Source organism: Lipotes vexillifer, unplaced genomic scaffold (assembly GCF_000442215.2).
Source record: "Lipotes vexillifer unplaced genomic scaffold, Lipotes_vexillifer_v1.1 scaffold179, whole genome shotgun sequence".
NCBI classification, from domain to species: Eukaryota; Metazoa; Chordata; class Mammalia; order Artiodactyla; family Lipotidae; genus Lipotes; species Lipotes vexillifer.
In genome coordinates this window covers 146,198-218,286 of record NW_006796798.1, presented here as the reverse complement: position 1 = coordinate 218,286, position 72,089 = coordinate 146,198, and positions in this window count along the sequence as shown.

Sequence of the window (72,089 nt, the reverse complement as noted above, 5' to 3'; positions counted from 1 at the left end):
CCAATCCCATCCCTCCATATAACTTTTCTGAGTCATAATAGCAGGAAAAATGAACAAAATTGATTAATTCTTCTTTTCTCTCTTCCACTTGTGACTCAAGAACTAAGTACCTTCTGATCTGAAAACAGTTGCCTAACTGACAAAGTGGAATTTCTAAACACTTTTCTCAGGGTGTCTCGCTAAATCATATTACCTTCTGTCCTAATCAATAGCTAATTAAAACTGTGAGGCTTCTTGTTAAAATGATAGATGCCCTGCAGTTTTAGAACATCTTGAAAACTGATTATCAGCTACGTTTTCCTAAAACAAACAATAATTCTCAACGTATTTTTAACCAACAGAACAATTCATAAACAGTAGTAGATTTTTTTACAGACCCATAAGCATATATCTATAAATACTTTGTAAGGGAATGGAGTGGGGGGTAGAGTGGAACCATTATTTATCATTTAAAAATATCTCAAGTCTTGTCTGATAATGTAATATTGAATAAGCATAATGAATGAAAGAATACAAGCAGTTCTCCTTGGTCAGAAGATGGTCCACAGGGCAGTGTGCAGAGCTTCAGTGCTGCCACTGGGTCCCCTCTTCCTGGGAGGCAAGCTGTACAGATAAAGAGCACAGACTTTGAAGCCCATTGGTCTTGGTTCAGATACCGACTCTGCTGATTTTTAGCTGTGTGACCTTGGGCAAATTACTCCATCTCTCTGTGCCTCTTTTGAAAAATGCAGATAATTATAGCACCTACCTCATAGAGTAGTGAGCCTTACATTTGTTAATACATGCAATGCCCTAAGAAACACGCTTGACGTGTGTTGAATGCTCCTTATACTCCCCTCTAACTACCATCAGACTTAATTTAAAAATGTAGCAACAGTCTATTAGGAGACAGGAATATTCTGTAATTAAAATCTAGTAAATCAGCTTTAAACTATACCCAATATTAACTGTTTTCCTTCCGTTAACACTGACATTGCTTGGCTTCATTTTTTTCTTGGAATTTCGAATGGAAGCGCATCGTGCCCTGCAGTGCCAGGCAGGGAGAAGTAACTTCCCAGCGCCCCTGTTTCCTCCTCTTTACACTTAAGTTGAGGCTTCGTTTAAGCTGATGCTTCCCAAGGGAGTTCTGGGCTGCAGCTAAAGCTCAACTGCTATTTACAGGGTGACCTAGGATGGTTCTTAGTCTGTGTGGATTTTAAGAGCCTGGGAGGTCTAGATCTGCTTTCATATACGAGAAGCAGGGGGTGCCGGATCAGATTCACTGTAAAAGTGTTTTCCCATTCTCCTTCTCTCGTTGTATTCCTTCAATGCCCAAGGTCTAAAGCTAGGTCATGTGGTGTATATTTGGAGGTTTTACATAAGATTTTAAAAAGGATCAGGTACTGAAAGTCACTACTGAAAACATCTTGCCTATGACATAGATTTAGACAATCTCATACAAGTAGACTTTGGTGGCAGTTGTTTCTGATCTCTTATGGGTGATGATGGGGATGATACTAGTTGTATCCATTTTCTTGGCTACCATTAAGCACCAGTAGCTACCATTTAGTCTTCACAACAACCCTGTAAGGCATTATCCCATAGCAACCATTTACTGGCTAGACATTGTACTAGGTGTTGAGTGATTTAGTCTTCACAACAACCCTGTAAGGCATTATCCCAATTTTATAAAGAAAAATAAAATCAAAGAGGCTAGAAGCTTTCACAAGGTAGATGTTTACCAGCCTCCAAAGCTCAGACTCCTCCACCTAGCAACATCACTTTATGACCCGTCAACTATCCCCTTACAAATTTCTGCTTGGAAATGCCTTCACCCCTAATGGAGATACCTTGACATCTCCTTTATGTGCCTTTCTCTACTGCTTGCTAGTAAATTCACGTTTATATAAATTGCCTTTGTTGACTCCAAGGTGTTAGGTTACTTGATGTTGTTATTCTAATTTATGCCCTTTCAGGATGCAGCCACAGAAGAAAAAAGATCTTGCAAAGCTCATGCATTTCCAGATGAGTTTATAAATAGAAGCAACATCATCCATTCTCTTGAAATAGACACCAAGAGAGAGGACATTTTCAGGCTTCTCTTGCATTGACCAGGTCACTTCTTATTGTGTCCAAGTAATTGATCCCCTGTGTCTTTTGAAGGTTTACTGGGTGCTGTTAGTTACAAAGAGAAGCCACAGAATTCTGTTAGCTTCTGCCCATTCATCTCCTTTTAGTAGCCAGATAAAGCCACACTAGCAGTTTGGAAAAAGACAGTGGAATGAACTTAGTCCAGGTTTATTTGATTCAACAAACGTAAGCAAGTGATTAGTCAGGCTTTAAGTGTAAAATACTGTAGAGCACATTTATATCTTGGAGTCATATTTAACTCAACAGCAGTGATAATAGGAATTCAGTGCAGTCTTACACTGAGTCATGCAGTAAGGCGTGTGACATTATATATAAAGATGTGCACTTAAAAACTAGCAATCATTAAGTCCCAACTACTTTGTTAAAAAGTCAAAACAAGACATTTTCCAATAACATTTCCTGGCTTCTCCATCTGCAACTTGTGCAGTGCATATTCTTTTACCCCTGCTTCCACTCAGAAGTTATTGGTTGGGGATTCATGTGAGGCAGATAGAATTTTCAGTCTTCTGACTAGCTATCTTCTTGATCTCCTGCATTATAATTAATGAGACAGTGGCAGCAGAAAAAGCAAGGGCTTTGGTGGTAAATAGATATGGGTTGGAATGCTAGTTCACATCTTACTCTTTCCTCATCTCTTAAAAAATAGACACAAGGGGCTTCCCTGGTGGCACAGTGGTTGAGAGTCCGCCTGCCGATGTAGGGGACACGGGTTCGTGCCGCAGTCTGGGAAGATCCCCCATGCCACGGAGTGGCTGGGTCCGTGAGCCATGGCTGCTGAGCCTGCGCGTCCGGAGCCTGTGCTCCGCAACAGGAGAGGCCACAACAGTGAGAGGCCCGCGTACCGCAAAAAAAAAAAAAAAGACACAAGAATCCCAACCTTTTTTGGTTATTGTAAGGGTTAAGTGGGATGGGATATCTAATAGGCTAGACTGGTATCTATACATATATATGGCACCCTATGTATATATATGGTGCTTGATATCAGTGTCATCTTTCATTTCCCCATCACTGCCCACCTGTCCTGGTTCTAAAGAATACCTGAGTCTCATAGTCAGATGAGACTACAGGTTCCAAAGTCAGAGTCCAGACTTCAAGTTCTGTGTCCACCGCTTACTAAATTTTTCAGCCTAGAGCAAGTGTTTATCTCTTTTGAGACTCCAATTTTTTTTTTTTCTGTAAACTACTGATCATAATAGCACCTGTTCTCTAGGGTTGTTTTACATGAGATAATGCATGTAAAATGTCTAGCACATAAGAAACACTTAATACATGTTTGGTATTAACATTATTAATGGGAAAGATGTCCTACAAAGTGGTCCAATCCTATAATAATAAGGAATGGCCTCTCATGTGACAAATGCAGGTCTAAGAACTTGAATTTGCACTAAATCATACAGTTCCTTTAATAACCTGATGAGGTAGGTGTTGTTATTTATAAACATGCCCATTTTCAAGATGAAAAAAATGAGGCCAAAAGAGAGTAACTTTCCCAAAGGCTCACAGCTAGGAAGTGATAGAGCTGGGATTTGAATTCTGGCTGTTGAATTTCAGGGTCCATATTTTTAATCATTTGCTACATCTTATCTGCCTCACATGTTATTTTATAACAGCTCAGTGAGGTAGAAAGGTAGGGAATGTATCATTGTTTCTTATTTTGTAATGAAGAAACCCAGGGTCCAAAGGGTCAGGCTTGGTGAAACTGTTCCTCTCAATCCATGAAAAAAAAGAGCCAAACCATCCTTCAGAGGTCCCAAAAGACCAGTAAGAATTCCTGACCCCCTATTTTCTGTGCATATGGGGAAGAATGGGAAAGAAATTGCCTTGAAATCTCATGTCTTGTTTTAAAAATTCACCTAGTTTTGGGGCTTCCCTGGTGGCTCAGTGGTTGAGAGTCTGCCTGCCGGTGCAGGGGGCACGGGTTCGTGCCCCAGTCCAGGAAGATCCCACATGCTGCAGAGCGGCTGGGCCCGTGAGCCATGGCCGCTGGGCCTGCTCGTCCGGAGCCTGTGCTCCACAATGGGAGAGGCCACAACAGTGAGAGGCCCACATACCGCAAAAAAAAAAAAAAAAAAAAAATCCACCTAGTTTAGCACGTTACTCCATAAAGTAACTTCGTTTCAACATAAAAAATATATTTAAAATTTCTTCATGCTTGGGCTTCCCTGGTGGCGCAGTGGTTGAGAATCTGCCTGCCAATGCAGACGACACAGGTTCGAGCCCTGGTCTGGGAGAATCCCACATGCCATGGAGCAACTGGGCCCGTGAGCCACAATTACTGAGCCTGCGCGTCTGGAGCCTGTGCTCCGCAACAACAGAGGCCGCAATAGTGAGAGGCCTGCGCACCGCGATGAAGAGTGACCCCCACTTGCCACAACTAGAGAAAGCCCATGCACAGAAATGAAGACCCAACACAGCCATAAATAAATAAACAAATACATTGTGTATTATTTAAAAAAAAAAAAAAAAAAAAATTTCTTCATGCTTGAGTGTAATGGATATTCCAGGAAGACGTGTCTTGTTTTTCCTGTGGATTTTGTGTCTACCAGTCTGAGAACTTGGCCTTAATTATAATGACAGCAATGCTAAATCAAAAATTCTTGGGCATCAGTAAGACTCTATATAACTTAATATCAGCATTGGGGACCTCTTTTTTATGCTATAAAGATACGACTTAATGGTATGCATGAGAGAAGGGCCAAGATAAGCAAATTATACTGGCAGCCATCCTGGTGAAGAAATAGCTCTTGCACTGGACTCTTGAACCCATACACTGATTGCTGAGAACTATCACAATTGGAGTCATTGCTCAAGGCATCGCTTATGGTAAGTTAAAGTAGCTCAGGACTGGTGAGCACACCCTGCCATCATACCTGCTCCTTCCCTTGCCCTGGACACTTTAGTTGTACCAGGTAATTGTGGTCCTTGAGTGCTGTGTGCTTCCTCATACCTCCCACCTTTGCACATGCTATCCCCTTGCCTCACAATATCTTTGCCAATTTCAAAATCCAGCTTACATTAATACAGACTTTTTAACCTCTAACTGTTGAGTAAATTCAAATGATTCCTAATCGAGAAGAGAATGATGGTGGTGATTTAAAAAGTCAATATAACAAATGTTTATTGACTATTTGTTGAATGTCGAATGTTGTAGAGGGGACGTTATAGACATTATAAAGCCGGAGCCTGTAAGCTTTAAATTCAAAATAATAAATAACTATTTGGTATGTATTGTAAACCAGTGACTTCATTAGGTGTCGTGAATACAAACACGAGCAAGATGTCTTCTCTGACTTGGAAAAACTTACAGATCTTCAAGGGAACCAAACATACCAACAAAACCCATATTAAAATGTGATAAATGATAATATCAGATAAAGGCATGAAAAGCCCTATATGGGGCAGAGTGGAGAAAGGGTCTAAGAAAACTATCTCATAGGCAGATATAAGGGCTGGACCACCAAGGAAAGAATATGAGTTTGCCATGCCCAAGTGCTGAGGACGATATCCCAGAGAGAGAAAACAGCATGAGCATCTTGCAGTTTAGTGCAGGACCCAGGGAAGGGTTTTGTATCTGGAATTAGATGTATACAAAACTGTTAGAAAGGTGGAAGAGCACAAGTTTTGACTTTTGACTTTGTGATTATGCTTCCATGTCTATGATCACCAGGCAATTACTGCTGCATCTTCAAGGTTAGACACTGGACCACACTGGACAGACTTCGGCTGCTATAAATATTCACATCTGTAGATTGTCCATTGTGCAAGAAGCAAGGACTCTGTTGCCCTTCTACTTCCAAGTCTTGCATTTCTAGCTCTTACTGGCAGAACCTCCACTGTATTTTCAGCCATAGCTACAGAGGATATAATTGTGTACAGAGGATGTAATTTATTGTTTTTAGCTTTCCATCCCCTCCAATACAGAGTGGGAAGAAGAAAAAAAAGAGGTGGAAATGGATGCTAAGACTCAATATCTAATATCTCACTCACAGAATATACAAAATCTCTTTACAAAGAGGAAGTGTCTTTTATGCATCAGACACAAAGGACTGGGGATATTAAGATGAATGACATGTGAGCCCCGTCTTCAGGCTGTTCCCTTTGTCAACATAAAAAATGGTTTGAAAGAACATTGTGCTAAATTAGGGTAGAAATTTAAAAGCTTTCTTTACAGAGAATAATTCAAACAAAGAAACTGGTTTGGGGATCACTTGTAGAATTTAGCATCTATCTGTCACCACTGAACCAACAAAACATCTGTGGTCAATGAAGCTCTAGGTCTTTAAAAGCAAAAGTATTAGAAAGTGTAATCAATAAGTACTTAATACATTTGGAACTGAACTCTCCAAGTACTTGCAGAGAAATATTCTGTTTCATGCCAGGAAGCTTGTTTGGCAGATTGCAATGTCGCAAGTAGTGAGAAAACATAAGTCACCTTGAGAGCTGATTAAGTATAATCAATGATTAATGGCAAATTTGTGGTCCCTTTAATGACCATAGCTAAATCAAATCATATTGAACCATAAATTTGGATGCTTTTTGGAATTAGGTCATGTAAAAGTAAGTTTTATGCAGAAGAAAAATCAATTTTGTAATATTACTATGAGCAGACTCATAACTCACAACTTGGAGTTTTTTATTTGTTGAGGTTTGACTATCCATTTTACATATTTGCATATATTTAATCGGGATGGCAAAGCTGTGTAGATGTAATCTCAAAGGGTTTTCATCAACAGCCATACATTTTCTTTTGGTTGGTTTTATTTCAATCGCATGCACTAAAATCAGCATGGGTTCAATCACTTAAGACTAGAGATGCTTTAATTATCATTTTAATGAAAGAAATAAGGAAGTGGACTAGGTTAGTTTGCCGTACTAAGGTCTGCTTGAAATTAGTTGAATGGTTTCAGGTCCTCTAGAAGTTTGATGACATCTCATGTTTCCATCAAGATAAACTGAGCAAAATTGTAATCATGTTTTAAAAGGTATGTGATTGGCGTATTGATCTCAGGATTTATTAACTGTATGGGTACTATCGCTGAGGCTATGGTGTCAATTTCTAGCTGAAATTTAGGAGTAAACAAAAATGGCCCTTTATTATACCATGTGGCCAGTTCAGAAAAAAAAAAGGGGAGATGGTGGATTTGGGGAGAGAGAAATTCACAGCAAGTGCACCCCCTGCTGCATGGTTTGATTTCCCCCAAGAGAAGTTGTAATGCTCCTGGTCTTGCAACTCCCATGTACCCCTTAAAATGTTTTTCTAGAGACTGCTGTAGGCACAGACAGCAGAGGAAAAGGCCTATCAGTTTTGTTCTGGATTCAGAGCCAAGAATCAGAGGCTAAGAGTAGAGTCAGCAAAAGGATTTAGGGCATGGAGAGCAGACTGGAGACAAGAAAGTGGGACCTTGGGTGGATAAGGGCAGCCACACCCAAGTTGCAGTCATTCTTTACCTGTCAATTTAGTGAATGGTATAGAGAAAAAGTTACTCCTTTTCAGTCAATCAAATGTAATCCCAACGACTGACATTTGACTGAAATCTTTATTAAATAAGTTTGTGGTCTTAGCGCCACCATAATTGAAGCTCATTCAGTAGAGAGAGAATTGGGTTGTAACATATCTTTGAAACAACAAAGCTAATTATTATATGTTATAGAGAAAATAGTCTTCACCTTTTTTTTTTTTTTTTTCCTTGCGTTATGCGGGCCTCTCACTGTTGTGGCCTCTCCCATTTGCGGAGCACAGGCTCCGGACGCTCAGGCTCAGTGGCCATGGCTCACGGGCCCAGCCGCTCCGCGGCATGTGGGATCTTCCCGAAACGGGGCACGAACCCGCGTCTCCTGCATCGGCAGGCGGACTCTCAAGCACTGCGCCACCAGGGAAGCCCTAGTCTTCACCTTTTGAGGTTAAATAACGGCACACTCTCCAGATGAGCTGCCACAGTCTCCGTTGCTCATTCTGTCTGAAGACACCAGCATTCACCAAATTGCTCAAACCCTCCAAAGTGGAGTTGTTCTTGGCACTTTTCTTCTTCTCACGCTCTTCGTCTGTCATTGCAGCAATCCTTTAGAGACTACCTTCAACCTGTGCTGTCCTTTTGTTGCATCATTACCACCCTCATCCTAAGCAGCGGACTACTGGCGGTGTCAGTGGACCACTTCAGGAGCTCTTCCCTGATCTCTCTTCTTGCACTGAAACCAAAACTTAAAGTGTAAATCTGACAATGTTTCTTCTTGACTGAAAACCCTCCAAAGATTTCCAGCCTCAAGTAAAGTAAAGTCAAAGGCTTCAGCACACCTCTAAGCTTCCCATGACGTGCTCCACTTACATCTTCCAGTGCCAACTGTTAGTGTTCTTTACCTCACAAGATTCCTTCCCCGCTCGCTGAACGACCAGCGCTCCCTGCACTCAGAGTCCTTGTACTCGATTGTTCCTGTTTTTCCCCCAGAAATGTCATGTCATTCATAGCTCTGCTCAAAAGTCATCTCCTGCGAGAAGCCTTCTCTGATCTCTTATTTAGTGTCCATAACACTCACAATTATTTCCTTACTCTGCTTTTATTAAACTTATGGCACACAGATAACTGACTTGACACCATATCTTTTTATTTAGCACTTTTGCTTATCACTTATAAGCTTCTTGGGAATAAGGACTTCATCTTCACCACCTAGAACAGTACAGTCACACACTAAGTAATAAATGTTTATTGAAAAAGGAAATGTATGAACTTTCACTTAAAATGGAGCCTGTTTCACTATTGTATATTAACTGCTAGGATTCTCATAAGCAATCAAGTTTCAGAACCATGTCTTAGATAATATAGCAAGAAGGGCAATGTATTACATAATCTACCAGCATAATTTAATCATTCCGGTTGTTCCAGTTGTACTGAAAAGGCTCCGCTGTGTTTTGACCTCACCACAGAGACTTCTAATAGCTAGTTTATGTTCATGAAGATGCAGAATATCATACACACATAGACATGCTTTGATCCACTTTGATGTATTTTTAAAATTACGTATTTTATGTTTTTCAGAGTTGTCTTTTATTTTCCCCAACTCCAAATATTAGAGATTCTCTAGTTCCAGGTCTACTATTGACTACAGTATTCAATCTTTCCTTCCTTTCTTCTTGGGGTAGTACCTTAAGAGTTCTTTCTGTTGTAGACAGCTTAAAATAGAGTTACACAAAAGATCACAGCAGCAATAAACTTGAAAAGGATTCTAACCATGGCATAAAGGGAAAAGCACAGTTCAGAGGAAAACTGCCAGAACATAAAAGAGAATTTACTTTCTACAGAGAGATATTTTTAGGAACTTTCTATAGCAGGGTTGGGGGATTTGACTGCCTGGCAAAATCTATCACCCCACAGCAAATTTATCATTCTCAGAGGTGGAAGATAAAGGTTCTTACATGTGGTGATTTTAAGATTCTAAACGTCTTTTCTTCATTATTATTTTTTCTTAAAAATGATTTTCACTTTGTATTTAAGCAGTAAATACCAGAGCCAACATTTCAATGCAATGTTGGTGGGAGGAAAGGTATGCTGGAAATTAAACTAGAAGCCCTAGATGCAAATGATTTTTCTCTTCTACTTAAAACTACGTGACCTAAAGTAAACTATTCAATATGGTGGATGGAGGTACTTCTTTGTCACCATATCTGTTTGCCCCTTCTTCCTGGGTGCATAGACCATAGTAGCTTATTATGAATGGCCATGTGACCAAAGTTCTTGCTGTATTAGTTTGCTAGGGCTCTTGTAACAAAGTACCATAGACTGGGTGGCTTAAGCAACAGAAATGTATTTTCTTATAATTTTGAAGTCTAGAAGTCCAAGATCAAGGTGTTGACAGGGTTGGTTTCTTACAAGGCCCCTCTCCTTGGCTTACAGACAGTCATCTTTCCCCTTCCTGTATCTTCACATCATCTTCCCTGTATGTGTCTCTCTGTCCAGATTTCCTCTTCCTATAAATTTATTAGTCATATTGGATTAGGGCACACCCTAATGATCTTGTTTTAATTTAAAGTCACATTCTGAGGTACTGAGGTTAGGACTTCAACATACAAATTTTGGGAGGGTTACAATTCAGCCCATAGTATTCACCAATGGCAAGTAGAAGGGATTGTGTGCAACTGTCATGTCACCCACTTAAAAGATGCTTGTCCTAGACTTGCTTTCTCTTTTCCCTTCACTGCCTAGAAACAGCGACACGTGAAATCACCTTGAAGGCCACATGTTGGGTGCCCGGTTATGGGAATTGCTGAGATGTCTTCCTCGGGTAGAGCCTTCATTCTCACCTTGTAACGTCCTGGGAAAGAGAAGTAGATATTGTTCGCGCCATCCCATTGATGTCCGTTTGTTACAGTAACTCACTGTTGACACTAACATATTTAACTCCTTTTGTCTGAGCCCAGCTTTTCTCATCTCAAAAATGGGAATAAAGAACTTGCTCGGACTGTTGTGATGAAAGATAAAATCTATGTGTGAAAGTGCCCAACACCACCATGAAGCTAAAACTATAATGGGAATGATTTTCTGTATCCCACTTGGAGAAAAGCCCTATTGTGTTAATGTATGTGAAATTGTTTTATAAATTAAAAATCATCATTCAGATTTCACCCCTTAATGTCTAGACTCTGATTACAAAATTTAGTGACAGGCTTCAAGAGGTCTTTGAAAGCTGAATTTTTAGTATATGTGGTTATTTTTCTTCTTCAAAGGGTCAGATTTTCAAATGTATTTCTGATTAGCCACTGAATGGTTTATCTTATCAGACTGAATAAAACCCAGGGTCTTTGGGGGATTGGCCCAAAGGTGGTGCTTTTAGATAATACAGCTCTAGAGGACCAGAATGGGAAGGGTCACCACTGGAAGGGGATGATAGGAGTTGAGGGAAAGCCTCACAAAATCGTTAGGATCCTAAAGACAGAGGTTAGAAAAAGAGGTAGGTGGAGAGGGAGAGATGGATAGATTCTTGGGAAGCTGTGGTGACTTCCCATCTTTGCCTCAGGGTTTGCCTATCCCATTGGCCCTTGATCTCCTCAGTTTGGCCTCTATCATCAAAAAGATGCTATGAAAGGAATCTAGAGGTTTTCTAGTTCAACATCCCCTTGTGTAGGTGATAAAACTGAGACCATGGGAGAAAAGGGAAATGTAGCTAAGCTCACACAGCTAGTCAACATAAACAGGCTAGAATCTGGCTCTGCCATGCTCTGTCCACCATACTACATCAATTACAATGTCATTCCCAAAGAAATTAACAGGCTACAGGGTGAGAATTTCCCTCCAGTAGGAAAGAGCATGGCTCTACCTCTCACTTTCTCCTCTCCACTTCCTCCATCTTTATTTTCTATTTTTATCGAAGTTAAACATGTCTAGAATTTGAAGAGTCAGCTAGTGCTACAAGATTAGTTATAAACAACAGCAGCTCCCTACCCTCTGTTACTGCGTTTCTCTTTCTATTATAGAAACCACTTCCTCTTTTAGCCGATTATTTGGTATTATCATTCAGTGCTCTCAGTAACATATTAAATTGCTTTTTTCCCCCAGTTTTGGGCATCATCTGTTGACTTACCATTTTGAAAGATGGCGTTTCAGCTCTCTTTTTCTCCTCACTGCTTCTCACCACACATTCTAACTCTTCTTCTTCCCTGTCTTCCCAATACACTGACTTGGAATTTTGGTTATATTAATATCCCATAATTGCATTATTATGACTCGAGATATATAACACGGCAATCAAGAGCATGGAATCTGGAGCCAAATGCCCATGTTCAAAATGCACCTTTATCATTTACTAGCTGTGTGACCTTGGACAAAGGACCAAATTCTGTGTGCTTGACTTACCTTACCTGTAAAATGGGGAAATGCTAGTACCCACGTCACAAGTTTGTTACGAGGATTAAATGAATTAACATACCAAGTTTTTAGAATCGTGACTGCACTTGAAAGTCATATGTAAATACCTTCTTCAGAGCTTAGCCATATAATATATAATTTCTTTTCTTGCAGAATGCTTCCCCTGTAGTTAATGCTTGTGTTGTTTTTTCTTATGAGTAATTAAACCCCACATCTTCAAAGTTGTCTACATCTTCCCTTAAGGTATTCAGATGCATCTCATAGTCTGTTGATTTCATCAGCCTAAGAAGTCTTTCCTGGGAATTCTGACACTACTCCAACATGGACTGGTCACTTTCCAGGCCTATGTCACAGCTGTCATCCTGGGATCACATTTCACTTTCGTTCTGGGAATTCTTTTAGCTTCTGTCAGTTTGGGCTGCTTGTTTCCTGTGTCCCATGTCTTTCGTCTTTCTCTTTAGAAAGAGTACATGAGAGAGAACTGATTGAGAGAATTCTAGGTTGGAAATAATTTCCATCCAGAATTTTGAAGACATTCTTTAATTGCTTTCGAAGTGCTACTTTTGAGAAATCAAAGTCTTCTGATTCTGATAGTTATGTATGTGTGTGACCTGCTTATTTTGTGCAGAATCTTGTAGGATCTTCATTTTTCCAGGTGTTTAAAAATCTGATAAAGTTGTGCTTGTGCTTTGGTGTAAGTTTCTTTTTAATCCATTATTCTGGGAGCTAATAGACTCCTTCAGTATATAAACCCAAACATTTTCTTCAGTTCTAGGAAATAACCTTGATGTATGTATGTATATATGTATGAATGTATTTGTTTTGATAACTTTCTTTCCTCCCTTTTCTCTCTCCTCTCTTTCTGGAACTCCAGTTATTCAGACATGGGCGCACTTAAGCTTGTCCTCTAACTTTTTTTTGGCTTGTGATTTGGAAGAGTCTTTCAACTTTATAAATGTTATTTATTCAAACTATCATATTTTAAATTTCTAAGTGCTCATTTTGGTCTCTGTTGCTTTTTGTTTCATTAAATTCTGTTCTTGGTTCCTGGTTACAATATTATTATTGTTTCCTCATGGACTGGCTGGATTCCACAAAGCCACATTCATAAAAATCTTACATAGAGGGTAAAAGCCTGACTGTCAGCATTCCAAGAGCTGAGAGGGAGAAACAGAAAAAGGGGTCCAGCATCCACTGTGAACAAATCCATGCAATCCTCCTGTTTTCATTGTGGTACCTCCAACTTCATGTTTCCCTGGTGTCTTCCAGTCCAGGGATTTAAAAATTTTTGTCATCTCCAGAAAATAAAACTCCACACTTTGTTGAAATAGGGGAGGGAATATACCTAGCAGCCCAGATTGGGGAAAGAGATCTGAGGATCTGATACCTTTATAAATGTATTTTAAATCAATTTTCTTTTCTTTTTTTTTTTTTTCATCCCATGATTTATCCCCATATTTGGAGGTAATTGATAGTGTAAGTTCCTGGGCCTTTGGGAGCTGTTCTGTGATTGTTGTCTTTTTCCCACCTGTTTTTCTCATCTGTAGAGACTTAGGTATTAGACAGTTTTTTCCTTCCTGTTGTTAGAATAGAGTTTTAGGCGAAAGCAAAAGTGAACATGAAGCTGCTTCCCTGGAATGAAAAACTATGGTCATCTTTTGTCGGTAACCTTAGCTACACAGAGGGATCAGAATCTTCTCTAACTAGCTTTACCCAGAGGCCAGTCATTCGCTCTTTATGTGACTCAGTAAAAGTTTTTGATACTTTATTTCCTTGTATATAGTAGGGGATAATCAATATCTATGTATCAGGGAATCTGAGAAGACAAATGAGGTAGGGCATGTAAAGTTCTTCACATAGAAGTCTTGTCAGTGTTAGGCACTCAACAAACACTAACTCCTTCAAATCCTTTAGAATGAGGTAACAAAACAATTGTTAAAGGACAGACAAAAGTTAGTTCCTCTTCCCTTTTTCTCTTCTACTTATAACCCTGAGGACTTATTTCCCAAAGCTGCCAAAATTTCCTAAGATTATAATGTCCTTCCATATTCAATTCAATGTCAGAATGACTTTTTTACTTACACCTTTTTTTAAAAAAATTAATTTTCACTGGAGTATAGTTGCTTTACAATGTTGTGTTAGTTCCTGCTGTACAGCAAAGTGAAGCAGCTATACGTATATATATATTCCCTCTTTTTTGGATTTCCTTCCCATTTAGGTCACCACAGAGCAGTGAGTAGAGTTCCCTGTGCTATACAGTAGGTTCTCATTAGTTATCTATTTTATACATAATAGTATATATATGTCAACCCCAATCTCCCAATTCATCCCACTCCTCTTACCCCACCCTGTATCCATACTCCATTCTCTAAGTCTGTGTCTCTATTTCTGCTTTACAAATAAGTTCACCTGTATTATTTTTCTAGATTCCACATATAAGCAATATTATAATACGATATTTGTTTTTCTCTTTCTGACTTGCTTAACTCTGTATGACAGTCTCTAGGTCCATTCATGTCTCTGCAAATTGCACTATTTTGTTCCTTTTATGGCTGAGTAATATTCCATTGTATATATTTACCACATCTTCTATATCCATTCTTCTGTTGGTCACCTAATCTATGACAAAGGAGGCAAGAATATACAATGGAGAAAACACAGTCTCTTCAATACATGGGACTGGGAAAACTGGACAGCTACATGTAAACGAATGAAATTAGAACACTGCCTAACACCACACACAAAAATAAACTCAAAATGGATTAAAGTCTTAAATGTAAGGCCAGACACTATAAAACTCTTAGAGGAAAACATAGGCAGAACACTACTTACACCTGCTTTGTACACATTAAGATTCTCAGTATTAGTAGTGAGGCAGGACTTAGTAAAATGCAGGCCTAACCTCAGAGACCTCATAGCTGAAAGCCTGGAACTAGGAGTTCATTGTTTGGCATAGGCTCCTTCCAATTCCAAATGCGCTAATAAAGACTCTATTAGTAAAACATAGACTCCCTCCTGGGAAACAAGAGGCTGTGAAGCTTCCTGTCTTTACATGCTGTTGGAGAGTTTGTACATTTGTTTTGACCTTCTCTAATTAAATTGGAAACATTTTCTTCAGGTGAAGGATTCTATTTCCTTTCCACTATTTTTCACATTCTGGGTGGTGGAGGGATTTTGAATATCCTTGCTTCCCATCTTCATAGGTCCAACAAGATGCCAAGCTCCAAGGTTCAGTTCTGTTCTCTATGAACTTTCCACAGCACCATCCTCCGGTCTGAAGTAATATCTCTGCATAGCTCCTTATATGTGTCCTTCTAGTGCTCCTCACTTCTTTTTACCTTGATAAAAGAAATGCTTTTTTCTTCTTCCCCGAGCTGGATATGTTGGAGTTCCTCCAGTGAGTACGTTCATGCAAATATGACAGCAAAGAATATCTTTGGGAATCTAGAGGACTGACCCAGGAAAGAGCCAGGTCCTCCCTGCTTGGCCCTATGTACAGTTTATCGACAAACTTGAATTTTTGGAAACCAAAAATCGTGTTCACACGTGATTATTCTTAAGAGCGTTAACTCCTGTTTCATCGAAAAGGTATGATAGGTAAGTGGTACCATTAGGATTTCCCAAGCTGAATCTAGTACCCTGAATTCTTGGGCCTGACTCCCCTCTCCCCATTGTGTAATAGCAGTATTGTGCATCCATACTCTTCCTTGGCCTCGTGGTGGGTGGAATGCATTTCCCCAAACTTTGTGCTTAGCCACAGGAATATTAGAGCATGTGATATAATAAGGGTCTGGAAATCTGCTACACAGCTGGCTTAGCCTCCTGGGCTTCTGCTGTTTCCAGGAGAAGGAGATATTGCAGGAAGCTCCCTCCTTTTATCCCCAGATTAGTCACACTGGTTGGCATGCAGACTCCCAGACTGATGTGAAAACAGTTCAGCTGACTTGTAGATGCATGAGTGAGAAAGAAATGTTTGTTGTTGTTAAGTTTTTGAGTTTTGTGGTAGTTTGATATGCACCATTACTGAAAATATTGCAGACTAAGGCCAATAAACCTCTATAATAATATATATTTTCAGCTGCTAGTATGGCTGATTTCTCTCTCAGAAGGTCTCTGTGGTACATGTGATCAAAGTACTATGGAGTTCCCTGTCATTGCTATTAAGTGATGACACTATTGAATGCCTTTCTTATTTAATGTCTTCTTTTTCTTCTGATCTCTAAGTTCTGTGAATTCAATGGTTATGTCTGATTTATTTCTTATTATACCCCAGTGACTCTCATGGTACCTAACACATAGAAAGTACTTAATTAAGGTTAATCAAATGAATGAAATAAATGAATGAATAAATAAAAACTAGATGGACAGGGCCCCTGCCCCAATGCAGGAAAGCTATGTATTCCCCCATCAGAAAAATTAACATAAAAATGTACATAAAAAGTGTCGTGCAGTATGGAAGAGCACATAATATTTTATGATCGATTCTTGAGCTGAAACTTTATTTATTTATTTTTTTAACATCTTTATTGCGGTATAATTGCTTTACAATGGTGTGTTAGTTTCTGCTTTATAACAAAGTGAATCAGTTATACATATACATATGTTCCCATATCTCTTCCCTCATCTCAGATAACAGGAGCTGAAAAGCCCCTAAGTTTTGCTCTGGTATTTTTGGAATGGATGTCTACGTACATTGGCAAGACTCAGTAATTTTCCAGGGGACAGGTTATGCGGCTAGATGAGTCATTTTCCTGGTCATGCTCTGTATCTTTCTGTATGTTATTTCATCTTTTTCTCATCAAGTAGGATAAGGGGTAGAACAGGAACAAAAGGGAGAGGGCTCAAAGGTCATTTTTCTAGAACCTAGAAGGAGGGATAAAATATGACCAGAAAAAGTTAACAATATCTACCAGTGGTCAACACTGTGGATGATGTGATGCCTTGTACACGGTGAGTGTGAGGCTGTATGCCGGGCACAGAAGAGAGAAGAGTAACAGGCGGGTCGCTCTTTGAGGGTATTTGTGTCTATACAGAAAGTGGGAAGAACGTCCTCATTCTTATTTTTTAGGTTGTACCTCTTTAAAGCAGGCTCTACCCAGTGACATTGGGAAAACAAAGGCAGCTCAGCAGACTGGCTGGATTTATGCTGGGGCCATCTGTTAGAATTAAATCCATTTAAATTTGGTTGGAGGATATTTAACGTGTGGGCCCATGGAAATGGAGAGAAAATGTTAAGCTTGGGTGGGATGGGGTTGTGGGTGGGAATTCAGAATGAAGATGAATGAGCTGCAGGCCAATGAGGAAGTCATCTTTTAATTATATAATTTGTGGTGAGTCATTTGCTCTTTTATAAGTCTCAGAATGAGCCGGTTGGTAGTTTGATTTTGACTTCTATGGTTGGGAGTCTTACGATTTCTCCACTTTTAGACCATTCATTGTGGCTCTCAGGGTGACTTGCATGAAGTGAACAAAACAGGGCAGAAGCAAAATAGATGCACACATTAAAAACGGGAAGATACGGTCTGTTCCTAATCTTGTGATTTTAGACAAGATATTTCTTTTCTCCAGGAAATGCCTTTCTCATCCCTTGAGATTATAACCCTCATTACTTACATATCTTGTTCCTATTGAGATGATTCTTGATACCATAGGTCCATGGGAACCCAGCCATCTACTGAATAGCATTGACTGAAACATTCAAACTCATTTATAATTTTAAGCTGTTAGCAAGCCAAAAAAACCCCTTTTCCTTTTATCCCAAACAGAGTGAGAAAATTTATGGAATTGGCTGGTGTTCTGGCAATCTGTAGGCTTCAGTGTTGTATTTCATTATGAACAATGGAGTAAAAGCTATATTGAAAACAGCAGCCTTTAATACTGGACCCAAGCTCCCAACCCAAAAAGCTTATCCACATTTTGTTAAGTTTATACAATATTTGTATTTTATCACTAGAAAAATTCTCCAAATGTTTTATATAATAATATCTCATTTAAATTCAGTGCTTGACCTTAGCAAGAGGATAAATTACAAATTTTCCATCAGTCAGTTTTCCAGATACTAAGGAATATATTTCAGTACTAACTAAAAGAAATTAACAATATTCCATGGAAGTCTTTTAAAAAGGCTTAAGTGCATTTTTGCCTTACTGGACTTACTGTGTTGAATACAGGTTAATCTTTCTTTAATAACCAATCATTATTCTTATGTTCATAAGAATAATGTTATATTTATCTTATGTTATAATTATCTAATGGACAGTAAGAGAGCATGCCTTTCTCTCACCTTCATTGCTGGTTATCAGCTCTAATGTTGTTCTTCCTGTGTAAACTTTTATAGTTAGTTTCCTATATTTAGGAAAGGTCAGATGATCAAGTTGTTAGAATGGCATGTAAATTAAGAGTCAATAGCATGTGAAGTAAGACCCAAGAAAAATTACAGTAGGAAAGACCTTTAGAATGCATCTTGTTGTCTGTGAGAACTTCGCTATTTACTTCTTGATTTTCCAAAATCATGTTCTTGATATGTGAAGTCTGTATTGTGCATGCAGGCATATACTCCTACGTAAATATGTACATATAAGTGTGTGTGTGCTTGTGTATGTGCATGTGTATAGGGATCCAACATGGCATATGGTCATTTTATCATCAAACAGACCTTGATCAAACCCTAACAATACTCCATTATAACTGTGTGACCTTGGGCAAGTTTCTTGTTCTTTTTTAGCCTCACTTTCCTCAATGGTTAAATGGGAATAGGAATATTTACTTTATAGCACCTAGGACAATTTCAGAGACATGGAGTTGTAAAAATATTAATTCCTTTTCTTTTCTTCTTTATAAAAATAGGTGATCTAGTCTTTTCATCCTGTATCTGTTGTCAAATAGATACCCACAGCTACTAGAAATATTGAACTTGTTTGCTATTATAATTAAAAATGGCATAGTGATTTTTTTAATTCAGTTATTTTGTCAGTTTATTTGTTTGGACTACTTAGTCCAAGAATTGTAGATACAGAGTGTGTATGCCACCTCTTTTTCTCCCATAATTGATAATGATTCTCTTTTCCACTGAGCCTATATGAAGCCTCAGAGTCTTTCTCAACACGGTGCCAGTTTCCAAAACCAATCCACCGGAGCTGGCACATAGGATGAAACCAAAATCCTTGATTTAGTCACTAGATTGATGATTTCCAAAATATCATAATTTTCACTGATAAAGAAGCAGGTGAATTGAAAAGTAGGCAGAAGAGCTTCCCCTAATGCATTAGTGGGTAACGAGAGAAAACTCAGGATCTGTTTTGGAGCAGAAATATTTGATAGCAGAAGAAGGACAGTGAAGGTGTGATGGGAATTTCTCATTACTCTAGTCAGCATCCTCAGTCACGATGCCAAGAAAATAAGCTTGCTCAGCCCTGGTGCTGGTCCAGGTCCAAGTGCATCAACTCTTCTTATCAGCCCTCCGTCTGAAGGGCAGTCCTATTTTCATGTTCATCTCAATTTAGATGTCTTTTTTTTTTGCTTCTATCATTTCAGAGATAATATTGTTCGTCTTTCAATCCAACCTAGTGAGTATGTATTAAGCACCTACTATGTGTTAAGCATGCAATTCATACTGTATCCTTGAGGCTGTCTCAGCAGCACTCAAGGTGCTGAAATGCAGGTGGAGATATGTACCTGCTGACACGTTGACCCTGTCCACTGTGATAGGTTCCATGAGAGAGGAAGAGCACAGTCATCCTTCCCAGAATCTATTGTCTAGTCTTTTCACCCTGTACCCATTGTCAAACTCACTGCAACTAGAACTATTGAACTTGTTTGCTATTATAATTAAAAATGGTAAAGTGGGGCTTCCCTGGTGGTGCAGTGGTTGAGAGTCCGCCTGCCGATGCAGGGTACACGGGTTCGTGCCCCGGTCCGGGAGGATCCCACATGCCGCGGAGCAGCTGGGCCCGTGAGCCATGGTCACTGAGCCTGCGCGTCCGGAGCCTGTGCTCCGCAACGGGAGAGGCCACAACAGTGAGAGGCCCGCGTCCCGCCAAAAAAAAAAAAAAATGGTAAAGTGGGGCTTCCCTGGTGGTGCAGTGGTTGAGAGTCCGCCTGCCGATGCAGGGTACACGGGGTCGTGCCCCGGTCCGGGAGGATCCCACATGCCGCGGAGCAGCTGGGCCCGTGAGCCATGGTCACTGAGCCTGCGCGTCCGGAGCCTGTGCTCCGCAACGGGAGAGGCCACAACAGTGAGAGGCCCGCGTCCCGCCAAAAAAAAAAAAAAATGGTAAAGTGGGGCTTCCCTGGTGGTGCAGTGGTTGAGAGTCCGCCTGCCGATGCAGGGTACACGGGGTCGTGCCCCGGTCCGGGAGGATCCCACATGCCGCGGAGCAGCTGGGCCCGTGAGCCATGGTCACTGAGCCTGCGCGTCCGGAGCCTGTGCTCCGCAACGGGAGAGGCCACAACAGTGAGAGGCCCGCGTCCCGCCAAAAAAAAAAAAAAAAAAAAAAAAAAATGGTAAAGTGATTATTTTCTGCCAGTTTATTTGTTTGCCCTACTTAATCCAAGAATTGTAAATACGGTTGTATATGCCACTTCTTTTTCTCTCTTTTGAGTTAATAGCCATCTAGGTGGTTGACTTCCTAACGAGAGTGAATGGAAAAGTCTAAATCTTAGATGTAACCAACAGTGTGCTAACTTAAATCATCTTCATCAGCACTGCCCCCTTTAAAACATCAGTCAGCCCCAGAGGCTAAGCAGACTCTCTTGGATCTGCAGTGTGGCCTTGCAGAAGTGAGTTCTGCAGCTTATTCTTTTGGAATAATCTTTAAATTTATTTGACAGTCCTGTTATTTCTAAGCAGCAAGCTTAACGCTGGGGATACAGAGGGAACTGAGATCTCTGACCGCCGGAGCTTCTCACAGTCCAGGGAGGTACCAACATGTAAATAAGTAATTAGCATAAAATGGAGGCAACAGGAGGCCATGGCTTCTGAATTGATATTGGATGGATGAGCAGACACTCATCAGGTAGAGAAACAGGACAAGGGCATTCCAGGAGAAGGAATTTCAGAAGGAAACAACAAGGCAGCAGGCATCGGAGCAATTTATGAAGTCATAGGGATGTGGGTTATCTGCCATGCTAGTACTTGTGGGATCAGAAGGGGGGAGGTGATCAGGAGATGGAGGAATGAGTCAAAATGCGATTAGAACTGAGGTTCAAGTGATGAGACATGTTGACGTTCATGTCAAAGTGTTTAAATATTAACCATAGGTAAGGAAGCTGCTCAAAAAATCAGTCTGGGAATGGCAGTATACTAAGAGTCAGCCTTTGAGCATATCTGTATCACTTCAGCTAATCATCAGGAAATGACATTAAGCTGGTCCTTCTGTCATCCCCATTTTACAGGTTATAAAACTAAGCCTTAGAAAGATTAGGTAATTGTTTTAGGTTATACAACTAATGAAGGTCAGAGCCATGATATGAACAGTTTTGTTTGTGGCTCTGAACCAGTGAAATGGGAGAAGACTAGAAACAAGACATTTTGAGTGGAAATTGCAATATTTCAGGCAGAAGATAAAGACAGCGGGCACCAGAGCATGGTAGTGTGGTTGAGATAAAGGCTCTGGTGTGGTATGTTTCAAGAGTGGATACTCCTCTGCCATTCTAGAAGGCCTAAGGAATCACATTCCCGTTATTTTAAATTCGGTCCTGTTTAAACTTTAAAGCCCCGTTACCAATTTGACCATCTAGTTGGCTATTTGAAAATAGAACATTCAAGGGTAAAAATTCACAACCATTAAAGAAAGTTGAAACAAAAATATTGGAGTTAAATTCTAATGCAGAGTTCCAAAGTGTTCCAAGTAACCTCAGTGTTGCTGGAATGATGTATAGTAATTTTCTCAATTTTTTCACTCAACAGTCACTTATTGAGAACCTACTTTATTTCAGGCCCTATGCAAGGTGATGGGGATGTAGTTATGGGATATAATTTAGCAAGGGCTGAATGGGGGATCTTGTGCTTCAGGATATAAACTCTCCACATTCCTTGGAAAATCATAGTAAAGTAACAGTTCTTATTGAAGTGTGTAGGTGTGATGTTTTTGTTAAAATATTTTAAAAAATCACTCTCTTAATACCTTTCATCCACACCTCATATTGCAGGCAATGTTATTATTAGAAGAAAGGTCCCCGTGATGTATTTTGCACATTTATCAAAGAACAGATTGTAGCAAAAGACTCTACTTCTGTGACAATAGCTTTGATTAACACCTATCAAAATAGAACCATTATTCGCTCACTTAAGCACTTGTTAAATAACCCAATCTGCTACTAAATTAGACCAGATGCCTCCATTTTCACACGTGCTGAGAGGGCAGTTGACACCTCCCTCTTATGCCCCCAGTCATTTATGGCCCTTGCCTACAGGATGTCTCGGTCCTGTTCTAGCTCAAGGTTCTAAGATTCTATAGAGTCAGGTGTTTTTTACCAGAGTGGCCTGTGGTATTTCAACTGTGTTGTTCCATGGATCAAGTAAAAGATCCCATAATGCTACCCACCAGAACAGTGCCCATTAGGAGTGATGCCATACTCTGGTAAGTCTTCATCACCCAGGCTAACTGCTGTGTCATCTGCAAAGCAGAGTGAGAATCTGGACCAATAGGTCATATTGATGGAAGGGGTTAACATCACAGAATCTCATACAAGTGGTGCTCAATCCGTGACTAGCTGCAGGGCTAGGACTCACTATTAATATTCATTTTTAGAAGAGGCTTCATTATGAGGATCTGCTTTATTATACTTGGCTTAGGTCTGCTTGTAATTTTCATTCTGATTTTGCTCTCTGAAGCCAAACACAGTTAAGTTCATCACGACTGAATGACAACCCTCTCCCATCTGTATCAGGTCTTATTTTTCCTCAGTTAAGCAGCTAGATTTCCTGCTGTTCTTCAAGTGACACCAGGTTCAGACCCCCTCATTATCCTGAACACTTTCTTCTTTATATGCTCTAATACTTCAATGTTCCTCATTAAAATGTGGTACCAGGAACTGAATTTAGCACAGCATCCTAAAGGAAATCTGACCTGTAAAAATTATAGGGCAACATTGATTCCTTACTGTTCTGTCACTGAAGTCTAAAATATCCTTAGTTTTTATCTGACAGCCACATTGTCAACTTCTAATACAGAACCCTCTTGCTTAAGGGCCTTTGCACTCGCTGTTCTGTCAGGAAAGCTCTTGCTTCAGGTATTCACGTGGCTGTCTCCTCACTTCATTCTGTTCACATGTCACTACCTCAGCACCCCCCTGCCCCTGAAAGCAGTGTTCCCCTTTCACTCTCTTGCCCCTTACATGGCTTTATTACTTTTTGCATACAATTATCATCACCTGATACATAATTGTTTTCTGTATGAACTGCCTGTCTCCTTCCCAGAATGTGTGCTTTATGAGTCGGAGGACTGTTTTGTTCCCTGCTGCATCCCTCTGGTACACGAAATATAGAAAGCACTCAGTAAATATATGTTGACTAAATGAAAATTGGGTGTATGATCAACTACAATTTCTAGAACTTTTTCTCATGAAATGCTGTTAGATTAAGTCTTTGCCCATTCTTCACGTGGCAAATAACTTGCTTCTCTAATTAAGAAATAGCTCATATTTATTGCATATATTTAGACAATATAGATAAGCAAAAAAAAAACAAACCCTACTCAAATTCTCTTGTATCTACACAGCATTTTAGTACATAATTTTCTAGACTTTTCAATCATATATATATATATATATATAACTAAAATCAGATAATTGTTTACATATTTTAACCTGTATCAGAAATATTCTTATTAAGTAAGAGATACAGTATTTTACTATGCAGGTATATAATAATTTAACATAATTTACTTAACCAGTCATCAATTATTAGAGATGTAGCTTATTTCTACTTTATTCTAATAGTACTGTATCAAACAGTGTTGTAGCTAAATTTATGGTACATCCATAATTATTTCCTTGCAACAAGAAGAACTTTCTGCATCAGCGGGTATAAAATATACAATGCTGCTGTTCAGTATTGTAAATAGAAACATTTAAACTTTCCACACCCAAGAATTTTTGTTTTTTTAGAGGTGGAGAGAAGGCATCCATATACCACATGAATCACATACCATTTATATAGTTACTTAAAGTGCAAAGTGACATAGTATTTCTAAATGATGATTTAATTATACCTACCAAGCAAGGAAAACAACAATAAGTTTATAAGTTCATTCTTTTGTCTGTCAAATTTATAGGTTTTTTTTTTTCCCTTGGCCTAAAGGAAAAATCAAAAAACATTTTTAGAAAGTTTTATTTCTTCTGTCCTGTTGAATTAATTAATTAATTAATTTTGAATCCTGAGTCTGTACCCAGCATAGGAGCCACTACTCTTTTTTTGGGGGGCCTCTCACTGTTGTGGCCTCTCCCGTTGCGGAGCACAGGCTCCGGACGCGCAGGCTCAGCGGCCATGGCTCACGGGCCCAGCCGCTCCGCGGCATGTGGGATCTTCCCAGACCAGGGCACGAACCCGTGTCCCCTGCATCGGCAGGCGGACTCTCAACCGCTGCGCCACCAGGGAAGCCCTTGAGCCACTACTCTTAATGTTGCACATTTGATAGATAAATCTGAGTCTTCATTTACAGTAAGTTATAAAGTTATGAACAGGATAGACCATAAAACAAAATCATGTTGTGAGCTATTAGATGCCTTGTGTAAGTTTCATTGCTTTTTTCTGTTGTTGTTTTAATGAAGATGGATGGGCATAAGTGAAATGATATTTAGTAGGGAGCTGCAAAAACAAATAAAATGAGGAGTTTGTAGAGGAATTTAAAACAAAATAAAATATAAAGGAAGGCTGAATAACTAACAGTGATCTGTTCCAACAAAGAGAAGTCCCGAGTATGGTTCAGAGTTCAAGCACCCTTCCTGACATTTCTAAATCATTCCTTCAGCTGCTGAAGGACTTCTCTAAGGCAAATGCTGATCCATATCTCTACCGAGGATAGAAGAAGAAGACACTCAAAGGTCAAGGTTTTGGTAAGAAAGGAGTCCTTAAGAGCACAGAAGTTCAAGTATTGGAACATTCTGCTAATGAAGATTTTATAATTCTTATATTATCTTTAAGAAGTCAAATTGGTTCATTGTAACAGAACCTATGACCGTATAACCCCCACCAGCTCCCCTCACTGCCCCCCAAATAAAAGAAAAACTGATAGTGGCTTAAAACAATAATTTGTTATTTCTCAGTTTGCAGGTCTGGATCAGGTCTTGCTTATATTGGTTGGCTTGCTTATGTGCCTGTAGGTAGCCCATAGGTTTATTGGGGACTGACTTGTCTAGGAGTTTCTATGCTGGGATGATTCAGTTCTGCTCCATGTCATCTCCAGCAAGCTAGCACTCCTTCTCAAGAAGGAGGAGCAGGGGTGCAAGAGAGGAGCAGAAATACTCAAGCACTTTCCCAAGATCCTGCAGGCATCACTTGTTAATGTCCCATTGTCTACTGCAAGTCACATGGCCAAGCTATTCAGTGTGAAAGTCAGTTACCAAAAGGCACCAAAATGTAAAACCTGGGGACATTAATGTCACAGTCATTTACGTGAGTGTTTAGTAAGAGCATCTCTCATAGGTGGCCCCCAGGGATTACTAACCATCTCTGATTTAATTAGACCAAGGTACCCTGATGGCTCAGGAACACATCTGAAAGCAGAATAATTGTTCGAGATGTCATTCACATTTATGACTCTGTGACAAGATACCTGGACATTAAGATTTTCTTACTGCAGGAGATTGACAAGAATGATATACATCTTTGTATCGGGAATATATTATGGCCCAATTTCAGAATTTTATTATAGGTCCATGTTGACAATAGAAATTTTTAATGCTCTCATTTGATCTTAAACACTAGCCTCCTATATGGTATATATGTGATTTCTGTGTTTATTTTACTACATTAGAAGATAAAAAAGAGCTGCTTAAAAATACCATTAAATGTACTCTCTTCAGCCTTCCCTGAATTGTTATATCTGGGTCCCAACAGTGGGCAACATCTGCTAAGAATGTATCCAGTATAAATAAATGCAGGATTTCACAGTGGGTGAAAGAAAACCAAAAGAAGATCTATAAATAAAGTGTCTGAAAAGCAGTGTGTTTGGAAAAGCCAAGAAGATAGTTGTTAACTAAACATATTTTTAAAATTTTCCAACACTGATGAAAAAACAAACCAGTAATATTCCTGGAAAGGTATGTATATGTGTATGAAATAAAGAAGATATTCCTTTTCTCCCTGCTGGGATTTAGTTGAAGGATGCATGATTTTGACTAGATTACACAGTCATTATTATTATTTTTTTTTTTTTTTGCGGTACGGGGCCTCTCCCTGTTGCGGAACACAGGCTCCGGACGCACAGGCTCAGCGGCCATGGCTCACGGGCCCAGCCGCTCTGCGGCATGTGAGATTTTCCCGGACCGGGGCACGAACCCGCGTCCTCTGCATCGGCAGGCGGACTCTCAACCACTGTGCCTCTAGGGAAGCCCCACACAGTCATTATTAATCTGGAGTTTACGAGACTGGAGCACTGTTGGTCGGATGAGAGGAGATAGAAGGGTAATTCATCAGGTCCTTTGGGGCGCAAAAGAATTGCTTTAAAGTTGCCTCAGTCTTAAAGGCTGCAGTTATGACTATTGATGTAGTAAGTAGAGACTCTTCCTCCTCCTCTCTCTCTCTCTCTCTCTCTCCTGGGTGTCATAATGATAATTAAAATGTGCTCATTACTTTCTGTTACCCCTGCAAAAATCCTTTGTTGAGAGTCAAGTCACATTTATTATTCCCATTTTACAGATGAGGAAATGGAGGATGAGATGAGATCAAGTGACTTGATCAAGGTACATAGTTAGTTGGGGCACTTCCAAATTCTAGCTCAAGGCTCTCCTTCCTACAGCATACTCTCTATCTCTATATGGATTTAGGGTCACCATCATCCTACTCTTTCCAAAGGCACGTGATTGACTTTCTAGGGAAGGAAAGTGGAGGCTCAGGAGGAGAATCAAGCAAGAGATCATGGAGTGGGCATATTGAAAAAAGAAAAACGAAGTCGAGGTAGGAAATTTTATAAGAATTGAAAATAGGTGGTCTGAGAGTCAGATGTATTTCTGTATCTGACAACGTCATTTGATCTGGACAGTAGTTTGAAGCACAATTTGGTAGATATTTGGTTGCAACGCAGGCAGGTTAGCACCTATGGCATAATACTTACCCTTTTATATGTTTGTGTTGCTTGTTTGACTTCTGCAGATATTTGACGTTGCAACTCTGAATCTGAATTTAAATTAAGGAGTTCAGTAAAATTGCATTTTAGACAGTAGATCAAGAAGAAGAACGTACCCTTTCAGAACAGGAGATTGGCTGGTTCTTGTGACCACTGGCCTGGTGGTCTGTAAGTAGCTGAATGGAACGGAAACCAACTTCTGAGTAAGGAACCCCTGGATGTGCGTGGTGAGGCTGAAGCCTCCTCAGTGAGCCTGTGCAGAGCAGCCGCTGTGCTGGATGAGGTCAGCCTGGTGTTTGGTGTGTGCTCCCGCCTCCCTAGAGAGATCAGAGCTATTGCAACACAATATGTTCTCTGAAAACTGGCTCTGGGAGGAAAAAATGTCATCCTAATTATGTCACAGAGATTGGGGACTGTAATGAAGGTCAGTAATGAACACTCAGTAACATAGAGTGGTGGGTTGGATTTGATCATGACACTTCACCTAATCCTAGGAAACACTGGGGAAGAAATGTACCCCATTTGGCTAAGGGAAAAAGAAAGGCTTTCTGCTTTTAATCACCTGCATTTTCTAGACTCTGTTTCAACATACCGTAGAGCAGTTTTGTAGCTATTTTACAAAAATAATAATTAGATTCACTAGGACCAACCAAATTTTTCTTGATCTACAGACTTCACATTGGATATCATCCTCTTCTAAGTCATGGGTGTCTTCTACCCCTCCTAATCAGTTTATTTCCCTTAAGGTTCTTCAAATCATTTGGTTAAGATCACTTAGCTTGTAATAGATACACTCTGACTTTCCCTAAACTTAGATTCCCATAGTGATCTAAGAAATTAGAAAGCAGACAGGAGAGGCTGAGAGAAAGAAATTATTCTATTCCCAGTGATGGATGGTAAGAGCCAGACCTTACACAGAACTTACCGTGTACCCAGCCCTGTCAGAAGTGGTTTACATACATCGACTCCCTCAATCCTCAGAACAACTCTATCCCCAATTTACTGCTATTGTCCCCGTTTTACAGGAAACCGAGGCACAGAGAGAAGAGGTGAGGTATCTGCAGCAATAAGTGCCAAGATAGTACAGACAGTAAGTGACAAGGCTGGGGTTTAAACATCGATTGTCTATCTCCTGAGCTTCTGGTCTTGACCATTGTGCTATTCTTTTTCCCTTGGGGAACTAGACAAGCCATTCACACATTTCTACTCATTGTCTTTGCTTAGGATCCCCCTCTTCCTGGAATGTCTTTCATCAGAGTCTCTGCCTGCCAAGGTCAAGTTCAGTTATCACATGCTCTGTGAAGCCTTACCTAATCCCTCCTAGCTTCTGTGTTCTGTTGCCTCCCTTTGTCATGATATTTATCACTTGGTATTTTTGTCACTATATAGTCATCTCTCTCATCTGAAATATAGCCACGTCCTTGACAAAGAAGGACATAATGTAATTTTTTTATATTTGTATATCCATGGTGACTAGAGAAGGCATGGCACCCAGTAAGGACCCTTATTGTATTGGACATGATTGAATGAAGATGTTTGGAGATGCTTGTACATAAATAAGAGTAGGTTTTAAGTTTCTTTGAACTCTATATTATTTAGTGTCAATCTCTGGCCCAGTAGGTAGTGTTTTTATTGGATATTCACTAGACACTTTGATGACTCTAGGCATATGGGTCTCTGTTCATTTTAAAGCATTATTGAAATGAGAGAATGGATAACCTTGACTTAGATGAATTTGAATAACTTCTTTGATCTTGAGTCTGTTGTTTCTGAATCTTAATTGGCTACATTGCTCAGTAAATCAGCAGTGGCCCATGGGTTATTAAATGGTAAAATAAATGGTTTGGTGTAGTTCCTTTATGAATCTGACAGAGTGTCTACATTTCTCATATTTCATTAGACATTATTTTCCAGTAACTGCTTAATCTGAAATAATGACACTATGTGCAAATTATGTGAAACCCCATCCACTAATGTTTCTCTGAACACTTAGGATACTAGACTTCTTTTAATTATTTTCTCTGCATCACAGTCCTCACTGTTTTCTCTGCTACTGCTCTGGGTATTCATCACTAAACAAATCAGTTATTAAAATGGAAACATGTTCCTTTTGTGCATTGCCTGGATGTCTTGAATCTCATTATTTGATGAGTGACTTTTAGAAATATTTAACTCATCCTGTTTGACAGATGTCACATGCTCAACAAGAATAATGAACGTGCTCTCTGGTACTGAGAAGACTGTGTTTGCAGTGGTTTTACTCTGTTTGTAGCACTGCCAGGGCTGAGAGGGTTCTGTTTTAATCAAAGCCATGTTTTGGCTCAGAAGTGTTGAATTGTTTTATCTTGATAACCAGTTCCACAGAGTACATTTACAAGGTTAAAAAAAAAAAAAAAAAGAAAAGAAAAAAGAGAAAAAGAAAGATTCGCATCAGGTCAAGGTTAATTGTAGTTGGTATTTGCTTAACAATTCATCCCCTATCATTCTAGCTTATGATATGATAAATGAACTACTTGGGGGAGAAAAGGTCAATGCTACATTCAGTTTACTGCGGTAGGTGAGCTTCCAATTGGGAACTTAATTTAAAGAGGATTTTAATAAAGAGAGGTATTTTTAAGCATCTAGGTCAACACAGCACATTGAAGGAATTACTCCTGCCTGTGGGATTCATTTATGTTCAGAAAAGAAAATTTCAGACCTAGGCTCAATGACCAGAGGCTTGATTTTCACCTGAATTCTTGACTTTTGAATTGTGTTTTTATAATCTGCATCTCCAAAAGCCTCTCAAGCATGTGCATCTCTAAGGGTTCCCACAATATTCTGCAGCCAGCATGATCATTTTGCACATTATACTTTGTTTGAATGGCTTTTTTCTTATACGAAGAGCCTTTTGGATGGAGATTGTGTCCTGCTAACACTGTATTTGTAGCACCTAGCACAGTGCCTGGGCCATGGTAGAAAAACAAGCTTTAAGTGACACAATAGACCAGATAGATTTAATTGATATTTATAGGACATGACATCTGAAAACAGCAGATTACACTTTCTTCTCAACTGCACATGGAACATTCTCCAGAATAGATCAAGCCTTGGTAAATTTAAGAAAATTGAAATCATATCAAACATTTTTTCCAACCACATCTCTGTGAGATTAGAAATAAATTACAGGGGAAAAAAATGTAAAAAACACAAACACATGGAGGCTAAACAATATGTTACTAAATAACCAGGAGATCACTAAAGAAATCAAAGAGGAAATCAAAAAATACCTAGAGACAAATGACAATGACAACACGACGATCCAAAACCTATGGGATGCAGCAGAAGCAGTTTTAAGAAGGAAGTTTGCAGCAGTACAATCCTACCTCAAGAAACAAGAAAAATCTCAAATAAACAATCTAAACTTACACCTAAAGGAACTAGAGATGGAAGAACAAACAAACCCAAAGTTAGTGGAAGGAAAGAAATCATAAAGATCAGAGCAGAAATAAATGAAATAGAAACAAAGAAAGCAATAGGAAAGATCAATAAAACTAAAAGGTGGTTCTTTGAGAAGACAAACAAAATTGATAAACCTTTAGCCAGACTCATCAAGAAAAAGAGGGAGAAGACTCAAATCAATAAAATTAGAAATGAAAACGAAGTTATAACTGACACTGCAGAAATACAAAGCATCCTAAGAGACTACTACAAGCAACTCTATGCCAATAAAATGGACAACCTGGAAGAAATGGACAAATCCTTAGAAAGGTATAACCTTCCAAGACTGAACCAGGAAGAAATAGAAAATATGAACAGACCAATCACAAGTCATGAAATTGAAACTGTGATTAAAAATCTTCCAACAAACAAAAGTCCAGGACCAGATGGCTTCAGAGGTGAATTCTATCAAACATTTAGACAACAGCTAACACCCATCCTTCTCAAATGCTTCCAAGAAATTGCAGAGGAAGGAACACTCCCAAACTCATTCTACAAGGCCACCATCACCCTGATACCAAAACCAGACAGAGATACTACAAAAAAAGAAAATTACAGACCAATATCACTGATGAACATAGATGCAAAAATCCTCAACAGAATACTAGCAAACAGAATCCAACAACATTAAAAGGATCATACACCATGATCAAGTGGGGTTTATCACAGGAATGCAGGGATTCTTCAATATATGCAAATCAATCAATGTGGTTCACCATATTAACAAACTGAAGAATAAAAACCATATGATCATCTCAATAGATGCAGAAAAAGCTTTTGATAAAATTCAGCACCCATTTATGATAAAAAAAAAGCTCTCCAGAAAGTGGGCATAGAGGGAACCTACCTCAACATAATAAAGGTCATATATGACAAACCCACAGCAAACATCATTCTCAATGGTGAAAAACTGAAAGCATTTCCTCTATGATCAGGAACAAGACACAATGGCCACTCTTGCCACTATTATTCAACATAGGTTTGGAAGTCCTAGCCACGGCATTCAGAGAAGAAAAAGAAATAAAAGGAATCCAAACATCCTGTTATAACTGCTAACGTTTTCCTCTTTTGAAAGCCTCTTGCCCAAATGGGAAGATGGAAAGCTCAATCGACTAAAATGCAGGAGACAAACCTGAATGACACCAAGGGTTGAATTTTTCTTACAGCTGACTCTTGGAAGCTGCTCAACTCACTGATCACTCTAAGGACTAGGCCGCGGCCCAAGGCTGTGAGCCATCAGTCAGACTTCCTAATGACCATGTCACTGAAGGGAAGCATTATGTGGAACTCAGTGCTAAGAATATTCTTTATGCAAATAAAATATATAATCAAGGATCATCACTTATAGGAAAGCTCTCAGGATATTATTCATCCCAGAGAAAATTTTGTTGGTGCTGTTAAAGGAGATACTTTAAAACAGTGCTTTGGTCTAACGTTATTCCTTAAATTTTCCTTTTTTGAAGAAGAAAAACATTATATATAGTAGGGTTCCTTAACAGATCAGGTACTAGAAAGAATATAGCACAAATAAATCTTGGGTCCCCACATGACTCAGTGTATAGAATTACAGTAAAGAAACAAATCTCAACTGCCTAGGGGTAATATAAACTTTTCATTGACTTAGTTAAATGTGAGAAGATGCCAACAGAGCAGTTTTATTCTTTCTCCTATTGTTCCTTCATATTTGCTCTGTGGGCTATTTCTTCCTCTGCCCCTGGATGAAAATTTAGACACATACCACAGCTTTTCATCCTCCTTAGTTCTAAGGACTGTCCCATTTCAGTAAGTAAAATGTCAGTCATCAGTACAATAATCAAAACTCTGATCTAGTGACACATGTAGAGCTACTCACCTCCCACCAGCTTGCACTGCTTCAGATCTAGAAACCTCATTGGGGAGGAGGAATGCAGTTGGCTTCCTCCACCATCTTTGATTATATCCTTGCCTTCTTGGTAGCTGGGTTTAGGGAGAGAGGGGAGCAGGAGAGAAGCATCATAGCCTTTTGTGGCTGGGTGGTCACCACCTGTCATTAGCTTTTCTGCATTTCAGGGAGATTAGAATTGACTCATTCTCTCAGGACCTGTACTCTTCTCAGAGAGTCTCCCTGTGGTATAATAAAAAATAAGTATTTGGTCTCCTTCCCAGTTGCTGACACATCTCCTGAAACCCTTGGAATCTCTGAAGTGATGAGTGTCTTTCTTATGCTGAGATGATATGATTAGGGACCCCTAGATAGCTTCAGAGTTGGGGCTGGTTGCCAGATAGACCAAGTCAGAATTAGAAACTTGGAATTTTTAGCTCTGAGATTGAGTTCAGTCACCAATGGTCAATGATTCAGTCAGTCATGTTTACTAGTGAAAACCTTCATCAAAACACCTGAACACCAGAATTCAGAGAACGTCCAGGTTGGTGAAAACAGTGAGGTGCTGGAAGGGAATGGAAGCTCTGTGCCCAGTTCTCTGAACCTTCTCTTATACACCTCTTTCATTGGACTCTTCCTGAGTTGTATTGTTTATAATAAAAAAGTAGTGCTTTCCTGAGTGCTGTGAGTCATTCTAGTGAATTATCAAACCTGAGGAGGGTTGTAGGAACCTCTGAGTTTGTAGTCAGCTGGGCAGATATGTGGGCAGCCTGGGCACCCCATTTGTGCTGGCATGTGAAGTGGGAGCAGTTTTTTGGGGACTGAGACCTTAAAACTAGGGAATCTAACAGTGACTGTGGGTAGTTAGTGTCAGAATGGACTTGAACTGTTGGACAGCCAGCTGGTGCTGGAGAACTGGTTGTTGGTATGGACACACCCACACATTTGACGTCAGAAGTTTGTCAAGGAGAAAAACCTCTTATTTATGGTTTCTCATAGACTTTGCCTAATGCAGACCTTTGGCCAGCTCTTGTTCAGTCTCCTTTCATATTTGTTATGATCCTTTAACCCGAGGGATGTTTGTCAAGCTGTTCTAGTTCCCCAGGACCTGCATGGGTCTCTTCTCTCAGGATGGGCCAGGGTAGCTGTGTGAACACCCAAGGCCTGAGCCTTGGCCAAGAGGGGGCTCTTTGCAGGTGGCTGTGTACACAGGGCATGGACACAAGGTCTTGGGTGTCCATACACTTGCTTGTGAAGTCCTGCACAGTACAGAACAGGACCATGTGTGGAACCAGATGGAGACAGGCTGTGGACCAGGGCCTGGCCTACTCTCCCCTCTCCTACTCTCTGTTCTGGGACAGAACTTCAAGGAGGCCATGAATTCTAAATTCAAACCTGACCTTCCTGGCTTTACATTTGTCAAATTAGGAAAATAGGTCATATTTTATTTATCTGTCTTTTGGCTTGGTTTATACTTTTAAAATTGAAACATATGGCATCTGGGCTATCCATGTGACTCTTACCATAGGGGCCCACAGGTTTGCGATGAACCTGGAAGTAAATGTAAATTCTGTTTTCTCTTTAGTTTGGCCTTAAAGGATCTTCTTTGAAAGATTCTTACAGAAACTGGACACCAGTTTCACAAAGTTATTTTCCTTTGCTCCTTGACTCCATGTAAATAGGCCATAGTATGTCTCACTTTATAGCTTTTTCTTGTAGCATATTATAATTTAATAATATCACCTAATATAGTGTATGATATACTTGTATATTATGTTTATTTTTTATTGCTTGTCTTCCTATCCCCTGCCCACTGCCCTGTATCATCCCTATTTCCATTAGAAACTGATTTCCGTGAGGATATTCCAAGGATCAGAACAGTGCTTGTAACATAGTAGGCACACAATAAATATTTGTGGAATAAAGGAATATATATATATATATATGCACATATATATGAACATAAGGTAAAATGAACATTAGGTACCTACTCTTTAGCTGGTGAGATTTGATGATGATTTCAATTTATTAATTGTAGTTTTACGTATCTTATAAATTTTCTATAGTAAATCCATCTACTGTAATAATAAGGTAATAGAGTGAGTATGTTACATTACAGTGGATCTTCCTTATCTTTAAACGCTTTATTTCTTGAAAATTGAATATTGTTATGTATATGTAGTAGATGATAAAACGAAACTATGATTCTAATAGCTTCATCTTGTAAAGGATTTGGTGTTTCTCACGTTCTCCCCAGGGCCTTTGTACCTGAACATGATTGTGACTGTTTACCACATGAGATAGGTTTTTGTGTCCTACTCACTACTGCCCTTTTAGTTTTTGCACCTTAGTTGCAACTACTCTGGCTGTTTTTTCCTTGCCTGCAGCCCAGAGAGCATATACTACAGAGTACACCTTCCTTGTGCTCAGAACATAGGCAGATATAATAATCAAACCACAATTTCTTGTCAAATACTTAATTTGTGCTCACTTCACACTATGAAAAGATGGTTCTCTTATTTTCAGAGCATACAATTCAATCAAGGTGTCATTTTTTAAAAAGTTGTCTTAAAAATATAAGGGTGATAGAGGGGACAACTGCATATAATATACTTTAAAAAAGTTCTGTGTCTTTAGTGACACCAAAGCACCTAAATGCATACATTGCTCACAGTTAAAAAGCTGTGACTCTGTGCGTACATTGGGGGTGGGCAAAGTCATGATCTTGTTTCTTTTTGAATGTCAAGTATTGGGCTCTTTTGAAACACCCCAATTTTTGGTGCTGTTTGAAATAAACAAGCATCTATCTAAGTCAGGTCGTCTGTCTAAGATGGTTACCTGGCTGTTTGACCATCATAAGCCAGTAGGTATTTATGACCAACACAACAGTTATTTTACTTTAACCGTGATGTTATAGAGAGATGAAACTGGATTTACATTGTCTTCGTTTTAGAAACATAGATAGTACAGACTCGCCATTGTTCTCTGAGCTCCTCTGCATTTTTTTTATCCATTGCTTACTCAAGAAACAGGAAAAGTATGTTTCAGTATGCTTTCTAGGATATTTCATAGTATGTGGGTGAAATTTTTATGTTTCAGAAATCTCAATTCCAGTTTTAATGGAATTACATAATTCAAACTGAATTGAAAAACAAAGCTCTAGCACATTTTACTCGTATGGATATTATTTAATCTCATGTTATTCTAGAAAAGTTATGACATTAAAAAGTTTGTAAGCCTAGTCCACAAATCACCTCCTTTATGAAAGTGACTGTAATTTCCTCATTTGAAAGAAGTATGTCTTTTATTAAAAACTCTGTAACGTGTGACCAGATCTTTAGTAGGTACTCCATATAGAATGAAAAGAAAGCAGACCAGCTCCCATCCTCCAAGAGCTTACATGCAGAGTCATCAAACATGCACATACAATTACATATATTTTTCTATTACAGAAGTGGATGAATGTTATGAAAAGACTGACAGGTGGTATAATTAAAATACTGAACTCTCTAAGGAGGGGACCTTGGGGCAGGTGGAAGAGGTAGGCCTGGTGGAGCTGCATTCATGGCTGAGGCACTGAGGTCTTGAGTCCTACACTGCTTGACTGGTTTGAAATTTTGAGAGAATTTCAGTGTGGCTGCCCCATATAAGTGAGTGGTTTAGATTTTGTGGGGTGGATCTTTTCAGAACATTCCATGGGTAAATCTGTCAAATGCTGTGTTGAGAAACACTGAGATAGAGAATTGAGCTGTCTTTTCCTTGGGAGTGTGCTGACTGCATTTCTTTAACTGGATTTTGTCATGGTTCATATAGCAGGAATAGGGACAGCTGGAGGTTGATTCAGATCTTTGCAAATGTGTTGTGTAATTCAGTCACATTGATGAATGTTTTTCAGTACCTGTTATGTGCTTGGTGTTTCTCAGGCACTAATGATAATAATACTGACAATAACAATGATAGCTAACAAGTATACATTTTTGCTATGTACCATAATAATATTCATTGATAGTTGTGTAGCTTTACTGTGTGCCAGAAACAGTTCTTAGTATTACATTTATATTTTTTATTTTTTATTTTTTTTCTGTATTCTCTCTTTTTTTTTTTTTTTTTTTTTTTTTTCTTTTTTTTTTTTTTTTTTTTTTGCCACACCGCACAGCTTGTGAGATATTAGTTCCCTGACTAGGGATTGAACCAGGGCCTGTGACAGTGAAAGTGCTTAGTCCCAACCACTGGACTGCCAGGGAGTTCCAAGTATTACATTTATTAACTCTTTTGATCCTTATATCAAACTTTTGAGGCAAGTACTCTTATTATCCCTTTCTTTATAGATGAAGAAAATGAGGCACAGAGAGGTTAAGTAATTTCCCCAAAGTCACATAACCATAGAAAGTAGCAGGGCTGAATCCAAACTCACGTATTCTCTTTCCAATGGCCATGTTTTTATCTGCAATGCTGTGTTGAATTGTGATTTATATTTCCAACTCTAGAGAGGAGGGTGGAAGACACCAACAAAGCTGAGTATATATAAGGAAGAATAAAGTGCCATTAATTCTGACTTTGGAAAGGTGGACAGTTGGCAGGAGGCTTGGAGTGGAAGGAGAGGAATCTGGTAATACTTTGTCTATATAAATTATAATAAGCTCCCGATTAAAGGGAATTTAAGAAGTAGGCCCACTTGAGAACACCTACTAGCCAGGAAGTGTCCTAAATCAAGGTCAGACCTTGTGGTCAGGGTCACACAGCCCTACTACGCTACATGGACACTGAGAGCAGGGTTCATGCCAACCACAAGTAGACACAGAGAAGGGGTGTTGGGTAATAGGCAGGAACCAAGTTTTCTCCTTTCTTGATAAGTAGTTGGATAACAACCTTGGCACTTAGTCCCGTGTGCTGATTGCTGCCAATGACCAGTGATGAGCAAACACGGGGCGGCATCTGTGCTGAGGCCTGGCATCAATTACTGACAGTATCTTCAGCATCAGCTATAATGATCACAATTAGCCTCCACAGGGCATTTTACACATTACAAAAGAGTTTCCTGTGTATTGTATCATTTTAATGCCTGGAAATTGATTTATTTTGCCCTCATTTTTGTAAAAAATATTTTGCTTTTTCCAAAAGTAAATATGTTTATAGTTTAAAAAGTGGTACTGATAAGCTTACAGTGAAAAACTAGTGTCTTCACTCCCTCCTTCCAATTCCTACCTCTATAGAAGTAATTAGTTTTAACTTATTTTTAGCTGCTGCTTTTGACATATACCCTGGTATATCTAAGTAACCTGCTTACATTGCTATTTCTTGATTTTTCCATTTTAAATATTATCCACTGACTTCTTATAAGAGAAGATGAGGATTTAACTTCTTAACCCTCTCCTTCCTCCCTCTTCCCCCACACATACACACTCTCGTGTACCCACTTCCACTGTCCCTAGCCTTGCAATTCAGTTAAATTATACCTTTTGGTTATATCAGTATCTTTGTTTTATTACCATGAAATTTAAATATAATTCACAATTTTAAAATTTATTATAAGATTATCATGTGTTACTTCTTTTCTTGTCCAACTCTGCCTGGAGTAAATTTTAGTTTTTAATTACATAATTTTCTCTGAATCTATCACTCATTAATTCCTGAACTTTTGAACATAACTTGAAAGTTGTTGTTGATACATTCATACTCATCGAGTGGCATATCATTTTTTTTTTTTTTCTGGAGAGATTCATTCCTGCAACCCTTTATCCTCTTTTTCTACTTTTAACTGGCTGATGTGTAGACTTGCTGCATCTGGGATATCACCATCACCTTTGCCTGATAACTCCCTCTCTTCTGGGTTGGTTCTTTGGTTCTTGAATCCCACTTTCTGATTTATATCTCTGTTTTGTGGCAACACGTCCTTCAGCAGCTTCCCAAGAAGGACGGCAGGAAACATTTTTGAGATATTGTTTATTAGTTAGCATAGGCTATTATGGTTTCTCAACTTCAGCACTGTTGACGTTGGGGCCAGGTAATTCTTCCTTGAGGGAGGCTGTCCTGTGCATTGTAGAATGCTTAGCATCATCCCTGGGCTATACCCACTGGATGCCAGTAGCACTATCTCAGTTGTGGTAACCAAAAGTATTTCAAGACACTGCTAAATGTTCCCTTGCAGGGCAACATCAACTCTGGATGAGATCCACCAGGCTTTGTAAGCATATTAACCCTCAAATCTCAGTTACTTAACCAAACAAATGTTTGTTCCTTGTTCATGGTACATATGCAGTGGAGGTGGGCACAGTATTCTGTTCCTCGTATTAATTTATATAATTGTTCCAGAACCCAAGGTGACAGACATGCTTCCATCTTTTATTGGCACAGTAATTGTATTCTAAGGTTGAAGTTGCTGAGGGGTTAGGGGAGCAGGGGAATTTTCACTCTCTCAGTTTAGAACTGATAGGCTTCACTTCTCATGTTCTATTAGCCAGAATTAGTTACATATACATTTTTAATTTCCAGGAAGAAAAGGAAAAATGATATCTATCACATCTTACAATTCTGAAAATGTCTTCACTTTACCCTTATCTAATTAATAATGTGGTTGGGTTTAGAATTCTCCACAAGAAAGTAATTTTGTGGTATAAATGTCATTTCACAGATAAAGAAATACCATCAGAAAGTTACAGAACTAGTAAGTAGTAGAACTGAGAATGAACCAGTTGCCTGATTTCAAATCAGAGGCAATGCTTTGTGTTCACTGCACCCATTTTATTTTCCTCCTGGGCACACAGATGAACTGCATTTGCCAACTTCCTTCTGTTAGATTTGTCTCTGTGACAATTTTGGCCAGTGGAATGAAGCAGAAGTGATATATGCCTGGACCATAAAAATGCTCCACGTGCAGTTTTCTATTATTCACTTTCTTTTCTCATGGTGAACCCAGAAACCATGAGTTGAATGGTGGCATCATAAAATGGAAAGAGCTTGATTCTCTGAATGATGTTATAAAGAAGAATCCTGCTCCAACCTCACCGGACAGTGAATGATTAAATAATAAACTTTTACAGTGTTAAGCCCCTGAGGTGTTGAAGTTAATTATATTACCAGCTAGTGTTATTCCCCCTGACTAATAGAGGAATGGATACTAGAAGTAGAGTGATGCCATTATAGAAATTTGAAATAAGTATCTTTGATTTAATGGCAAGAAGTAAACGGTAAGAAACTCATGGCAGAGGTGGAAAGATAGTGACCCATGTTATGTGGTGGCAAAAAATTTGGTGAAACTATTTCATGTACTGTGTTGAAAGACAGACAATGTACCTCCTATGTCAGCAGCTCTAGGAAAAGTGATTGAAAAGAACTTCTATATTAATGTATAAGTTACAAGAGATGAGAATTTGCCAGTTTGCCAGCAGAAATGAAAGGATATAAAAAGAGTCCAGACATGTGAAATCTTGGAGGATTGGAAAAACCAAATGCTTCTCTATCACATAGAGTAGAATACACGAGATTGAGGAATACTTTGAGCAATTAAATTCCGTAAAGATCCAGTTGAGGCAAAGAACAGGTTAAGGCTGTTTTAGCCTGACAGCCTCAAGGCAGAAGTCGTTCTATTAAGAGAGAAGCAGGGAGTGACAAGTCAAATAAAAGAGACTTGAGAGCTAGATCTAGAAAAGAGCTTTTGGATTAAACTCTCAACAAATTAGGGATAGAAGGAAGTAACTCAGTATAATAAAGTTCATGTATGATAAACCTACAGCTAACATCATACTCAACTGTGAAAAGCTAAAAAGCTTTTCCTCTAAGATCAGGATGCCCACTCATCACTTCTATTCAATATAGTACTGGAAGTCCTAGTCAAAGCAGTTGGACAAGAAAAAATAAGGCATCTAAGTTGGAAAGGAAGAAATAAAATTGTCTCTATTTACAAATGACATGATGTTATATATAGAAAACTGTAAAGCCTACACGCATACACACACACACACACACACACACACAAAATTGTTAGAACTAATGAACAAATTCAGTAAAGTTACAGGATACAAAATTAACATACAAAAATCAGTTGCATTTCTATACACTAACAACAAACTATCCAAAAAAGAAATAGCTTCAAAACATCACAAAAATAAAATACTTAGCAATAAATTTAACCAAGGAGGTGAAAGATATGTACATTGAAAACCATAAAACACTGATGAAAGAAATTGAAAATACATGAATAAATGAAAAAATATCTTGTGTGCATCGACTGAAAGAATTACATTGTTAAGATGTCCATAGAAATCCCTATTTGATAACAATCCCTATCAAAATTCCAGTGGCATTTTTCACAGAATTAGAAAAAGCAATCCTAGAATTCATATGGCACCACAAAAGACAAAAAATAGCCTAAGCAATCTTGAGCAAAAAGAAAAAATTTGAAGTCATCATACCACCTGATTTCAAAATATACTATAGAGCTATAGTAGTAAAAGCAGCATGGTACTGGTATTAAAACAGAAACATAGATCTATGTTACAGAATAGAGAGCTCAGAAATAAGTTCACACATTTATGGTCAATTGATCTTTAACAAAGGTGCCAAGAATACACAATGGGAAAGGATGGTATCTTCAATAAATGTTGTTGGAAAACTTGTTTTCCAACAGAATAATTAATTTGGACACTCAGCTCACTCCATATATAAAAATCAACTCAAAGTGGGTTGAATACTTAAATGTAAGACCTGAAATCATAAAATGATTACAAGAAAAATCTTCTTGACATTGGTCCGGGCAATGATTTTTTGGATATGACCCCCCCAAGCACAGGCAACAAAACAGAAATAGACAAAAGGGATTGATTCAGACTAAAAAGCTTCTGCACAGCAAAGGAAAGAGTCAACAGACTGAAAAAACTACCTACAGAATGGGGAAAATATCTGCAAACCATACATGTGATGGAGGTTAATATCCAAAATATATAAAGAACACAAGCAACTCAATAGCAAGAAAACAGATAACCCAATTAAAAAATGGGCAAAGGCCCCGAATAGATATTTCTGAAAAGATATACAAATGGCCAATATATATACGAAAAGATTTTAAACATCAGTAATCACCAGGGAAATGCAAATCAAAACCATAGTGAGATATCGTCTCACACCTGTTAGAATGGCTATCATCAGAAAGAAAACAAATAAGTGTTGGCAAGAATGAGGATGTGTGGATATGCCTCATGTAGATCTGGAATGCCTCATTCACTATCATGATGTGTCACACATTACCTTTGCTTTACAGCTTATGAAATGGGGCATTGGCTCATATCTATGGAATTCACTGGCTTTCCATCTACCAAATCATCCAGAAGCAACTACACAGATAGATTGGTGGAATGGAATATTGATTGAAAAGGCTGACAGTGCCTTGAAGACTGGGGTTCTGTATTCTTGGAGTGTCTGACCAGTTTATGATTCTCCCATATCCAGAATATAAAGGTCTTGGAATTAAAATGGTGGAAAGAAAATGGCCCCTTCTTATTATCCATAAAGGTCTACTTGTCAAGTTATGCTTCCCATCCCTGCAATGCTTGGATCTGATGGTTTTGAGGTCTTAGTTCATAAGGGAGGAAAGTGTCTAGCAGTAACCACTAAAGGTTGCATTGACTAGAAGTTGTGGATATCAGCTAGTCATTTGGGTTCTTCATACCAGTAAAATGACAGTTAAGAAAGGGAGTTACTATATTGTCTGGGGTGATTGATCCTGATCATCAGGAACAAATAAGGTTGCTGCTACACAACAGGGTCAGGAGATTTTTGGAACCCAGGGCATTTTATGAGACGCCTCTTAGTCCTTCAGTGCCTAGAGATCAAAGTAAATGGAAGACTAAAGCAACTCAGCCCCATCAAGACCACTGATGTTTCATTCCCTCAGGAATGGAGATTTGGGTTATTCCATCAAGTAAAGAACCATCACCAGCTGAGATTTGGCTGAGCACATAGGGAGCGTGGGGCCACCAGTTACGGAACCGAGGATCGTAATAGCTATGCGTTTTCTTTTTTGAATGCTATATATAGAAGTATTTACCAATTTCTTTTTTTCCTCCTCATTGTATTAAGAGTGTTGGTGGTAGTTACCTTATAATGTAGTCTTTAAAATAAATAAGGGAATTGTAACTGAACTACAAGAGTAGTGAACATGACCCAGAGATGGATAGTTACTCATAAGACTGGGTTTCCTGGTTTGGGGAGAGGATGAACACGTCATTATTCATGTGAGCGATAATTGGATCATATTCAGCAGAAGAAAAACGTTTTTGTCTTACTGCTTTGAAGTTTTAAGTGTATGTATAAGGTTATATATGAACACTGAGTATCCAAAAGAGCAGACAGTGCCACATATTGTTGGATCTCAGTGCTATTCCTGCCCATTTAGGCTGTCCCCCAGATGTAGGATCTAGTTTATAGGATAGATTTAGAAGGTGAGAGGCAAAGATAAACCATTCTTCACTGGCAGCAGCTCGCGGCAGGCACATGGCCAGACAGCAGACATGGAATTTGTAGTGGCTTCCTGTGAACTGCAAAACACCTGCTACCATGCTGCAGGCAGTAGGGTCCATCGGTGTCAACTTCTCTGCTTCCTTGCTCTTTCTGAGCTCCTAAAAATCAGAAGTGGGTTTCTTGACCTTTTTCGTCCAGTTCTTCCAAAAGTTTCTAAGCACTTAATTTACTGTCTTAATTCTCTTCCTATTTAAAATAGCCAGTGATTTCTGGTCTCCTGACCAACTGCTGATAAATACCTGTTTCCTCTTTTTTTTCTCCTCTGTACCACACTACAGCTATTTTGTGTTTAGCTCTGTGGGATGTGATTTAGGAAAGTCAGTAGAAGAAATGGCATAGCTATATTTGGTAACTACTTGCTATATAGCAAAACACCCCAAATTTAGTAGCATTCAATGACAACTATTTTATTACACTCACAAATTCCATGGGCCAAGAATTTTGACATGAAAACACCATGGCTTGTTTCTGCCACATCACATCTTGGCCTATCTGGAAAGATGCATAATCTGAAGTTAACTCCACAGCTGGTTACTGAAATCATCTGAAGGTTTGTTTACTCACGTGCCTGGCACCTGGGCTGGGAGGACTTGATGACTAGTATTGTGGGCTGCAAGGAGCACAGGTGGCCTCTCCACAAGGCTTAGCTTCCCCACAACATGGCAGCCTCAGGGTATCCAGACTTCTCAGGGGTGGCTCAGCACTCCAAGCCTGAGCCAGCAAACAAGGTGGGAGCTGCATCCCCTTTCACGACCAAGGTGGGAGCTGCATCCCCTTTTATGACCCAGGTGGGAGCTGCATCCCCTTTTAAGACCCAGCATTAGAGATTACACAGCATTACTTCCATTAAACTGTCTTAGTCAATTACAGCCAGAAGGCCATCAAGAGCCAAGGGGAGGTGCATAGACTCAACTACATAGGACTAATGTCTGCACGTTTCAAACCTTCAGTACCATCTGATTGAGAAGACAGAACTGCTACACCTGCAGTTGTAGTTCCTCTTACCTGGATGTTCTCTCATTATCCAGATCTCAATACAAATTTCATCCCTGCAGAGAACCCTGATCTGACACCACAGAGAAGAGTGGTTAAGCACACTGACCATGAAGCCAGAAGCTCGCTGCAAGCCCCAGCTCCACTATATACGAGCTGAGTGGCCACAGCAATTATTTACTCTTTCTGTATTGGAGTGTCTACACCTGTAAGAAGATGACAGTGATACCTACTTTAGAAGCTTGGTTGAAGACTTGTAGTGGATTGAATGGTGGCCCTCAACAGAAGATTTTTTCCACCTGGAACATGTGAATGTGACTACTTGGAGAAAGGGTTTTTGCAAGTGTATTTAGATTAAGAATCTTGAGATGGGATCGTCCTGGATTAGGGTGGGCTCTTAACCCATTAACAAGTGCCTTTATCAAGAGAACAATTATGTTTGACTTCATAAATAAGTGCTATATGAGTGTTACCTATCTTTACTTATCTCTCCTTCCATTGCTCAATCCCATGACTTTGTTTTATAGTACCTATCAATAGTTCAAATTTTCTTGTTTCTTTACTTATATATAGAATGTAAATATAAGCACCTTGATAGTAGGGTCCTTTTCCATCTTTTTCACTGTTGTATCCTCAGTCTTTTAAAACATGATAGTAGATATTAGATGATCATTATTTACTGAAAAAAATGAGTAATCAAATGGATCTAAAATAATCACAGAAAAAAGTAGATGCTAAACTATAGAGTCAAATAGGATTTCAAACGGGAGATACGTAGTGTAATGGAATAGTTTAAAAGTCTTCACGAAGGAGGTGGAAATTGAGGTGGGATTTAAGGACAGTGAGAGTTCAATGTGGGGAAAGTGTATTGAAGGTTGGAAGCAAGTCTTATTCATCTTTATATTCCCACTTTACAGTATGAGTGTCTGGCATATAAAATATACTCATAATATATTTTTAAATTGAATTTAGGAAAGAAACATTCCAGGAAGTGAGTAGTATGAGCACCATATAGAAGGATTCTATGAGGAATAAATATGTAAGTAAAACAGGAACAATTAAATGTTCTGAACCCATTTATTTGACTGAAGTAGGATTGAAAATCCTTTTCTTACATAATCTCCTACAATTTATTTACTACTGATTCCATTTTACTTAGAAGGAGCCTCTGTTCTCCTGGAAATGTGCCCACAAGGAAGAGAAACCCCTAATATTTACCAAAACCAATGCCTACTCCAATTTGCTGTTCTGAAGATAGATAGCTCTTCTAGCATTCTTAATCTCTGCTTACGAAACTAATGACTTTTCAGTTGGCCTGCTCCTCACAACTTTCTTCTTTCCCATGCATTAGAATGAATCTTCCCTTAAGTAAATCAGGCTGTTTTTCCTTTGCTTTCTTTCTTATAACTCTTTCTCTTGGCTGCACATATGGTTATTGCTTCTTAAGGAAAAACAAACCAAACATGAACTCTTTCTGTATTTTCTGTGGCTCCAAGCTATTCCTTTTCAAAAACAATTTCCTTTTATTAATAGGTAAGTGAATTGAACTGATTTTCCAACTCAATTTCTAAGCATTTTACCACACTTCTAATTTAAATCTTCCTTTATTGTTATGACAGACCAGCAGACCATTTTCCATTTTTGTCTCAGTTGTACAATGACCCATATGAATAAAACGACTTTAAAAAGATGCCATAAGAAGTAATCAGAATTGTAAACATTTTAAATCAACGTATACTGAAAAATAACTCTCCAGAAAAGGCAAGGATCTACCAGAAACACTACTGTAAAAATGAAGTCATAAAAAGGAGACATTACAGTAAAATATAAAAATACAACTATAAATATAAATATAAAATATAAATAATTTTGCTTCCTGAATAATGTTTTTCCTCTGTTTCGTTTTATCTCATCTCTATGATGAAATAGTGTTGAATTTTAATGAGGAAGAGAAAAGTTAAAGCTAGTTTAAATATAAGCTTCTTTTTTTTTTAACAATAGCATCTTCTGGGCTTCCCTGGTGGCGCAGTGGTTGAGAGTCCGCCTGCCGATGCAGGGGACACGGGTTCGTGCCCCCGGTCCAGGAAGATCCCACATGCTGCGGAGTGGCTGGGCCTGTGAGCCGTGGCCACTGAGCCTGCGCGTCCAGAGCCTGTGCTCCGCGGCGGGAGAGGCCACAGCAGTGAGGGGCCCGCGTACTGCAAAAAAAAAACCCCCAAAACAATAGCATCTTCTTTTGGCCTCTGTTTCATGATCTGTAAAATGGAGATAGTTATGTAACTGTCTCTTGGGTCAATTCACTGATACATGATTTTGTGGGTTTTGTTTTATTTTATCTCATTCCTTGACACTGCGTTGAGATGGGGATGTTTACTAAAGGGAAATGAATAGACATGACATTGAAATATAGAGCCAGTCTAATGATTTGCTTTTTAAGTTTTTAAAGGATACTAGCTAAGTTTACCTAAATTGGAAAGAAAAGAATGAAACTCATCTTTATAAGAATTAGCAGAGTGGTTCATCCTCAGGAAATGCTCTGTAGAGCATGAGGCTGCAAAATGGGAATAGATCTTGCAAAGATTCTGCTTTAATTCACGCTAGTGAGCAGTCTCCATAAAGGGCCAGAGTGGATCTGCTTGGGCATGTGGTGCCCAGGCTGGGCTATAGTGACAACCCCTAATCAACAGAGGTGTGACCTGTAGCACACATCTTTTACAAGGTCTGAGCTTATTTCACTCCAGGGCCTTCCTATATCACTCCCTGGTTCTGTGATTAAGTTAGGCACCTACAGAGTCATATTATTATTACTTTTTGTACAACTGGGGTGTCACTTAGTTGAGTCCTGCAGTGTTTATTTAGATGGAGCAACGGAGAGCAGAAAGTCCAATTTACCATCATCTAGTCTCCGATTAAATGGTGAATTCTCTTTTGGGTGGTAGGACATCAGCTCAGTGAAATTGTAAATGGCCACTTACCTCTTGGAAGTGACTCATTGCTCGTCTGTTTTCCCTTTGTCTCCCATAATAGAACAGTAAACAATTCAAGGGCAGGGTTATTTGTTCTTTTTTGATTCCTTGGTGCTTCACCAAGCATCTCCCAGCACACACCTACAGGCCTATTTAAATAACAATTATCCCACACTGAGTCAGAGCAAATAATAAAGCTTACTGTAGATTCATTTCAAACCCCAGTGAACAGGAAAGTCAAAAACTTGGGAAATAAAACTAAAAAATAACTCAGCCTCTCTCAAGCTCCAATAACAACTTGTACAGGCCAATGGCAAGCAGTGTCTGAAATATTAGTATCACTTCAAACTGTCGAATCACTTTTTCATCTTAATTTAGACATAGATCTCTTATGTACTCAGTCATTATATAGTGATTAAGGAGAGTTAATAAAGTATTATTTCTAAATACCGAAATTAACTCATTTATCAAAACACCATGAGGTGGATAATATTACGATCTCCATTTTACAGATGACGTAACAGACGTGTAAATGTTTGGAACTGCCCAGAGTCACACAGCTAACAGTGAGACCAGAGAGAATTGATCCTAGGCAGTTTAGGTTAGAAACCCCAAACTCTTAGCATGTAGGCTCTTTGGACATCTGCTTATTGAAATATAAATTTAAAGAGCATGTTTTGAAGTGTTCTCCCAATTTTGTTCCCATTGGAACATTATGGGAATTTCTCTATTCCCAGTATGCCCTTCTCCCTATCCCTGCACCTTGTCTAACATTATGTCCTTGGGAAAAGAGTGGGAGTAGGTCTAAGAAGTTATGACATAGGGAGATTGCTTGGCCATAGAGAAGGAAGAGGGAAACCGTATTCTTGTCTCTCTGGGAGATTATGGAGAGATGAAGGAGACAAAATGGGAAGAAACAGAGTTGAGCCACTTGTGTGTTAATCTCTGTTCAGACAGAAGTCTGAGATGAGGAGGTAGGTTAGATAAGATGTGGGTAAAGCTAATAGCGGTGGGAATTTGCCCTGCCTCTAGATAGAAACTTTGGGAACCTGAATGTTAGGATCCCCTTGCAACACCCTTAGGAAACCACATGGTTAGATGACTTAGCGTTCTCGAATCATGGAAGGAACCCTGAAGTTCCCACAGGCTTCCCTAAGGTTCACATTGAGGCCACTGAAAGCATGATGAAAGTGATTACCAGAACCCAAAATGCAGGTGGACCACCTGAGTCTGGGTCAAAGTGGCAGGGATAGCTGGTCCTTGGGGGTCTGCAGGACCAATGAGCATGACGATGAGGCTGAATCAGCAGCAGGGAGCCCCAGGACCTGATCGGGCCGGGCAAGAAGGACCAAGAGGTATACAAATCGCAGACTTCAGCAGCAAATGCCAGTAGTACATCTACAGGTCAGATCATGAAAACCCCAGCAGTGCAACTAGGGGCCAGCAAGGCACCCGGGCCCCCCATTTTTGCCATTTTTTAAAAATTTATTTTTTATTTTTATTTTTTTGCTGTACGCGGGCCTCTCACCGTTGTGGCCTCTCCCGTTGCAGAGCACAGGCTCCGGATGCGCAGGCTCAGCGTCCATGGCTCACGGGCCCAGCCACTCCTCGGCATGGGGGATCTTCCCGGACTGGGGCACGAACCCGTGTCCCCTGCATCGGCAGGCAGACTCTCAACCACTGCACCACCAGGGAAGCCCCCATTTTTGCCATTGTTTAAAAGTTAGAAATATTAAGACGAGATTTTTAAAAGCCTTATAGGTTACGTGCAAATACTACCTTGAAGAGAAGTTGCTGGAAGAGGGCCCAAATCTGAAAAAAATAAAAAAAGAAAGAAAAGAGTCATTTTAAAGAGGGTGAATTACCTTGAGAGACATTTTAAATTATTCCTTTGTATCCTGATTGAATTAAAATTAAAGTTTTATTTCCTACTACTTATTGCAGTCAGACTCATGAGGAAGATCAATGAAAAGAAATAAATAACTACCTTTTCTTCACCCTGGTAGTGTAGTGTTTAAATTTTGATTTGTCTGCAGAATTTCCTTTAAAACATGCAGGGCTCTGCATCGATCTCTATTGTATGAGCAGAGTGCAGTGTAATGTCACTTTTAAACTTTTTTTTTCTAAGGGTGCACATCAGTTTAGAAATTAGCTCCTACTACAGGTAGAAAGGGCACCATACATCTTCAACACTCTTGAAGAACGTTCTTAAAAAGTTGGCAAAATTTTCTAAAATATTAAGTAAATGCTAAGCTTATCACATTTGATAAAACCTCTAAACGTTTAGGGATCAAATCATTGCTAAAATTTAATTGACATTATTATATGTTATAATAATATCTGTTATAATAATATCTGTTGCTGCATAATAAGCTGCCCTAAAACTAATGGCTTAAAATAACAATGATTTATTCACTCACGGTTCTGCATTTTGATCTGGGTGCAGCTGGGTGGATTTCCTGCTCTTCTTGCCTGGGCTTGTTCATGGGGCTACAGATATCAATGATCTCCCTTGCCATTTGGTCTCCAGTTGGGTTTGGTCAATGGTAGGAACCAGTTCTAGATGGCAGAGAGGAAAGAAAGTAAGGTAGACCTGGTTTTTGGCCTTCGGCTTTCTCCTTGCAGGACTGCTGTGTGGCCACAGCTCCCACTGAGCAGCCTTCTACAATCACAGCTATTATCTCTGGGTTCTGGGATCTGTCCCCTCTTTGTGTACTTTTCAAGCTTGAGGGTGTTAATGGCGCTCTGTTGTAGTAGTCCTGCTTCTTTACCTTTCATGCTGCCCACACTTTTATAAATTGTCCCTTGATTAAATTTGTCATAAACAGCGAGTTTGAATGTGCTCTTTCCTGGCAAGACCTTGATATTTGGAACATGTCTTAGCATTGGAAATGTAAAGTGAATCAGAAGGATAAACTATCTTCTATTCTCCAGGGCTTTAGTCCATGCTATATCACATAAGTCAAATAAGCAAAGGAGCTTGCATTTTAATGGAGGATGTATAACATAAACAAGATAAATAAACAAAATCCATAGCAATTTAGATAGTGATTAAGTACTAAGAACAACAACAGACTAATGAAAAATGGATGGGAGTTAGAAACTGCTGGCAGAGGAGTTTCAAAACTTTAAAATATTTATATAAGCTAGAATTGAAACTCTTTGAGAAGGGAACTTTTTCTAGCTTAGTGTTGTTTCCCTAGCTCCTAGAATAGTGACATAATGGATCCTCAATAAATATTTGTTGAATGAATGAATGAGTATACATACAAATGCATTCATGCATTCATTCATTCATTCAGTTAATACTTGTTGAATGCCTACTTTGCTAGACACTCAGGATAATATAAAATGACAGCAGTTCTTGCCTTTGAGTAGACAACTAATATCTTGTCCATCCAATAGTATTATAATTTCCTTATAATGGATTTCATTTCCTGAACTTCTTTTTATTACCAGCACATGCTGTGGCCCTCTACACATAATGAAATAAGCAGTGAACTTAGTCAAAGCTCTTACAAGTGAATGAGTCAATTGATTTTAACAATAACATAGATTTATTGCATTGACTCACAGATAAGACAAATTTAGTTCAGGGTCCGGTTGGAGCCAGGCTCTCAGGAAGCATTAGATATTGGTTGCTTTCCTTCTCTTGGTACTCTTTTCCTCTTTTACTTGTTGTAAGCTTAATTTTCAGCTGTTCTTTTCAGCTGTTCATGGGTGGTAGAAATTTGCTCATGTGCAGCTTTAGGCTTACAACCTCCTACTTTGTAAATGTCTGCAGGAAAACATTTCTTTCCTAAGAGTTTTTGCAAAAGTTCTGGATACATCTTTCATTGGCCCACTGGGAGTCACATACCAATCTTTGAACAAGCAATTGCAGTCAGAAAAAAGGAAATCTCTGATTAGCCATGTCTGGCTCACACGTTACCCCTGGATTCAGTAGTGAGGTTCAAACCACCTAAATCACTTGGACTTAGAGAAGGTTCTAAGAAAAATTGGGTTTGTATTACCAAAAAAGAGGAATGGATGCTGGTCAAACAAAAGCAGCAGATGTCCCAAATAGTCTACCAGAAAGCTTTATACTTTATATTTTAATATTCTAGTTAAAGCTTCTAATTTGGACTAACTGGGAGTGGAAATTTTGGCTAAATTCATAGCAACATTTTTAAAAAGTTTCTGTTTATTTTAAATGAATTTAGTGTAACAACAAATTCACAAAGCATTGCTTCCACTTCTTTGAGGCTAATTGCTCTAAAGAATGCATGGAAAGAGTTTATAATTAGCATGTCCTTTATTTCTATAAAAGAAAGGGTCCTTCTAAAGTATTTGAGAATGATAGAAAATGTGGTTCTTTGAATGGTTTTAAACACTTTACTGCTTTTCTTCTTACACTATTAATTTATTTAGCCAAATTATCACAGATTCTGAATTAATGAGGTGTTAGTACATATGTAGATGGTGTTATCCGGTTCGCTTTAGATAATCCTCAAGGGGTAGTGTTCCCTTTACCACTGGGAAAGTTGAGCAAATGTTTGCTGAATCTTTTTAGAGCAAAAGCTTTAAAGATTAGCCCACTTATTTATTTAAATCATATAAATTTAGTTTGAAGCATAGACTTTTTTTTACTCAAGACAAAGTAGGTCTTGCTTATTTTAGATCTCTTCCTTTACAGCATTTCCTTACTGTCACTTGGAACAGTATACCTCTAAGTGTCATTAAAGTGTGGCCCCTCTACAACCACAAATGTGCAAGAAACCAAGGTCAGAAACTGAGATTATTTAGAAACTTTTATAGCGATTAAATATTTTTGCAACATCCAAGTGCATAGTCAGTGCATTAATCTTGTTGAACATGGTATGGACAAGATCAGGTGGTTCTTGAACTTGTGCCAAGAACTGCATCCTAATAATGCAAAATGGACCATAGTGTGTTACCACAGTGTTGGACCACATATCATTTGTAAAGGATTGAAAAAGAAAGGAAACCTTGTTTTTCACCTCAGATAGTTTGAAAAGAATTGAACAAAAGAAATTTGTTTGAATCAGAAAGCTACCAAGGCAGTGAAGAATTACTCAGCTCAAATGTGGAAGAAGATAGCATTATGCAAGGCCTCAAATGATTCCAGCAATTTTTTATATGCAGTGTTTGGAACCAAAAAAACACATTATACAGGCATATGAGGAACAAGACAATGTGATTAAAGATCAAAATAAACATTATTTAATATAAATAGGTTTACTGATAATCCAGATAATGGATTCCTTAGTTATGGAATTTAAAATAACTATGCTTAATATGCTTTAGAAATAAAATAAAATTGGGAATTCTGTTAGAACTGTAGCGTATTTTATATAAGTACCAAGTGAAAATTATACAACTGAAAGATCCAACAACTGTATTAAGAATTCAGCGAATGGATTTATCAGCAGATTAGACTCTGCTCAGAAAGAAAATTAGTGAAATAGAAAAATAGAAATTGCCTCAGATGAAAACATACAGAATGCGGCAAGGAGCGACAACATGATAGAGAACACACCACACAAAATATAAAAACATATGAGATACAGTGACAATATCTATGTATGTGTAATTAGTCTCAGAAGGAGAGAGGAGAGATAATGAAGCTGAATATTTGAAGATAAAATGGCAGTGAATTTTTCAAAATTCATAAAAGCTTTCAAGCCACAGATTCAAGAGGCACTATGAATCTTAAGCTAGAAAAATATAAACAAAACCACACTGAGGCACATCACAGTCAAATTACTGAAAACCCCCCAAATTAAGAAAATCTTCAAAACACCTAGAAGAAAATAATGTTACCTTCAAAGACCAACAGCAGATTTCTCAACAGAAGCAACTGATGAAGAAAGTGAATGAAATGAAATTTCAAATTGTAAAAGAAACAAAAAACAATCAACCTACAGTTATATACTCTGTGGAAATTGTCTTCAAAAATAACAGTGAAATAGGGAATTTTCAGACAAACGAAAACTGGGAGAATTTATCACCAGTATATGACCCCAGAGAAAATAAGGATATTCTGCAGGCAAAAGGGAAATGATCATATTTAGAAGCTCAGAGTTGCAGGAAGAGATGAAGAGCTCGGTAAAAGTAAACATGTAGATAAGTCTAAATAAATATTGGTGGTGTAAAACAATAGAATTCCTTATGGGGTTTGAAATAACAAAGAATTAAAATAGCAACAGGTATGCTTTAACAACTGAGAGGTGGGGTAAACAGAGATAAATGATGAAAGGCTTTGCATGTCCAGGAAAAGGGGAAAAAGTCCTTATTTATATTAAAACTTGATGAGTCGAGGGCAATAGTTCTCAACCAAGGGTGATTTTGTTCTCTGAGAAACATTTGGCAATGTCTGGAGACATTTTTCATTGTCTCACAACTGAAAGGATGTGACTAACTTTCCATTGGTAGAAGCCAGAAGTGCTGCGAAAATCTTATGATGCACAGGAAAACCTGTCTCATAACAAAGGATTATCTGGGCCAAACTGTCAATAGTTCTGAGACTGAGAAAGCTAAATATAGAGTTATCACTGAAGGATTGAGTAAGAGCATGATTCTCAAGCCAATATAGAGGGAAAATTTGATATAAATAATAAATCATATGGGGGCAAAAAAGAGAAAAAAGGAAGATGGAGCAGGTGGGACAAATAGAAAGTAAACCAGATGATGGTAAATTTAAAATCAGTTCTATCAGTAATTGCGTTAAATATAGATGGACAGATTCTCCAACTTAAAATGATTGTATTACTCGATAAAATAAGCAACGGTGTGCCACTTACATTAAATATACCTTAAAATAAAATGAACACATATAACGCAGAAAGATTTAAAGAATGTTGAATATATTTCTTGCAAAATAAATGAATTAAAAAGAAAACAATTTCAGCGGTTTCCTATTGCTTTCTACAAGCATTTATACATAGTAGTTTTTTCTCTCTCTACTTATCCAAACACGTTGTTCAAAGCCTTTTTGGGCCATGACAGTCAGCAGCAAGTGTAGATTCAGTTTTGTGATAGATTATTATCTTCATGCCTCAATAGACCATGAACTTCGTGAGGGCAGAGATTAGGTTTGCTTTTTATTTTTCTGCTATAAACATAGCCTACCTGGCATATAGCAAGTATTCTCTATATAGAATGATTGAAAATGTTTATGCCATTTCCTTACCCCAGTAGTTCTCTAACTTTTGGGTCTCAGATCCTTTTACACTATTAAGAATCATTGAGGATTCCAAAGAGCTTGTGTAGTCATGTTTATTGATAATTTCCATATTCGATAATAAAATTGAGAAATTTAAAAATACCTTTATTTATGCATTTAAAAATAGTAACCCTATTATATGTTAACAAAAATTACATATTATAAACATAACTGTTTTCAAAAAATGTAATGAGAATAATAACACTTTACCTTTTTTATAAATCTCTTGAATGTCTGGTTTAGTGGAATTCAGCTGGGTTCTTATAACTGCTTATGTATTGAATCTGCTGCAGTACATTATTTTGGTTGAAGTATATAAACAAAATTCTGTCTTACAGAGACATGTAGTTGGAAAAGTGAAGAGTACTTTAATAGCCTTTTCAGAAATCGGTGGATGTTATTGTTTGATATTACACCAAAACTTGACAAGTAGTATTTTCTTAAAGGTTTATTGCATTATGCAGTTGGAAAACATATCAATTGCCTCTTCATACTCTGTTACTTTAAAATACATGCATCTATTTTGGATTTTAAATGGATCATTTATCCATAAATCGGTCCTTTGGAAAACATTGATTCATCGAATTGTGGAAGATCTTTCAAATGCTGTTACATTTCACTGTACAATACAAAAAACACATTCATTAATATAATAACCAATTTCATCAGGAAATATTGTGAAGTGATCAAACTTATATTAAGTGATAGTTTCAAATATTCTAATTTTCATTTGAAAGCTCAAATTTTATCTTTGCAGCAATGGTTAACAGTTGTTTTCTTTAAAGTAACAGACTCATTTCATTCATTTTAAGACAATATCTGCCATATACTAAAAAGTCTGAATAGCTGTAGTTTGTAATCTGTCAGTCATTTTTTTCCAAAGAAAAATGTGTTCTGTGATAAAAAATAAAAAAGCAGCTATTTCAGCTTGCACCTCAAATAACTACACAGACACTTCTCCTGGAGATAAGTACTTTATGCATATTTCCCATTTTGTCAGATGGAAGATTAAAAATGTATGTACTCAATGACCAGAATTTCATAAAATTAAAAATGTTAACTCCTTCTTCAGGGACATTCTTAAAGAAACTGGCTTTTTTTTTTTTCTTCCTGTGAGTATATGGCAGTGAAGAATAGAATTACTAGCCAATAGTTTGGTCAGTTGGGCTTAATTTCTGCTAAGTAATCAACAGTTTTACTCAACATTGCTTTTGCACCATTAGTAAAAATGCCAACACAGTGTAAGAGGTAAATGATTTTCACCTCATGAATTCTTTGAGAGTCTTGGGGGCTCCCAGAGGTTCCACAGGCCACACTTTGAGAAGCAGTGCTTTGCACATACATATCCAATGTAACCATTGAACCGGCTAGCTACTTGTCTCCATACACTTCTCACCTCCATGTTTGGGAATATCTCCATTAAAAATGCTCCTTTCTCTCACCTTTGCCTTCTTGAATGTGGATTTATCCTCCCCAAGGCATGGTGCATTGATTGGCTGACCCTCAAATCAGATTTGATCACACCCACTCTGAGTCCTGACACTGTTTTGAACATGTGATATAATTCACATTGCATGGGCTCTAATTGTGCCATCACTATTTTACTCTGAATGTTCTAAAAGAAGGGTGCTGTGTGCTATTTATCTTTGAAAACTACTTAGTGCCTAAGAAATGGTTCTGGACCTATTTTATGCCCCACATAAATATTTATACATTGAAATGAATCAAATATGATTTCACTAAAACTCATGGAATTAGCTCCAGGGGATTAGGTTAATTTTACAAACCTGCATTTGCTTTATTTTAAGATAGCTACTTTTATCATTTACCCTAAAAAATAGCATTAAAATGATTAAACTCAGTGAACTGGGAGATTTAATGCCAAATTTGATGGTTTGGGCAGAGACTGAATATTCATTCCTTCACTCACTTCATTCATTATTCCTTCATTAAGCTTAGTTTTTAAACAAGGATTTATTTAACACTTACTATGTAGTAGCCATGGCAGATACAATGAGGAATAAGACACAGTGCCACATCCAAAGGGCGTACATTCATCAGAAACTATATTATGATCCCCTACTAAGTGTAAGGATTTCTCTAGTCATTTGCTAGACAGAGTTCCTGCCATCAAAATGTATATATAGTGTAATTGAAGAGACACGTAAATCAGTAAATTAAAATACAGTATGTTGGACACTATTACTGAAACAGGAATAATAGATGGTGGCAGTTCTGAAAGGGAGCATATAATTCTGTCTGGAGAAGTGGATGAAAGCATCACCATTGAGGTAACATTTGAACTACTTTAATTAAAAGAATTATGACAGGTGAAAAGGGAGACAAGGACAATTCTTGCAAAAAGTAATGATAGAAGCACGGAATCGTGATAGATATTATTATGTTCATGGCATGGTTAAAGTCCAGTGGGCCAGGATCAGAGAATATATAGAAGGGACTGTTAGGAGAGGCGGTTGGAGTGTAATTTGGACTTAGATGGTTCAAGGCCAAGTAAGTCATACTAAGGAGTTTGAATTTTATGTATGAGCATTAAAGATCCAATGCAAATTTTTAAAAAGAATAGTGATATGAATACCTCTGCCTTTTTTTGGTAGGTCAGTCTGATGACCAAGTAGAAATAATGAGTGTGGGTAGATAATGCAGACAGAAGGCTACTTAAAGTAACATGGCACAATTTTAAGTCAGAAATAATGAAAACTGAGTCTAGCACATTACCAGTAAAGAGTGAAGAGAAAGAGCCAGATTTGAGAGGTATTTCTGAAACAAATAGAATTGATGTGACTTGGCAATTATTTGGATTGTGAGCTAGAGGAAGAAGTGGAGGATAGCACAAATATTTGTACTTTGGGAAATTAGAAAAATGGAGGTGTTATTAGCCAAGATCAAAAATGCAAGAAGTGGAACAGGTTAGCAAGATGGGGAGAAATTTTCTATTTTAGATAGAAGCTGGACCTTAGAAACAAATAGTCCCATGTCCCAACCATAGTTGTTCAAACTACTGTGTATGATATTTTTATTTAATCTATAAAATGGATATGCTCATATTGTAGTAAAGAGTTTGTCTTTGCCCAAAGAGAGGTCTGGCTTTTGTTTCTGGCCCTGGAAGGTAACTTCTAAACCTTTGGATATCAAGTGATAGGAGTGTTTTTGTTGTTCATCATGAGCCCCTGGAACCACACCTGATAGTTTATGTTAAAAAGGTGACTCATGATAGACCCCTTGGACCACATGGTATATCAGTCTATCAGTCAGTCAATCATACCAAGGTAACAAAGCCCCAATAAAAATTCTGGACAGTGAAGCTCAGGTGATCTTCCCAGGTTGGCAGTATTTCACGTTATTTGTCAAACATAAATGTTGGGAGGATAAAGCATCCTGAGGATAATGGGAGCTCCACATTTGGAGCCCTCTGAGATCCCACCCTATACACCTCTTTGGCTGGTTCTAATTCATATTCTTTTTTTCTGTAATAAATCATATCTGTGAGTATAGTAGCTTTCATTGAGTTCTGTGAAGCTTTCCAGGAATCATCAAACCTGAGGTTGATTTTGAGAAACTCCTGAACTTGCAGTTGGTGTCAGAAGTGAGGGTAGTTTTATATGAGCTTCCCCCTCTAACTGTGTGTTTGGGTCCTAACTCCTTATTGTTGGGGTCAGAAGTCTTGGACAGACTTGGCAGTCGGAAAAATGTATCCTTATCCTCACAGTTAGCTTAACTCCAGGTACTGACAGACTTGTTGTGAAGAGTAACTCATTTATTCTACAAATGTTTGCACAAACTATGTAGTAGACATGGTGTATGGTGCTGGAGATAAAGCGATGAAAAGATATGCAGCCTCTCCCTTATGGAGCATAGAATCCAGGATTAAGTGAGGTCAGGTATGTGCAACCTGACATAATGTTTGTATCCCTCCCCAAATTCATATGTTAAAATCCTAATCCCCAATGTGATGGTATTAGGGGGTTGGACCTTTGGGAGGTAATTAGGTCATGAGGGTAGAGCCCTCATGAATGGGATAAGTGTGCTTATAAATGAGACCTCAGCGAGCTGTCTTGGCTTCTTTCTGCCATGGGGGATACAACAAGATAGCACTCTGTAGTCCAAAAGAGGGCCCTCATCAAAACTCAACCATACTAGCACCCTGATCTCAAACTTCCAGCCGCCAGAACTCTGAGAAACAAATTTCTATTATATATAAGCCACCCAGTCTATGGTACTTTGTTATAGCAACCTTTTAGTGTATAAATATAAATACAGGGGTCATCAGCATCTAGATGGTATTTGAATTCATGAATATAGATGAGTGCATATAGAAAGGATTTTTAGACCACTTCACTCAAGAAACAAAAGGTCTCTTCAAGCTCAAGGAAAACAGAAGATCTTAGAATAGAAGAGGCAGATTGTTCCATACCTGCTTCTCACCTGTAACTGACAGTGTAGTGCTGAAACTCACAATCTGAAATCATCAAAGTAATTTATTCCCAAGTGGCTAGGTAACAGAAACCCATTAAAATATTAGCAGCAAAAAAGAGAAACACATATACAGAAAGAAAACTCTCCATGAAGAGTTAATAGGAAGTTACATCTTATTTTTCTGATAAACTACATATGACTAGATTATAACATGTTGCAGGTGTAAGTACTCCTTTGGCCCCAGTGATCTGGAACGAACATGACCCCATTTTTAACATTTGTAATGGACATGTTAGCAAGAACACATTTTCTGAATTTTTCAAATGAGATTTTCTGCTTTGAAAGCACTTTAGCATCCATTTCTGACCAGTTTATAAATGTCATAGGCAAAACTAGAAGGAATTATTATATATTTCGTGCCCAAATATAGTATGATAAAAAATAAGCCTAGAGAAAGGAAGTCATGGGCAAAACTTCAGGTGAAATTGATTTTTGCAGATGACTTCATGACTGGGAAGAAATTTAATTGTACCCATGTCGTTTACTCTGGTTTCCTAGTACCCACATTGCAAAAGCTTATAATAGGCCTTCGGAGGTCCTTATGTGATAGAGAGAGCTAGCAAGATTCTCAGGATGATAAAGCATGTTCTCCAAGTGATTGCTGGGGAAAATCGGTAATTGACTAGAGCAACTAGAGTTGGTATTTCCCTTCCCTTCTTGTCTTCATTTGTTCCTCTGTTATTAAGTAATATTTCAGCCCCAGTCAGCAAGTGACCCAAATATGAAACACTCTTCAATTTTGTCTTATGCACAAAGCAAAACACCTCTTGAAAACTTATTTTTTAGAAAATCAATTGCTGGAGAACAATACTGGAAACAATCTATAAATCACTAGACCAAACATCTCTGTCTTTCTAGTTTTGGAAAAGGTAAGGATAACACATATTTTTGAAAAGAAGACTCGTTGTGCAATGCAGACTAACCACATTTTCAGCAAGCTAAAGCATTACGTTACATATGCTAATAAAGACGAAAACACTTAGCATTTCCCATTGTATTCAGCGGTCTCTGTCAGACCTAAACATCATAATGAGTACAGGAAGAGTATAGTGAAATGAAGAGCTCTGCTTTGTTTTATGCCTTCTACTAAACTTTTCAATTACAGAAATTATTTTTGTAGGGTTTTCTCTGCTCTGTAAACTTATATATCTCAATGCACAGGTTGGCTGTATTGAAACTGGATGATTAAAAGTAGGCAAATATTTAAAATGCACAGAGGATTATTAATGTATTTATTCAACAAACATTTATAACAGGGGATTGTATTAACTTCTACATTAGGAAGACAATTCAAAAGTGAAAACCTTAACCACCAAAGAATCAGATCCTCACTGAGGGGTGAATTCCCATGGCCTGATTTCATGCCCATAGCTGTAGAACTAGAATCAAAAATTGCTCAGAATAGCAGAAGTTTCAGCTTGAGTAGGTACAGTTCACTACATTGCCAACTCATATCTTATAGAATTGCTTTTGGGCTTTATTTAAAGTATTAAAAACTAAATCAGAAGTTCATGTTTTTCTTCACTTTTCAAAACTTTATTTACACTATCATTTTCAGGTCCTTTTATCAGAATAAGGTTCTTCTTTCACCCACATCCATACCCACAAACACCCATAAACAATAGTTTATGTGTTTTCACATGAGATTTTTTACGAAGACATTGCAGTAATCATTGATGATCAAACTTAAAATATTAGTAACGATGATTTTTAATACATTAAGCAAATTTAAAAAGTAATGTTGATACACTGAATCATTACTTCTTTCCTTTTGATTAATTAGATTCTATTGAAAAGATATATACAACCATTTATTGAAAAGGTAAAAAAAAAAAAACGAAGAAAAAGGTAAGCAATGAAAAGGAGGTATCTGTTTTTCCCCAGAACCTTCAGATCTGTTCACTTTCAGAGGTCACAATATCAGTGGTTTATTGTGTCATGAGAAATAGTCTATGCTTATAAAACTGTATATAATACTTGTGAAGTCTTTTTAAAGTTTTTTTTTTAAGTTTTTATTTTGAAATAATTTTAGATTTACTGGAAAGTTGCAAATACAGTACAGAACACTCATGCATATCTTAACTGATTTTATCTTATGCTAACTTGCAGGAAAATGATACAATTATCCTAAGTAAAAATTAACATTACATTGATAATAATAATAAAAAATAACATTTACATTTCAGCGATTCCCTGCCCCCAATGTCTTTTTTTCAGGGATCAGGATACAATCCATAATCCCATATTGCTTTTAGTTGTGTCTCCTTAGTCTTCTCCAAAAGAGGGACAATTCCTCAGTTTTTCTGTTATTATTCTTGATGAGTACTAGTCAATAATTTTAGAGAATGTCTTTCAATTTGAGTTCATCTGATGTTTCTCATGATTAGATTGTATTTATATATTTTTTCAAGAATACCATGTCTGTCTGCATCATATCAGAGGTACATGATGTGGATATATCTAAATATTGATGTTCTGCACTGATGTTATAAAAATTTAATACAGATTTTAGTATATTACACACATCACTTTGATATTCATTTAACTTTGAGAGAGTTCCATTTCAGCATACTATTTTTCTTTTTCTTTTTTAACTTCTTTATTGGAGTATAATTGCTTTACAATGGTGTGTTAGTTTCTGCTTTATAACAAAGTGAATTAGCTATACATATACGTATATCCCCATATCTCCTCCCTCATGCGTCTCCCTCCCATCCTCCCTATCCCACCCCTCTAGGTGGACACAAAGCACTGAGCTGATCTCCCTGTGCTATGTGGCTGCTTCCCACTAGCTATCTGTTTTACATTTGGTAGTGTATATATGTCCATGTTACTCTCTCACTTCATCCCAGCTTACCCTCCCCTTTCCCCATGTCCTTAAGTCCGTTCTCTACATCTGCATCTTTATACCTGTCTTGCCCTTAGCTTCTTCAGAACCTTTTTTTTTCTTTAGATTCCATATATATGTGTTAGCGTACGGTATTTGTTTTTCTCTTTCTGAATTACTTCACTCTGTATGACAGTTTCTATGTCCATCCACCTCACTACAAATAACTCAATTTCATTTCTTTTTATGGCTGAGTAATATTCCGCTGTATATATGTGCCACATTGTCTTTATCCATTCATCTGTTGATGGACACTTAGCTTGCTTCCATGTCCTGGCTATTGTAAATAGAGCTGCAATGAACATTATGGTACATGACTCTTTTTGAATTATGGTTTTCTCAGGGTATATGCCGAGTAGTGGGATTGCTGGGTCGTATGGTAGTTCTATTTGTAGTTTTTTAAGGAACCGCCATACTGTTCTCCATAATGGCTGTATCAATTTACATTCCCACCAACAGTGCAAGAGGGTTCCCTTTTCTCCATACCCTCTCCAGCATTTGTATTTTGTAGATTTTCTGATGATGCCCATTCAAACTGGTGTGAGGTAGTAGTTTTGATTTGCATTTCTCTAATAATAAGCGATGTTGAGCAGCTTTTCATGTGCTTCTTGGCCATCCATATGTCTTCTTTGGAGAAATGTCTATTTAGGTCTTCTGCCCATTTTTAGATTGGGTTGTTTGTTTTTTTTCTAATATTGAGCTGCATGAGCTGTTTATATACTTTGGAGATTAATCCTTTGTCCATTGATTCATTTGCAAATATTTTCTCCCATTTTGAGGGTTGTCTTTTCGTCTTGTTTATGGTTTCCTTTGCTGTGCAAAAGATTTTAAATTTTATTAGGCCCCATTTGTTTATTTTTCTTTTTATTTCCATTACTCTAAGAGGTGAATCAAAAAAGATCTTGCTGTGATTTATGTCAAAGAGTGTTCTTCCTATGTTTTCCTCTAAGAGTTTTATAGTGTCCGGTCTTACATTTAGTTCTCTAATCCATTTTGAGTTTATTTTTGTGTATGGTGTTAGGGAGTGTTCTAATTTCATTCTTTTACATGTAGCTGTCCAGTTTTCCCAGCACCACTTATTGAAGAGGCTGTCTATTCTCCATTGTATATCCTTGTCTGCTTTATAAAATATAAGGTGACCATATGTGCGTGGGTTTATCTCTGGGCTTTCTATCCTGTTCCATTGATCTATATTTCTGTTTTTGTGCCAGTACCATACTGTCTGGATTACTGTAACTTTGTAGTGTAGCCTGGAGTCCGGGAGCCTAATTGCTCCAGCTCCATTTTTCTTTCTCAAGATTGCTTTGGCTATTCGGCGTCTTTCATGTTTCCATACAAATTGTGAAATTTTTTGTTCTAGTTCTGTGAAAAATGCCAGTGGTAGTTTGACAGGGATTGCATTGAATCTGTAGATTGCTTTGGGTATAATCATGTTCACAATGTTGATTCTTCCAATGCAAGAACATGGTATATCTCTCCATCTGTTTGTATCATCTTTAATTTCTTTCATCAGTGTCTTATAGTTTTCTGCATACAGGTGTTTTGTCTCCTTAGGTAGGTTTATTCCTAGGTGTTTTGTTTTATTTTTGTTGCAGTGGTAAATGGGAGTGTTTCCTTAAATTCTCTTCCAGATTTTTTGTTGTTAGTGTATAGGAATGCAAGAGATTTCTGTGCATTAATTTTGTATCCTCCTACTTTACCAAATTCATTGATTAGCCCTAGTAGTTTTCTGGTAGCATCCTTAGGATTCTCTATGTATAGTACCAAGTCATCTGCAAACAGTGACAGTTTTACTTCTTCTTTTCCGATTGGGAGTCCTTTCATTTCTTGTTTTTCTCTGATTGATGTGCCTAGAACTGCCAAAACTATGTTGAATAATAGTGGTGAGAGTGGACAACCTTGTCTTGTCCCTGATCTTAGAGTAAATGGTTTCAGTTTTTCACCATTGAGAACGATGTTGGCTGTGCGTTTGTCATATATGGCCTTTATTATTTTGAGGTAAGTTCCCTCTATGCCTACTTTCTGGAGGGTTGTTATCATAAATGGGTGTTAAATTTTGTCAAAAGCTTTCTCTGCATCTATTGAGATGATCATATGGTTTTTCTCCTTCAGTTTGTTAATATGTTTTATCATATTGATTGATTTGCGTATATTGAAGAATCCTTGCATTCCTGGGATAAACCCCACTTGATCATGGTGTATGATCCTTTTAATACGCTGTTGGATTCTGTTTGCTAGTATTTTGTTGAGGATTTTTGCATCTATGTTCATCAGAGATATTGGCCTGTAGTTTTCTTTCGTTGTGACATCTTTGTCTGGTTTTGGTATCAGGGTGATTGTGGCCTGGCAGAATGAGTTTGGGAGTGTTCCTCCCTCTGCTATATTTTAGAAGAGTTTGAGAAGGATAGGTGTTAGCTCCTCTCTAAATGTTTGATAGAATTTGCCTGTGAAGCCATCTGGTCCTGGGCTTTTGTTTGTTGGAAGATTCTTCATCACAGTCTCAAATTCAGAGCTTGCGATTGGTCTGTTTATATTTTCTATTTCTTCCTGCTTCCGTCTTGGAAGGTTGTGCTTTTCCAAGAATTTGTCCATTTCTTTCAGGTGGTCCATTTTATTGGCATAGAGTTGCTTGTAGTAATCTCTCATGATCCTTTGTATTTCTGCAGTGTCCTTTGTTAGGTCTCCTTTTGCATTTCTAATTCTAATGATTTGTGTCTTCTCCCTTTTTTTCTTGATGAGTCTGGCTAATGGTTTATCAATTTTGTTTATCTTCTCAAAGAACCAGCTTTTAGTTTTATTGATCGTTGCTATTCTTTCCTTCATTTCTTTTTCATTTATTTCTGATCTGATCTTGATGATTTCTTTCCTTCTGCTAACTTTGGGGGTTTTTTGTTCTTCTTTCTCTAATTGCTTTAGGTGTAAGGTTGGGTTGTTTATTTGGGATATTTCTTGTTTCTTAAGGTAGGATTGTAATGCTATAAACTTCCGTCTTAGAACTGCTTTTGCTGCATCCCATAGGTTTTGAGTCTTCGTGTTTTCATTGTTGTTTCTAGGTATTTTTTGATTTCATCTTTGATTTCATTTGATTTGATTTGACTTTGAGTGATCTCTTGGTTATTTAGTAGTGTATTGTTTAGCCTCCATATATTTGTATTTTTTACAGATTTTTTCCTGTAATTGATATCTAGTCTCATAGTGTTGTGCTCAGAAAAGATACTTGATATGATTTCAGGGCTTGATTTGTGACCCAGGATGTGATCTATCCTGGAGAATGTTCCATGAGCACTCGAGAAGCAAGTGTATTCTGTTGTTTTGGGATGGAATGTCCTATAAATATCAATTAAGTCCATCTTGTTTAATGTATCATATAAAGCTTGTATTTCCTTATTTATTTTTATTTTGGATGATCTGTCCATTGGTGAAAGTGGGGTGTTAAAGTCCCCTCCTATGATTGTGTTACTGTCGATTTCCCCTTTTGAGGCTGTTAGCATTTGCCTTATGTACTTAGGGGCTCCTATGTTGGGTACATAAATATTTACAATTGGTATATCTTCTTCTTGGATTGTTCCCTTGATTATTATGTAATGTCCTTCTTTGTCTCTCATAATAGTCTTTATTTTAAAGTCTATTTTGTCTGATATGAGAATTGCTACTCCAGCTTTCTTTTGATTTCCATTTGCATGGAATATCTTTTTCCATCCCCTCACTTTCAGTCTGTATGTGTCCCTAGGTGTGAAGTGGGTCTCTTGTAGACAGCATATATATGGGTCTTGTTTTTGTATCCATTCCTCCAGTCTATGTCTTTTGGTTGGAGCATTTAATCCATTTACATTAAGGTAGTTATTGATATGTATGTTCCTATTTCCATTTTCTTAATTGTTTTGGGTTTGCTATTGTAGGTCTATTCCTTCTCTTGTCTTTCTTGCCTAGAGAAGTTACTTTAGCATTTGTTGTAAAGCTGGTTTGGTGGTGCTGAATTCTCTTACCTTTGCTTGTCTGTAAAGTTTTTAATTTCTCCATGGAATCTGAATGAGATCTTTGCTGGGTAGAGTAATCTTTGTTGTAGGATTTTCCCTTTCATCACTTTAAATATGTCCTTCCACTCCTTTCTGTCTTGCAGAGTCTCTGCTGAAAGATCAGCTGTTAACCTTATGGGGATTCCCTTGTGTGTTATTTCTTGCTTTTCCCTTGCTGCTTTTAATATTTTTTCTTTGTATTTAATTTTTGATAGTTTTATTCGTATGTGTCTTGGCGTGTTTCTCCTTGCATTTGTCTTGTATAGGGCTCTGTGCTTCCTGAACTTGATTGACTATTTCCTTTCCCATATTAGGGAAGTTTTCAACTATAATCTCTTCAAATATTTTCTCCGTCCCCTTCTTTTTCTCTTCTTCTGGGACCCCTATAATTCAAATGTTGGTGCATTTAATGTTGTCCCAGAGGTCTCTGAGACTGTCCTCAATTCTTTTCATTCTCTTTTCTTTATTCTGCTTTGTGGTAGTTATTTCCAGTATTTTATCTTCCAGGTCAGTTATCTGTTTTTCTGCCTCAGTTATTCTGCTATTGATTCCTTCTAGAGGATTTTTAGTTTCATTTATTGTGTTCTCTGTCTTCTCATTTTGCTTAACTTACTGTGTTTGGGGTCTCCTTTTCACAGTCTGTAGGTTCGTAGTTCCTATTTTTTTTTGGTGTCTGCCCCCAGTGGCTAGGGATTTTTAGTTTCATTTATTGTGTTCTCTGTCTTCTCATTTTGCTTAACTTACTGTGTTTGGGGTCTCCTTTTCACAGGCTGCAGGTTCGTAGTTCCTGTTGTTTTTGGTGTCTGCCCCCAGTGGCTAAGGTTGGTTCAGTGTGTTGGTAGGCTTCCTGGTGAAGGGGACTGGTGCCTGTGTTCTCGTGGATGAGGCTGGATCTTGTCTTTCTGGTGTGCAGGACCGTGTCTGGTGGTGTATTTTGGGGTGTCTGTGACCTTATTATGATTTTAGGCAGCCTCTCTGCTAATGGGTGGGGCTGTGTTCCTGTCTTCCTCATTGCTTGGCATAGGGTGTCCAGAGTGTAGCTTGCTGGTCATTGAGTGGAGCTGGGTCTTAGCATTGAGATGGAGATCTCTGGGAGAGCTTTCACTGTTTGATATTATGTGGAGCCAGGAGGTCTCTGGTGGACCAACCTCCTGAACTTGGCTCTCCCACCTCCGACGCACAGCCCTGACACCTGGCCACAGCACAAAGACCCTGTCAGCCAGATGGTTGATTTTGGAGGCTGAGAAGTACCTCTGCAAGCTGAAGGTCCAGGAAAGCTGGTGGTGTAGTTCCAGTCCAAGACCCAAGTCTGAAGTCCTGGAGAAACAGGTCACAAACAAGTTTCCAGTGCAAAGAGGTGGGTACTGGATACCATGACCAAAGTGCACGCCTAGACATTTTCCACTTGCATGTCACTGCCTGTCTTGGGGTGTGTTGTAGGGAGGCAGAAGATGCCTGTTGTTCCCTGTGGAATCATAAAAGCTGGTGGCAGAAATATCAGGGAGTGTTCATCTACTTGAATTCTTCTTGGGGGCATACATCTTGCTGGAGGGCATACAGTCTTACAAATTAGGAGCCTGTAAATGGTCGGCTACGTGTTGCCCCAGCATACCATTCTTCGTGATGTCTACATAGTATTAAATTGCACTATAGGTCATGATTTATTTAATTAGCCTATTCATTGTTTAACATTCAGGTTATTTCTGGTTGGTCGTTTTAATTTTAACAGTGCTGCAAATGACATTATTTTAAATGTATTTGTGCATGTTTGTGTGTATATATATAGGGTAAATTTCTAGAAGTGGAATTGCTGGGTCAAAGTTGATGTGCATATTAATTTTGATGATATTGACTAATTTCCTGACAATTTACATGCCCTCCTGAGCCATGTAGCAGAGGGCTTATCGTGTGTTGGCTGAGACATTTTGGTCTTTGCCAATAAGAGAAAAGCAGTACTTCATTATGGCTTTCCTTTACACTTCTACTATTATGTCTGTCAATAAACAGTTGCAGTTTTTGTGAACTTATTATTCTTGGTCTTTGCCCATTTTGCTACTGAGTCATTAGCGTTTTTCATGTTAAAGAGTTACCTAAATAATGATATAATTAACCCATTGTCATCTAGTTGCCAATGTTTTCCTCAGTATTTCATTTGTGTTTGGAATGTTTGCAGTTATTTGCTTGTGATGGTTTATTAATTCTTTTTTTTTTTACATCTTTATTGGAGTATAATTGCTTTACAGTGGTGTCTTTTTTTTTTTAACATCTTTATTGGGGTATAATTGCTTTACAATGGTGTGTTAGTTTCTACTTTATAACAAAGTACATCAGTTATACATATACATATGTTCCATTATCTCTTCCCTCTTGCATCTCCCTCCCTCCCACCCTCCCTAACCCACACCTCTAGGTGGTCACAAAGCACTGAGCTGATCTCCCTGTACTATGCGGCTCCTTCCCACTAGCTATCTATTTTACGTTTGGTAGTGTATATATGTGGATGCCACTCTCTCACTATGTCACAGCTTACCCTTCCCCCTCCCCATATCCTCAAGTCCATTCTCCAGTAGGTCTGTGTCTTTATTCCTGTCTTACCCCTAGGTTCTTCATGACATTTTTTTTCTTAGATTCCATATATATGTGTTAGCATACGGTACTTGTCTTTCTCTTTCTGACTTACTTCACTCTGTATGACAGACTCTAGGTCCATCCACCTCACTACAAATAACTCAATTTCATTTCTTTTTATGGTTGAGTAATATTTCATTGTATATATGTCCCACATCTTCTTTATCCATTCATCCAATGATGGGCACTTAGGTTGTTTGCATCTCTGGGCTATTGTAAATAGAGTTGCAATGAAAATTTTGGTACATGACTCTTTTTGAATTATGGTTTTCTCAGGGTATTTGCCCAGTAGGGGGATTGCTGGGTCGTATGGTAGTTCTATTTGTAGTTTTTTAAGGAACCTCCATACTGTTCTCCATAGTGGCTGTATCAATTTACATTCCCACCAACAGTGCGAGAGTGTTCCCTTTTCTCCACACCCAGCATTTATTGTTTCTAGATTTTTTGATGATGGTCATTCTGACCGGTGTGAGATGATATCTCATTGTAGTTTTGATTTGCATTTCTCTAATGATTAATGATGTTGAGCATTCTTTCATGTGTTTGTTGGCAATGTGTATATATTCTCTGGAGAAATGTCTATTTAGGTCTTCTGCCCATTTTTGGATTGGGTTGTTGTTTTTTTGTTATTGAGCTGCATGAGCTGCTGGTAATTTTTGGAGATTAATCCTTTGTCAGATGTTTCATCTGCAAATATTTTCTCCCATTCTGAGGGTTGTCTTTTGGTCTTGTTTATGGTTTCCTTTGCTGTGCAAAAGCTTTGAAGTTTCATTAGGTTCCATTTGTTTATTTTTGTTTTTATTTCCATTTCTCTAGGAGGTGGGTCAAAAAGGATCTTGCCGTGATTTATGTCATAGAGTGTTCTGCCTGTGTTTTCATCTAAGAGTTTGATAGTTTCTGGCCTTACACCTAGGTCTTTAATCCATTTTGAGTTTATTCTTGTGTATGGTGTTAGGGAGTGTTCTAATCTCATACTTTTACATGTACCTGTCCAGTTTTCCGAGCGCCACTTACTGAAGAGGCTGTCCTTTCTCCACTGTACATTCCTGCCTCCTTTATCAAAGATAAGGTGACCATATGTGTGTGAGTTTATCTCTGGGCTTTCTATCGTGTTCCATTGATCTATATTTCTGTTTTTGTGCCAGTACCATACTGTCTTGATTACTGTGGCTTTGTAGGATAGTCTGAAGTCAGGGAGCCTGATTCCTCCAGCTCCGTTTTTCTTTCTCAAGATTGCTTTGGCTATTCGGGGTCTTTTGTGTTTCCATACAAATTGTGAAATTTTTTGTTCTAGTTCTGTGAAAAATGCCATTGGTAGTTTGATAGGGATTGCATTGAATCTGTAGATTGCTTTGGGTAGTAGAGTCGTTTTCACAGTGTTGATTCTTCCAGTGCAAGAACGTGGTATATCTCTCCATCTGTTGGTTTCATCTTTAATTTCTTTCATCAGTGTCTTATAATTTTCTGCATACAGGTCTTTTGTCTCCCTAGGTACTTTTATTCCTAGGTATTTTATTCTTTTTGTTGCAGTAGAAAATGGGATTGTTTCCTTAATTTCTCTTTCAGATTTTTCATCATTAGTGTATAGGAATGCCAGAGATTTCTGTGCATTAATTTTGTATCCTGCTACTTTACCAAAATCATTGATTAGCTCTAGTAGTTTTCTGGTAGCATCTTTAGGATTCTCTATGTATAGTATCATGTCATCTGCAAACAGTGACAGCTTTACTGCTTCTTTTCTGATTTGGATTCCTTTTCTTCTCTGATTGCTGTGGCTAAAACTTCCAAAACTGTGTTGAATACGAGTGGTGAGAGTGGGCCACCTTGTCTTGTTCCTGATCTTAGTGGAAATGCTTTCAGTTTTTCACCACTGAGGACAATGTTGGCTGTGGTTTTCTCATATATGGCCTTTATTATGTTGAAGAAAGTTCCCTCTATGCCCACTTTCTGGAGAGTTTTTATCATAAATGAGTGTTGAATTTTGTCGAGTGCTTTCTCTGCATCTATTGAGATGATCATATGGTTTTTCTCCTTCAGTTTGTTAATATGGTGTATCACACTGATTGATTTGCGTATATTGGAGAATCCTTGCATTCCTGGGATAAACCCCACTTGATCATGGTGTATGTTCCCTTAAATGTGCTGTTGGATTCTTTTTGCTAGCTTTGTCTCTTCTAATAGTCTTTATTTTAAAGTCTATTTTGTCTGATATGAGAATTGCTACTACAGCTTTCTTTTGGTTTCCTACTGCATGGAATATCTTTTTCCATCCCCTCACTTTCAGTCTGTATGTGTCTCTAGGTCTGAAGTGGGTCTCTTGTAGACAGCCTATATATGGGTCTTGTTTTTGTATCCATTCAGCCAGTCTATGTCTTTTGGTGGGAGCATTTAATTCATTTACATTTAAGGTAATTATCGATGTGTATGTTCCTATTCTCATTTTCTTAATTGTTTGGGGTTTGTTATTGTAGGTCTTTTCCTTCTCTTGTGTTTCTTGCCTAGAGAAGATTCTTTAGAATTTGTTGTAAAGCTGGTTTGGTGGTGCTGAACTCTCTCAGCTTTTGCTTGTCTGTAAAGGTTTTAATTTCTCCATCAAATCTGAATCCTTGCTGGGTAGAGTAATCTTGGTTGCAGGTTTTTCTCCTTCATCACTTTAAATATGTCCTGCCAGTCCCTTCTGGCTTGCAGAGTTTCTGCTGAAAGATCAGCTATTAACCTTGTGGGGATTCCCTTGTGTGTTATTTGTTGTTTTTCCCTTGCTGCTTTTAATATATATTTTTTTGTATTTAATTTTTCACAGTTTGATTAATATGTGTCTTGGCGTGTTTCTCCTTGGATTTATCCTGTATGGGACTCTCTGTGCTTCCTGGACTTGATTAACTATTTCCTTTCCCATATTAGGGAAGTTTTCAACTATAATCTCTTTAAATATTTTCTCAGTCCCTTTCTTTTTCTCTTCTTCTCCTGGAACTCCTATAATTCGAATGTTGGTGCATTTAATGTTGTCCTAGAGGTCTCTGAGACTGTCCTCAGTTCTTTTCATTCTTTTTTCTTTATTTGCTCTGCAGTAGTTATTTCCACTATTTTATCTTCCAGGTCACTTATTCATTCTTCTGCCTCAGTTATTCTGCTATTGATCTCATCTAGAGTATTTTTAATTTCATTTATTGTGTTGTTCATCGTTGCTTGTTTCATCTTTAGTTTTTCTAGGTCCTTGCATCTAGGTTTCTTGCATTTTCTCTATTCTATTTCCAAGATTTTGGAACATCTTTACTATCATTATTCTGAATTCCTTTTCAGGTTGACTGCCTATTTCCTCTTCATTTGTTAGGTCTGGTGGGTTATCTTGTTCCTTCATCTGCTGTGTGTTTTTCTGTCTTCTCATTTTCCTTATCTTACTGTGTTTGGGGTCTCCTTTTTACAGGCTGCAGGTTAGTAGTTCCCGTTGTTTTTGGTGTCTGTCCCCAGTGGCTAAAGTTGGTTCAGTGGGTTGTTTAGGCTTCCTGGTGGAGGGGACTAGTGCCTGTGTTGTGGTGGATGAGGCTGGATCTTGTCTTTCTGTTGGGCAGGTCCACGTCTGGTGGTGTGTGTTGAAGTGTCTGTGGACTTATGATTTTAGGCAGCCTCTCTGCTAATGGGTGGGGTTGTGTTCCTGTCTTGCTAGTTGTTTGGCATAGGGTGTCCAGCACTGTAGCTTGCTGGTTGCTGAATGAAGCTGGGTCTTGGTGTTGAGATGGAGATCTCTGGGAGATT